We start from the raw sequence: 60,948 nt of genomic DNA, 5'->3' as shown, positions 1-60,948 counted from the left end.
AATCAAAACAATCAGATCCGATTTGTAGCATTTCCAAGGTATAAATGCTAGCGCTGAAAAATTAACAATTTTTAAGCTGGCTCCAGCGCATGCACAACTTTTGGGAATTCAGCAGCCCGGTCTTGAATAGTGGGGACTGAGCACCCAGTTTGATTTTGGCTGCAGAAATTTACACCAGAACTCTGGGCGCGGTCTGAGAACGCGAGGGGGGGGCGCTCGCCCTCTGCTGGCCAAGAAGCTCCAAGCGCCGCGAGCCGGAAGTCGGCCGGAACCGAAGTGAGCGGCGGATGTTTCTGGGGGAGGAGGAGCGGAAGTGCACACAGTTTCTTTTTTCTGTAGTGATGGCGTGCGGTGCGGTGGGTCGCTTGCGGTTACCATGGAGTGGTACGAGTGAGTGTCTTCAGCTGCTTTTGTAGGGGAGAAATTGAAAGAGGCGGAAGAAGGAGGCAGGGTGTCTGGCCCAGGGGTGGCCCCCGCGGCTGGTGGTCGTGGAAGGGCCTCTTCAGGGCTCCGTACGTGGGGGGCCGGGGGCGGGTCAGGGGAGCGGGGTGGTCATTTATCCGCGGTCCAGGCGAGGAGACCCGGGGGGCATACATGGACGTGCCTTATAAAGAGCAGTCAGATTTAGAACTGGGTTCAATGTGTGTTGAATTGCCTTAAATTTGATTCGTGAAAGAACTTGCCTCAGACAGTAGCATATGACCTTGGACGAGTCAGCTGAAATCTGAGTCCGTTTCTTCCGGAAAATAGGGTTAATAATCAATCCCCTCCCTGTCTCACAGGCTTTGTAAATTTTGCGTGAATATACAGCTCTCTTCATTTTAGCTGTTTTACTGAATGTACTTGAAGTACCTTGTCATGATGGCCACCTTTTTGGAATGGATTTTAAAATGCTGTTGGATCCCCATCTGATCTTGTAGCTTTAGGGGAAAGTGATTTAGATGAAGTCTCTTAACTTTGCATTTTAATTGTTTGCCAGGGTTTATAGCTACAGCACCTTCTTTTCAACTGTCAACTACTGAGGCAGCTAAGATGCGAAATGAGCTCTTTGACAGAGAGAAAAAGAGGCAGCTGTCACTTAATCCGAGAACTGAGAAGATTGAAGTTAAACATGTTGGAAAATCTGACCCTGGTGCTATATTTTTGATGAATAAGAATCTTTCAACTCCTTATAATTGTGCCATGCGTAAGTAAATCAGTTTCAATCAGTAATTCCAGTTGCTCCATTTTATAGGAAGTGTACCCTGCATCTTCCTCCCAGACATATAATCTCCTATTAGGTTGTCTTTTCAACTCTACTGAAATAGATTCTTGTCAGCTTATTAATAGTTGGATATTGTTTTAATTATCTAATTTTTTTTATAAGAACAGGAATATTTTCTGTTGGGGCCAAAGCCATATCTGTAGCCTTCTGAAGTCAAGTAGCCCATACAAGGTGGCACAAGGTGGCCACTTGCATTCACTGCTTCTTACCCAGGAAGAGTAGAAATTCTACTTTTTTTTTCTGGTCATACTCATGTTTTAAAAACGAAACCAACTCCTACACATATTCTTTAAGGAAAAATTTAATTGAGCTTTTCATTTTACTCAATATCATTTGCTGAAATTGAATCCTTCATCTGAAAAGAAAAACAATTAAGCACAAACATCTTTTATAATGAACATGTATGTGACATCCTGTCCTAGTAGCCCACGTACAATATTTGAATTAAATTTTATTTTTTTAATGAACAAATATTGTTCAATAAAGTTTTCTTACCCTCTCACCCCCGTTTAAAAAAACAGAGAGAAAAACAAAATTCTTGTCTCGTATGCACAGTAAGGAAAAACATTCTCAAATTTGCTATGTCCAAAAAAGTATGTCATAATCTGCACCCTGCATCACTTCTCTGTCAGAAGATGGGTTGTGTGCTTTATCCTTCTACAATCAGGATTTGTCATTGTATTCTTCAGAGTTCTTAAGTTTTTCAAAATTATTTGTTTTACATTGTTATTATGGTATAAATTGTTCTCTTTATTCTATGCACTTCATTCTGCATGAGTTTATACAAGTTTTCCTAGGTTTCACTGAAACTGTCCCTTTCATCATTTCTTATGGCACATCAGTCCATAGTCTTGATGGCAATAGCAAGAGTAAAATTTACCAACTATGGATCAGTATGTGTGCTGTATCTTTACAGGTAGTGATAATGAAATATTTTAATCCTGAAAACATGAGGATAGAGATTAATTTAAACAAGAGTATGTATACTGATTACCCAATCTTATGGCTAGTTGCATTTTTTTTCCTTTCCAGAAAATTCAGAGCACCACTGATAAGGTTAGTATTTGATAATCTAGTCATTAGTTTATGTTGGGGCATATTGTCATACTCTTCTATTGCCTTGACATTTGAAGTAGTAAGAGTTATACTGTAGCACTGTCCTTCACATGTGATGACAATGTTACCAACTAGTGTAAGAATAACTTTTTTTGTTTTTCTAGTACTGGTGGTGGATTTGATTAATCCCCCAGGCTCTATTGCCACATTTCTTTTGTAACAAGCTTCATTTGTATGAGAAATATAATCCTGAATTCTGTGCCTATAATTACTTGTGTTTTTCCTAACTTTATATGTAGATCTAGCCCTTGGAAAACTTCTAGGAGATAAAAACTAATTTCTCGATATTACTAATATTTTATTTATTTTGGAGGGAGCATATTTTCTGTTATGGCCCAATGCCATTCTTATTTTGCTTTTTGTGAGTCATTTAATCTACACAAGGTAGGTATGATATTGTAAATGGCCCATTTAATTTTGTGTGTGACAAGGAATACTTTAAGTATATTGATTTTAGTAATGGACTGCTGTGTTTTGGAATGTACTGACTTTTTAAAAGATCACTAATATGCCTAGTAATATAACATTTTAAAATGTAAATCTTTTCTGTAATTTTTGTTGGGCTTAGATCTATTGTGTGTTTAATTTAACTCTTTAGATTTAAGTGAATGGTATTGCAAGAAATCCATTTTGGCTCTTGTGGATGGGCAGCCCTGGGACATGAATAAACCTCTGACCAAGTCATGTGAAATTAAGTTTCTCACTTTTAAAGATGAAGATCCTGAGGAAGTGAACAAGGTAGTGTTATTTCTGAATTCAGTGTTTTCTTTTTCATTAAGCCTAGTTTATCTATGAAATTGACCAACAACAGCAATTCAACAAATGTTTAATTAGTGCCTTCTATATGCAAGGCACTTTGGGTACAAAGATGAAAAATTATGGAATCTGTACTCAAATAGTTTGTAGTCTTAACTGTGGGGATGTGGCATCTGCATAGCTACCTGGACAATATGAGCTGGTATATGAAAAGGAAAAAGGAGCAATCATAGGAAAATTTGAGGAGAAAGATTACATTCAGGTGAAGGGAGTCCGGGAGAATTTGTAGATGTGACACCTGAGTTTAATATTTAAAAAATTATTTGGAAAAGCAAAGATGAAGGAGTATAATCTAGGTAAGAAGAGTGAACTACACTAATGCCTGGAGATGGCAGATTGAATTGGAGGGAATAGGTAGTAGTCCTATCAGAACATAAATTTGTGAAGGGGATTAATGTAGAATATGTCTGGAAAGGGGGGTTGAAGCCAGTTGTGGAGGGTCCTAATTACACTTAGTAAATGCTTATTGATTTCTTGACTTGAATAGGTTAAGGAGCAGATTTTATTCCATCCTATAAGTAATAGAAAACCATTTCAAGTTTTTGAGCATTAGTGTTACATGGTCAAACCTGTTTACTGTATGTGGCGCTCCATCTTCTGACTCAGTACATTTGTATTCCCCATATCTGAAATGTTCAGCCTTCTCACCTCCATCTCTGGGAATCCTTATTTTCCTTCAGGACACAACTCAGGTGCCATCTCCTAGACAAGGTTGTTTCCTTAATCCCCTAGCTCCAGTTGTTAATACCTAGCAATTTCTTCCAAGTTTTTTCCCCCTAGATCTCTGATTTCGTTAGTGTAGGAAATTCTCTATGCAGTTCATTAACTGATCTGCAATTTACAGTCTTAGTTGTCTGGGGTGTTGATAGGTTAAATAATTTGCCTAGGGTCACACACAGCATGTGTCAGAGGTAAAATTTGAACCAAAGTTTTCTTCTCTCAGAGCCTATCCATTTCCATCCATTACTCCAGGCTGCCTCTCTCACCTACATAGTACCTACATAGTAGATGCTTACTAATTTATTAAGCACTGACTTATTCCCTAGGGAGATTAGTTTGGCAACTGTTTGAAAGACTCTTGTGTGTAGAAAAGGGAGGTAATAAGAGGCAGTGGAACTGGTCAAGTGATGGTTGTAATAGTCTGGGTCAGAAGTTATAAGGGTCTGGACTTGTGTAATGCACAAATTTGGTCAGAGACCTATAAGATTTTATTATAGTAGGTTTTTCATCAGTGAGTAAAATGTTCATAATACCAGTTTCCACATGGATAGGAGAATGAGATACATTAAAGACATTCTTTAAAATGTGATAGCAGGACTTCGTTTTGTTTGCATATTATCTTTGGCCAGGTCTTGGTGCCCTGATGAGTTATATAGACCCCATTTGATATTTTACTTCACTTCAGCAAATATTAAATGGTGTGTGCAGAGCACTATGCTAGGTACCAGGGCAAAGATGAAGTTCAGATAAGCCTTGATATTTATGGATATCCAATTGAGGGATAAGACAGATGTAGACAAGAATTTATTTAGATGGTAATTGCATTAGAGACTTGCAAAACAAAATGATGTGTGAAAGGGCTCAAGAATGTTGTTACCTACAAAGGTAGTATTTGAGTTGGGTAGGAATTTAACAAGAGGGGAAAGAGGGACATTCTAGATGTACCCAGTAGCAAAGGTGGGATTTAGGGCAGCTGGATAGGTAGGGCACAGGGCCTGGGGTCAGGAAAACTCATCTTCCTGAGTTCAAATCTGGCCTCATACACTACCTGTTTGACGTAGGCAAGTTACTGAACCCTATTTGCCTCAGTTTCCTTATCGGGAAAATGAGGTGGAGAAGGAAATGGCAAACCACTTCAGTATCTTTGCCAAGAAAACCCCAAATCAGGTCACACAGCTGAAAAATGACCAACCAACTGAACAATTAGTTTCCTTGCTTCAAGTCTCTCTTTTCTCCATGAACTTCCAAAGTAATTTTCTTGAAGTTCAGGTTTGACCCATGTTACCTTCCTACTGTAAAACTCTTGTGGTTCTACCTTTAGAATCAATTTATACTGCTCTGGTACTTGGAACTCTTTCCGTCTTCCTAATCTTCTTACATATTACTTCCCTCTATGTACTTTATTGTCCTGCCATACTTATTTATTTTCTTTTCTCACACATGATGCTCCAGCACCCATCTCCATGCCTTGGTATTGATCGTATCCCATGCCTAGAATACTTTTCTTCACTTCTGCCTCTTGGTTTCCCTGGAGATACAACTTAAGTCCTACCTTCAGACTCTGCCTGGGATCCTTAGCTGCTTGTGCCTTCTCATTTCTGTCTCCTGTATTTGTATATGTAGATATACTTGAATATAAATATATAGGAAATATAGGAAGATACAAGGCTGGAAAGGCAAATTGGTGTCAGATTGTGGAGGGCCTTCAGTGCCGGGCAAAAGAGGCTATACTTTATTCAGTGGAATGACCAGATCTAACTGTAAGAAAAATCATTCTGGCAACATTGTGAAGGATGGAGTAGAGGTGGCAAGGCCTATTTAGAGTTCAACAACAATGGCAGATTATTACAGTACTTTAGGTAGATGGTAATGTAGACCTACTCTAATGCGGTGGCAGTGAAAATGCGGGAGATGGTGTGGAGGTGAAAATGACAGGCTAGGGTAATTGGATGTTGGTGATAGGTGAGGGAGAGGAAAGGGTAAGATTAACTTTATGAATGGGGGAGACAGGGTCAGTAGTTGTGCCACAGACTGAATAGTGAAGTCAAAAGAAGGAGCAGATTTAGGGTAAAGCATGATTATCTCTTTTGAAGAGATACTGAATTTGAGATAGGAATGGGACATCCAGAGAAAAATGAAATCTGTTTTCAGAATGAACACTACTGCCCCCAAAGGATAGTGGCTTAAGGTGTAAATTCAGATTTGAAAGAATGTAGGGTCCATTTGGTATAGTGATATAAAGATAAAAATATGATATGTCATTTTTAAATTATTATTACATGTTTATATTTTCTTATATTTATGTGTTCAATATGATATTAAATATTCTGTATTATAAATTAGGAGGTCTAAAAGCAAAATGACATTTGACTACTTGTTATTCTCTTTGTAATGCTTGAACTTGGGGAAAACTGATTAGAGGCATATCTGTGAAGAAGAATGTTATACTAAAATGAAAGCAATTTGTGGAATGGCTTTGCTCTAAATTGAGGGAATCAGTTGTATTGTGCTAAGGATTGTTTGGAAGTAACTTAGAATTTTCTTATTAGGAAGGAAATTTTACTCATGTCCAACTTTTATTTATGGTGGTAATATTTATTTGTTCTTAAAATAAGCCAGGCTATACATTTATAAAAATCACTTTAATTCTGTAAGTACCCACTATATTCCAGGAGTTATATTGGGCATTAAGGATAGAAAAATGAAAATAGTTCTTGCCCCCAAAGAGTTTACAGTCTTCTGCGGAAAACCATATTTATTTTTTTCACTCATCAGCTCCTTAGAACATCTCATTAGGTAGGTCATCTTATCTTAGAGTTAAAATGAGTGACTGATAACAGAATGGTTGGTAGTTTTTTTTTTTGTGGTAGGACCAACAAAACTTGTAACTGCTATTGTGTTGGTTCTTTCTTGTTTTATATGCCTTTCTTATTGTATACAGATATAATTTTTGTTTTTAGAAGTTTGTAACTTACAGAATCTATACATGCATATATACATTTATAAAGTGGTATGCTGCTAAAATGTTTAACAACTGTCTCTCTGAAAAGAAAATGTACTCATGGCATACTTGTAAGTTCAATCTGTATTATTAATGTCTTCTCTATCATTTTCTTAAGCCTACAAATTAAACAAAACAATAAATCAAGCTCTGATTTGTAGCATTTGCTGATTTCTGAAGTATAAATGCTGACACTGAAAATTTAACAGTCAGCTCTTGAAAACCAGTACTGAACTGACTTCAGTACACCTCTACATTTAACTATAGCTGTAGTAATAAATAAAACCTTATTAGGATCTTTACGTGTTGTAAGTTATTCATCTATTGAATCTTCTAGCATTTCACTCAAAGGAAGAAAAGCTATAAGTATTTTTATATGGTCTTTGAGTCCTCATTTGAGGGAATAACCTCACTTGACATGTAAAGTGTTAATGTCACTTGCTTTTACTTTCACCATAAAAACTTCCCAAAGAGATCTCCCCTTCTTCTAATAATGACTTTATGGGTAAGTTTCCATCTGGGCTCATACTGTCCCATTACACTTGACATCATTGATAAGGCACTCCATATCCCCTTTGTTAGCCAACCTTGAGGATATGAAGGAATATTGCAGTCTCGTGGTCTTATTCTCCTCAGCCAGGTATTGCACTTAAAGATTTCAAGCCATGGATCTAGAAGTAGAAATAATAGATAAACCTTGCTTCCCACCAATCACCATCTAGAACTACTGAAAATGAGGGAACACAAATCAAGAGATGAGATTTTTCCTGTACAAAAAGGGAAAACTGGGAAGCCATCTTTGTTTTTTTAATTCAGTTTTATTTTATTTTCAGTTTCAGATTCTTTCCTTCTCATCTCTCCATTCTCCCTCCCCTCCCCTGCTATTGTTACATGGTAGAAACTGACAAATATTTGAGAGATTTTTCCTAAATGAATGCTGACCTGGATTTTAATATTGTACAATTTCTCTGACGTTATACAATTCTTCAGTGCTTAAGTCCCTTCATAATCTAGCCCTTTCCAACCTTCCCAGTCTTTTTTTTAATTAATTTATTTTGATTTGTCAACAATCACTTTCATATGCCTTTGAGCTTAAAATTTTTCTCCCCCTTCCTCCCCACCACCCTCCCCAAGACGGCGCACAATCTGATATAGGCTATACATTTACGTTCCTATTAAACATATTTTCATATTAGTGATGTAAGTAAAAATTAAAACCAATAGGAGGAACCATCAGAAAGAGGAAACAAAACTCAACAGAAGAGGAAAAAAAATAGCAATTCAACTTCCATAGTTCTTTCTACGGATTTGGTTAGTATTTTCCATCACGAGGCCTCTGGAGATGTCTTAGATCCTTGTATTGGTGGAAAGGGTTAAGTTTATCAGTATTAGTCATCGCACAACGTGGTTGTTATTGTGTTCAACGTTCTTTTGGTTCTGCTCATTTCACTCAGCGTCAGGCCATACAAGTCTTTCCAGGTTTTTCTGAAGTCAACCTGTTCATCATTTCTTATAGCACAATAGTATTCCATTACGTTCATATACCACAACTTGCTCAGCCATTCCCCACTTGATGGGCATCCTCTCAATTTCCAGTTCTCTGCCACCACAAAGAGAGCTGCTATGAATATTTTTGTACATGTGGGGCCTTTTCCCATTTCTATGATCTCTTTGCTTCCCAGTCTTTTTATACCATACTTTCCTCTGTGTATTGTGTTCCAGTGATGCTGGCCTTCTTGCTATTTCTTGAATAAGATACTTCATTTTTCAACTGTAAATTTTCACTGGTTGTTCCCCTGTCTGGATTTCTCTCCTCATCTCTGCCTCCTAGCTTCCCTGGTTTCCTTCAAGAAACCTTTCCTAATCTCCCTTAATGCTAGTTCCATCCCTCTCTATTAATTTTCTCCAATTTAGCCTGTCTTGTATGTATATACTTGTTTGTGTGTTGTTTCCCCTGTTGTACTGTGAACTCCTTGAAAGTAGACGATATTTTGCCTTTATATCCCTACTGCCTAGCACGGTACCTGGAACACAGCAGATGCTTAACATAAAGACTTGTTGGCTTGACTTGATATTGAACTAATTTATTGTAATACTTATTTACTCTATTTTAGGCCTATTGGCGTTCCTGTGCCATGATGATGGGGTGTGTGATAGAAAGGGCGTTCAAAGATGAATACACAGTTACTTTAGTCAGAGTTCCAGAAATTCCAGGTAATATAAACATTCTAATAACTAAATTAGAGTTGTGAAAAATTATGTAGTATTTGGATGCCTGTTTCCAGGGATGTGGAGTGTTCGGTCACTGTGAATGACAGCATGGTATAATAGTAGAAAGAGTAATGGATGGGGATCAGAGAGCCTTAGGTGGAGATCCCATTTTTGACAATGGCTATGCTACCTTGGACAGAGCACTTAACTTCTGTGAGCCTCAGTTTCCTTTTCTTGGGGTAATATAGGTAGTTCTTGCTTCACAGGATAGTTGTGAGAATCAAGTGAAATAAAGCAGGTAAAGTGTTTTTACAAGCTTTAATTTAAACTTATGTACATTTCTTCTATTAATAAATCTATGAGTACATTCATCAACATGGGATGTAAAATAATCTTCAAATGTCAATAAGTAAACATGAAAAAGTAGGTAGAAGATAATGTTTCAAGAGACTGAAATTCATAGGATTTAAAATGGATAGAAACTGAAAACAGCAGACTTTTAAGATTCTATTTTATTTCAGGTCCTTATTTTCTGACTCCCATATCTCACCCCCATTGAGAAAGCAAGAAAAACAAAACTCCTGTTGCAAACATGTATAGTCAATGAAAACAGTTCTGCCTTGGCCAAGAACAATAAATTTATGATGTGTTCACTGGGCATAGGAATGGAGGAAATGAGGTCATACGAAGGCATGTAGGGAAGTACAGGGTGTATTTGTTGTGCTTCCCTAGAAATAACCGTCTGAAATTTAAGAGTGTCAAAACCAAAGATACCAGTTTTTCTGTGGAGTCTCAGTGGGAGAGCACATTTCCTTTATCTGCAACTTTGACTAAGTTACTTGGTGGTGAAGATGTTTATTCCCTAGAATCTCTGTAAACTAAGATTAGATTTCAGAGGACTAACAGTCATTGTCCTAAACCAATTTACTATAGTAACTATATAAAAATTATTTGTAATATTCTGTTTTACATGAGATTTTTTTTGACTGTCATGACTGACAGCCTCTATTAGTATTACTTTCTTGATAGAGTCAACCCATTTTTCCCCCTGTTTTTAGTCTGCACATGCTGTTTTATATATGTAGGGAATAGCTAGCTACATTAGAAAAGCCTTCAGTTATGCAGATACTTAATTTTAACTTATTCTCTTCAAAAATTGCTTAGCATGGTGAGGTTTAAAGATGTTAATTGTGGCCACAGAAGTATAAGTCAGATAGGACTGAAACTCCAGTTCTTCCTGACTTCAAGGTTATATATATTATGCTATGTTACCCAGTACATTATTTATATGAAGGAAATCTCATGAAGTGATGCATTTGTAAGTCCTTGCACTTTTAAAATCAACATTAGAGTATACTTGCATAGTACTGTAACTTTCTGAATATGTGTACAATATTGTTTCAATCTATTATTTCATCTGTGTTATCTACACAGTTATCTACTCTCCCTGTTTATACAGATAATAAATACTCTGAGAGTTTAGCTGAAAAGTTATCACCTGTGGCCAGCCTGGGATGAGCCTTTTCAGTTTAGCTAGGTGGGCCCTTAGAAGACAGACTGATAGTCACAAAATCTATACTTTTATAACCTTTCTATACTGATAGAATGTTAAAGAGCTTGTATGCTTTCAAGAGCTCAAGATTACCTCCACATTATGATGAGGCTTTGAAGTATTACTTTAGGGATATATGCAAATGTATTGATGATTTGCAGGGGATGAAAGGGAAATTAAGTCTTGTGAGGATGACTTGGTACATAGTGCTTCCTTTTAAGTCAAGAGGCCTATTGAAATTAGCATTGGTTATGATGATTGTGACAGTTCTTTTGATTTTTAGATTTAGGAGAGATTGCTAATTATATTTTTTAGACTGAAATATACATCTGTTTCAGACTGAAATTTTTTTCTTACCGAAGTTAACATTTATTTTAATTTTGCTTGGATTTGTAGTGGTTGCTGGAGCCTTCTGTTATGATGTCATTTTGGACAAAAGACTTGATGAATGGATTCCAACACCTGTAAGTGCCTTTTACTTTGAGAAGAATTCTTTTTTGGAACTATTTTGTCACCTAGGATGACTTTCTAGAAATTAGTATTGGGAAGTTTGATGGTATTTTTAACAGTTCATTCTGAAAAGTTTAAAATATACAATGTATGTTTTAAATACGTGTAGGTATGGAGAATTTGTGATAGTAAATGTGTAAGAGGGATTTTAGCAGCTAGCTGTGTGGCCATAGGCAAGTCACTTTCCCTTTCTGGATCAATTTCTGTATCACAGAAATGATCTGATTGACTTAAAGGACTCTCCCTCTCCTAATTTTGTCTTATGATTCCATAAACTCACATTTTTAGTGACCCTTTACCACAGGAGTCTTGTTTCTATTCCCTGAGTGATATTCAGTGCTAACCTTATCCCAGGTGAACCCAGACTAGTCAGAGGAGTTGCCTCTTTGAGACCAGATTTGGAATTGGAAGACCTGGGCTATTAGCATAGTTGCCTTTTCCCCCAAGCCACTCCGCAGTCTCCATAATTTGATGCTCATATTATACCAAGACTTGGGCAGCAATTTGATGTAGCTGAGCCTGAAAGAAGAGTGATATATATTGGGAGAAAAGTCAGTTTTAAGCAGATCACAGAATTATACAGTGAGCTGGAAAGGACCTGAGTTATTATCTGTTTTAGGTAGTCTGAAGGTGAGCTGGCAGATAACATTAGCCAGGCAGCCTAGAATTCACATTCAAAAGGTTCATTAGGGGAAAACAAGCAGGTCATGAAAGTGGCCAAGGGATGAGCTTCAAGAGGAAGAGGTGAGGTAAGGGAGGGAGGAGGAAGCATTCCAGGCCAGGGAGGTGGGTTTAAAATTTGAAAAGTCAGGCAGTAGATACTGGCGTCAAGGAGGGGGAATCTAGGTAACTAGAGACAAGAATGATGCTTGATAATCAAACCAGCCATTATCTGAGCCCGGTTGTGCTTATGTGTTTCCTACCTGAGACTGAGTCAGCAAATGTTGACTGTATCAAACCTTCAAGTGATGTCATATAGCTAGAGTGTGGGGGTTGCGAAGAGGAAGTGGAAAGCAGTTTCTGACAATCGTTGAACATGTTTGTTTTTTCATGCTAAAAAAAATTTAGAAAGCATTGCCTATGGTATAAGGAAATTAATGTGGAATATAAGATAGCAATGTCAATGATGTGAGCTCTTTAAATTACCTTGTTTCTTAGGTGAATATTTCAGGCATTCAGTTTTATTTTAATGATCAGTAATAGACATGCTTCAATGTGTGTGCAATGTGTATTCTCTCTCATATATCAGGGTAAAGGAAGATAACCAGATAAAACTTTTTTCAGCTGAAGTGGTACTTCATATTTTAATATGCACCTTCCACATTAAATATAAATTTCTTGAAGGCAGAAAATGCTTCATTTTTCAATTTTTTGAAGTCTTTAATTTCAGTTTTAAACTCTGTATTCACAGTGCTTAGCACATAGTAGACTCAATACATGCTTGTTGATTGAAAACAGAATTTATAACTACATTATATGGAAGTGAAGGAGTGTGCTTAAGCTCAGCTACCACGTTACTTTTCAGTATATTATGGTGGATAGACTGAGTTGTTATCCATTTGGTATAGGAATGCATATAAATTACATATGTTTTAAAATGAACTCATTATTTTCTACCCCACTGTATATCCTGGGGCCAATAAATGAAACCTGGTAATAGGTCAGTCAGGTAGTTAACAAGCATTTGTTAAGCGTTTACTAATGGGTATTGGCCTAAGAAGTACAGAGAGTAAAAAGGCAAGAAGAGTCCTTGACCTCATAGATCTCATAACCTAATAAAAGAGACAGCATGAAAATAACTATGCATATAAGATCTATACAGAGCAGATGGAAAGCAGTTTCAGAGGGGAAGGCATTACTAGCTGGGGCACTGGGAAGGGGCTCCTGCAGAAAGTGGCATTTGAGTTGAATCTTGAAGGAAGTCTGAGAAACTGAGAGGCAGAGATGAGGAGGGAGAGTATTCCAGCCATGAGAGATAGCTAGAGAAAGGGCTGGAGGCAGGAGCTGTCTCAGGAGAGCTTGAATGTAAGGAGCTCCAAGTAGGCCAGATATCGACCGATACAGTAGGGAAAAAAAGAAAATAACTTTGAACTTAGGAAAAAAAACTTGCTTCAGAAATTAAAGTTTGACTATTTTTTAAGAATATCAGAGTACTTCTCATTTTTGACTTGTAAAATGAAAATTTTTTAAAAATATATTTTACAATATGTTTTTATTAATGTCTTTTTTTTTATCACCATAGTTTTCCCTGGTATTCCTACTTCTTCCTTCTCCAGAAGAGCAATCCCATATAGCACATATTTTTAAAAGAGGGAAAATGAACATAACTGAGTAATACATAAAAAGTCTTAACATGTGTGGAATATATAATCCTTATAGACCTCCTACCTCTGCAAAGGGGTGGGATGGGAGTGTTTTTTCATATCTCTTTTCTTGAGCTCTACCTGTTCTTTATAATTTTGTGTCATTTACTTTTGATGGGTTTTTTTTTGTGGTTATTTCCATTTATGTTTTTGTAGTTATTGTGATATTGTTTTCTTGGCTGTACTTTATTTTGCATCAGTTTGTGAGTGTGTGGGTGTGTGGCTATATATAGATATGTTGAGAGATATGAAGATATAAATATCTATATGGAAATATAGCTTTCTATGTATGTATATGTATATGTATATGTGTGTGTGTGTGTATACACACACACACACACACATATACATATGTATGATTTTCTTATCAATAACCTCTTCGAGGTATAAGCCTAGTAATAGAATCTCTGGGTCAAATTTTTAGTCACTATTTGCCTAATTTCAAGTTGCTTTCCAAAATGATTATGCTGATTCACAGCACCACCAGTGATTTACCAGTGTGTCCATCTTTCAACAATTTTTTAAACTTTGACTATTCCTATCTTGTTATGTTTGCTATCAAAACCATCTGATAGTAGTTAAAAATATATTGTTAGTAGCTTAGTTTGGGGCACTCTTTCACATGGTTGTTAATAGTTTTGAGTAATTCTTTGAGCTATGTTTGTTTATATCCTTTGAACAAATTTGGGGATTCACATACACATGTACACACACATGTATCTTGTTCTTTGCATTTTATCATTTGCATAGAATTGCATATATTGTTGATCTATGTACATATAGATTTGTGTGTATATATAAACGTATATGTATGTATATATGTGTTTTATATATTTTGGATAACAAATTCTTGCCAGAGAAATTTGGTGCACAGTTTTCTTTTCCCATTAATCCACTTCCCTTTTCTCATATGCTTTTTTTTTCTGTGCAGAAGCTTTTTAGTTTCATGTAATTCAAGTTACCTATTATCTTTTGTAATTGCCTCTAAACCTTGTGTAGTTTAAAATAAAAAAACAAAACCTTCTGTCTGTAGCTTTGAGCAGCATATAATCTGCTTCTCTTCTAATTTTTTAAAAATTTAGTTTAATTTTTTTATTTTTAGGTAATTGGGGTTAAGTGACTTGCCCAGGGTCACACAGCTAGTATGTGTCAAGTGTTTGGTCTGAGGCCAGATTTGAACTCAGATCCTCCTGACTTCAGGACTGGTGTTCTATCCGTTGTGCCACCTAGCTGCCCCCTTTCCTAATTTTTTGATAATCTTGCCTTTAATGTTAAGTTTGTGTTTCCATTTAGAATGTATCATAGCATATAGTGCAAGATATTGATCTAAACCTAATTTCTGCCAGTTTACTTTCAGTTTTCCCTACAATTTTTATCAAAAAGTGAATTCTTTCCTAAGTCATTTTTAATTTTTTGGTTTATTTAAGCACTGGATTATTGAGTTTTGTTGTTTTTATATTCTTTCTTGTCTAATCTATTCTATTGATTTGCCTTTATGTTTTTAACCCATACCAGACCTTTTTCCTTTCCTCTTTTCATAATTTGTCATGATAGTCTAGATTTTTTTATTTTTCCAAAAATAAATTGTTATTATTTTATCTCATTCTGTTCAATATCCCTTCAATAGTTTTTTTAAAAATGATTTAATATTTTATTTTTTCTCCCAACTACATGCAAAAACAATTTTAACATTCTTTTTTTTTTACATTTTGAGTTCCAGATTATCTCTCTCTCTCTGCTCTGTCCCCTGCAGTTGAGAAGACAAGTGATTTGATATAGGGTATACATGTGCAATCATGCAAAACATATTTCCATTTTAGTCGTGTTGTGAAAAAAACAACACAGACACCCCCTCCCTCCCCCCCAAAAAATTAAGAAAGCAAAGAAAAAGTATGCTTTGACCTGCATTCAGACTCCATCAGTTCTTTCTATGGAGATAGATCACATTTTTCATCATATGTCCTTTGGAATTATCTTGGATCATTGTATTGCCAAGAATAGCTAAATCTTTCACAGTTGATCATCATACAGTATTGCTGTTACTGTGTACAGTGTACACCCGAAAGGTTAACCCTGGTAGAGGTGGCAATGACAGATTTCTGATGGGTCCTTCTCAGAAGAACATGGTTGATGGTCAGAGGTCCAGTCACCAGTAGCAAGCTACTGCCAGCTGCTTCAGGAAAATCACTGTCTTGCACCTGTGGTGCCCAGTGAGCATGATCAGAACTGTGCCTAGGGTGATGCTAGCTTGAAGTCTCCTCACATGCTGGCTGAAGGGCTTTTTGCCATGACTTAGCAGCTTTCTAGGCATATCCTTAGTAGGGTAATACCTGAGCATCTTGTGAATCTTTACCATATGGGTTCTTCCATTCTTATCACCACCAACTGGCTTTGAGATAGTAGCAGGCACCTTCTCTTTTCCCTTTCAATTTGGGTTTTTAGCGAAGCGTATTTCCCCTTGTGCATAACTTGCCGGGAGTACACTGCAGACCTCTAGTATCTACTGATTCCTTGGGCCAGGACTGGGTTCCAACTGCAGTGCCTTTGAGGCTTTTTTATCACCTTTTTAGCCAAATCTTCCTTTTTGTTCTCCTTTTTTTCCTCTCTGACCTTCTTTTCCTTTGGTTCTTTTGGGGGTTTTTTTGTCTATCATCTTGGAAGAAGGGAAATAGCTCCTACTTTATTTTTTAAGTACTTTTTGAGCTCTTCCATGGCCTGGGGCCAATTCATATATTTCTTTGAGACTTTGATTTAGGAGTTTTGACTTTGTTTCTTTTTCTGAGTGTGTATTATGATTTTCCTTGTCACCATAGTAATTTTTTATAGTCAGATTTTTTCTGTTATTTGTTCATTTTTCCAGCCTATTTCTTGACTTTTAACTCTTTACTAAAGTGGGGCTCTGCTTTCTGGGTAGCGGTCATGCTGTCCCAAGATTTAGAGCTTTTGTGCACCTGTTTTCAGAGATACTTCTAGGTTTCTAGTTTCTCTAAGTTTTCAGTTGTTCTAAGGTAATATGATCTGTGGAGAGGTGTGTTTACTACTCTCCTGGCTTGTGCTCTGATCCATGAGTGACCACAAGCACTCTTTTCTGCCTTAGAACTATGAGGAGGGTCCCTAATCCACAGTGGCTGCAAGCTCTGGTGGTGTGGTGTTCCCCTGAGCCGTGTGACCTTGGACTGTGAGCTGAATTTTTGAATGTGTGCAAAGCAACATAGTCCTGACCTCCACTGCCAGCAAAGAGACTCCTGCAATCTTCTTCTGATCAGTTGTTTGATCCCTATGCCGTTTCTGCACCACGAGCTTCTAATCCTTCTTGAAGGAAAGAATTAACTTTGTCATTCTATGACTCAACCCTTTCCATATCCTTAAACTCTTGCCAGCCATACTATCTTCCTTCTAAGTCCATATTTGATGGGAGAGATGCCAAGCATATTCCATTTATTATGATTAAGTTCTCATTCTATTGGTCTTACTAAATCAGAATTAGATAAAAAACCAAGTCATTTTCAGTCTAACATTTCTAAGAATTTGTAAGAAGCTGTCTGCATAAAATTATTTACCTGAATCTTTCCATCTTTAATTTATTTTAAGAAATGTAGCCATCATTTTTGTAAGGTAGGGTAACGAATGCAGCACATTCTTTGGAAGTTTCCACTAATCTGTAATTATGATACTGTCTTGATGATCTGTTAAATAAAAACAGCCATCTTATTGATGTATTAAATAAAAATAGATTTCCACAGAAAAGCAAAATAGCTAAAGGTTTTATTTTAAAACGTTGTTTAGTCCATGCCACCAGGGGCCAGGGAAGGGGTCCAAGCAGCATGGGCACAGGGACCCCCAACGCCTGGCCTATGTCAGCGGAGGCCGGAAGCCTGCCGTGATTCTGCTAATACTGTGTGTTCTTGCTTCATTCAGCACATTGGGGAAACCAAAAGTGCTGACAAGGTGCCATCATGGATGTACTAGTAGAAGATAATATCTGTATTCTGAACCATGAAGAGGCTCCTGTGTCAGTCTATGCAGGAGTTCAACCAGTGGCTTCACACTTTGCCGTTGTAACTACATATAAGGACGTCAAAAAGAGCCTAAAGGATTCAGAGAAGAATTCCTTCTTAAGGAAAAGAATAAGATTTTTAGAAGAAAATCTTCTTGAAACCTGTTTAGATAAAGATACAAGCTCAGTGGGATGAGAAAAAGCAAATTGGATAAAATCAATAAAGACAGTTCTGAGTCTTGGAAGGTATTAAGTGAACAGCTACAGTCTAAAGAAGAACATTTCTAGTTAGGACTGAGGCTGAGACTCAGTAAGTGATGAGGAATCTAAAGTAACCTTCATGCAACTGGGAGGTAGAAAAGTTGAGCAGTTACCTGAAAATCTGTGGTTTGGAATAGGAGCTGGGACTGATGAGAAAGGAATGTAGTAGTCTGAGAACAGAACTGCAAAAATCTAAACACAAAGATGAGTCTTAGGAAGACATTCTCAATAACACAGACTTCCAGAGGCCAAGCATTCCAAGTAATAACATGCAACATGCCTACTGGGAACTCAAGAGAAATGTCTAATTTACATCTTGTGACTTGTGTACAAGCCAAACTACTAAGAATATTAACTCCACCTGCAATCAAGAAAGACAAGTCATCACTGGAAACCTGATTTTGGCCAATCGTTTGAAGAGCAGCTTGCTAACATATTATCAAAATCTTATGATGTAAAGTTGATAAATCCGAGAATAACATATTCCAGGCTAATATGCTCTGCTTTGGCTTTAGTAGATGCATATTGGTCAACTTCATGTGTAAATGTGTCTCTGATATGTTGTCCTGTATTCTGTTTTTCTTGTGGCTTTTTTCCCCACCAAATGTTGCTTACATGTACAAGGCTGAGATGGTAGGATGGCTCTATTTGACCTTTTACCACAACTTCTTCACATGAGAACAAAAAAAGGTACCTAGATGTGTGTTTTTTAAAGTTCATGGCAGGTATAAGATATGCTATGTAACAAAGTTTTCTCAATTTTTCATATTTTTGAAAATGAAATATTTTTATGGGAAAAATCATTTAATAAAAGTACATTAGATGTGATAATATTCTTTCCTTTTCCCTTTATTAATGAATTAGGATACACAAAAAGTCAGTTCAGATTTTCATCAGTGACATTCACATGTTAGAATCTTTATCAGTCATCCACTTCCATTTTTTTTTTTTAGGCAATTGGGGTTAAGTGACTTGCCCAGGGTCACACAGCTAGTAAGTGTCAAGTGTTTGGTCTGAGGCTTGATTTGAACTCAGGTCCTCCTGACTTCAGGGCCAGTGCTCTATCCACTGCGCCACCTAGCTGCCTCCATCCACTTCCATTTTATAAAACCAACAGAAAGCCATTTTAAAAATGAGATTTTTCTGTAATTCATGCTAGGACTGTGTTGAGTTGTATTTTTTATGAAATCTTTCTAAATGGCACAGATACTATAAATAAGACTATTGGAAGAATGATTGGAAGAATTAAGAGCAAAAATTTTTTCTTATGATTTAGAAGCATTCACTTCTCTAACAGAATAATTAGAAATTATTAGCTACTAAGATGAGTTCCTTAAGGATTAATATGGGTTAATTTTGTTACATGTGTATACAAGATCATAATTACATTTATATTCTTTATAAATATTCTACAATTCTAACTTCTCATTAATTCATAATGGTTTTCTCATCAACCAGTCCAAGTGATTTGTTTTTATCTTACAAGATTTGTAGAGCATAGAAATATAGTACTCCCAGGAATTGTCTGTGCATATAGAATATATATGTTAGAATAATGTAGAGTGATTTCATGTGATAATTTTGAAATCTTGTGTTGTGAAATATTACTGAATGTTACTACTTTAATTTTAAAGGAACACCTGTGTTCTTTCACAAAGGATGCTCATGCTTTAATTAGTAGAGATCTTCTGTTTGAAACTTTGGATGTTGAAGCAAAATTGGCATTAGAAATCTTTCAACACAACAAGTAAGTGCTCTTTTTTGAAAATTCCAAAATAATCTTAAATAATCCAGAATTATTATGTGAATGAAATCTTATTCTTTAAAACCTTTTTTATAATATCTACATAAGAAACTTTTCAGCCTTAGCTATAAACCTGTCTTTTTCACTCCCAACCTAAGTACCCTTAAACTTTTCTTTATTCTTTGTTTACTTCAGTGAGGTAAGCTGGATTTTTTATTTCTCTGTTTGTTTTTTGGGGAATACCTCTCCCAAAGCACTGTTTTCTTCTTTTAAAGTTCTAATTCTTCCAAGACATCTCTCAACCTGTCCTAAAATATATAATAAGAGCGAAAAACAAGCAACATAAATTGCAATAAGCATTACATTTCATATCCTGCCTCTGTGCTTTGCAAGTCATGGCAGTGCCTCAAATGCAAACTCTCCTTATCTCCACTTCTTAGAATGTCTAGCCTCTTTCAAAACTCATCTCAAATGCCACTTCTTACATGAATTCTTTTCTGATCCTCCCAGCTATATGTCTTCATTACCATTTTCCCCACCCAAAAATGTCTCCTTGTTTTACTGTGTGTGTGTGTGTATTTACATGATTATAGATTTACATGTTCTCCTGCTAGAATTTAAGCTCCCTGAGAACAGCGAGTATTTCATTTTTGTTTTTGTATCCTCAGTGCCTCGCACAAAGCCTGGTACATAGCAGGTGTTTTAAAATGCTTGTTGATCAATTAGCCATAACATTTGTTTCTATGAAAACTCAATACTCCTCTCTGTATACTTTCAAGTTTTAGCCAAATTAGATTGGTGTCTTCTGGAGCACATTTAGGTGAAAGAGGTTAAGAGGGCAGCACTGGAAACTATGTTGTGGTGGGCTGGGGCTTACTGTGGTGTCCCTTGGTAATGTAGGTCCAATGTTGGAATAAGTGAAATACTCACAGGTCATTAGCTGTAGCATAGAAAGGATATTTAACAAAGATACACCATTCAGCTTAGATGTAAATGGTCTTCCTCACCATGCTACGGAAATGCTTCTGGTCAGCAGGGCAGGAGCAATGACCTGTGTTGCCTTTGGACATCCACTAAGTCTGAATGTAGGTATTTATGCCCTTAGGTGAACAGGAAACCATATAAGTGTGGCCTGAGCCTACCAGGAAACTGCAACAACAGATAGTTTGGAGTGTTACCTTCATGCGCCAGTCAGGTCTTAGGGACAACTTCCTTGCTTTTTAGGAAAAAGAATTAGCTTAATCTAAATGTCTGAAGATAAGAAATCCATGGCTTCCCTACATCAGAAGGATCTTGACTCATATCTTAATAATCTGGTCTACATAGCAGATGATGCCAAGTAACGAAGAATGATGATGTGCAGGATTAACACCAGGAACATCAAGGCAGCAGCACAGATGATGACACCTCTGGCACATTAACAGTTCTTTATCATGAGTTAGAGTCATCTGTAGTAAGAGGTCATTACCTTCTTGCCTGCAGCCAGTCCCAGTATCAGTGTTGATTTGCTCTATACTACCTACCTCAATGTTCCCTGGCCTCCCAGTCAGAACATCTTCCTCCCCAGGCACCCTTTTGAGGAAAGAATATCAAGTTTCTTTCCCTTTAGAGGCTTTTGGTTGAGGAGCTGTCCATTGTCTCTCAGGAGCTGGATAAGCACTTTCCCTCACCTTTGTCCAGGAACTTGGGATTACAACCATATAACTTTTTGTGAATGTGCCTTTACCTGGAAGAAAAGGGATCCCTTGGCTAACTTGTCAGTAATCTTGGTGGTGAGTTTCACATCTCACATGTAAGGCCCCTTCCCTGACTTTTACGAAGTGGGACACTTGACCTTGGCAGACAGGGTTGTGATGTTAAAGCTGTTGATTTAAAAGGGATAAGGGCCAGTTTGCTAGTTGGAGACAAGTTAAAGGCCTCCTGGGTTAGATGGACGATCTGATGGGCACAGAAGTAGCCATCTTGTCCTTAGGGGAATCATGTGGCTCCTATAAATCTTAGATTCTGTTCTTTCTCTGAAAGGTAATAACTCTTTGGTTCTGGATAAGTACTTGGTTTCCTTATGTATAAAATGGGAAGAGCAGTATTCATGCTACCTCACTGGGTTTTATGAGATAGGCACTTTATAAACGTTTAAAAAATATATATATATGTGTGTATATATATATATATATATATATATATATATATATATATACACACACACACACACACACACACACACACACACACACACACACACACATATGTATATATAGACATATGTCATTCTTTCCCCACTCATACTTGTTTAGCTCAGATAAGGGCTGACACCTTGGAAGTATAGGGATGGGACTTTGGTAGATGAGGGTTCTGGTAGCATACAGGAGTGTTGCTTTGGTGTGCAGTGGAGATCAGGAGGGGTAGGAAGTTATGTAGCAACTCCTTTGGACGGTATTTAAAATGGAGGAGAGGGGAAAGATATTGCTCTCTGGAGGCTTTAGTTTTCAGGGGAAAATGTAGAATGGTATAGTCAATAGATAGGAACTTTTAAGTGGATTGGCTTCTTTGTAAGCTATAACTTCTGTGGGTACCTGTGATGGGGAATGAAGATGATTTAGGAGGTGAGTCATCGATAAGTGGGGAAGTTTTCTTTTTTCTTTTTTTCTTTATTTTTTGTTTAGGCAATTGGGGTTAAGTGACTTGCCCAGGGTCACACAGCTAGTAAGTGTCAAGTGTTTGGTTTGAGGCTTGATTTGAACTCAGGTCCTCCTGACTTGAGGGCCGGTGCTCTATCCACTGCGCCACCTAGCTGCCCCCTGGAAGTTTTCTATAGAATTGACTCAGTCTGTCTTTACCTCAGTTTCATCATCAATAATATGAGAGAGTTTGATTAGATTACTTGAGTTCCTTTCCAACTCTAAATCTGTAACACTGTGATCATACTGTTTTTACCTTGTACATTAACATTGTTATCATCCACTGGACTGAGATTTGACTAAATCTTTTCATTAAATCTTAAGATACATTTGTGTCTTTGGGTTCATTGCTACGTAAAGCCAATTTTTATCTATCAATAGGGAACTCACTTACTGAAGAGAAATTCTTTTATCACAATGACAGAAGGAGGAAACAAGCATTTATTAAGTGTCCGCTATGTGCCAGGTACTGTGCTGAGTGCTTTACAAATATTATTTCATTTGATCCTTACAGCAGCCTTAGTTGTTAGGTGCTATTATTATCCCCACTTTATTGTTGAGGAAGCTGAGGTAAGCAGAGGTTGATTTATCTGGGGTCACAGAAATATTAAGTTCTGAGGTCAAATTTGAACTCAGGTCTTCCAGAATCTAACACTTAACTGCTGCTATCCAATTTGTACTTTTGTTGCCAGAAAACTCCAATCTTAATTTATTTTTCAGCTACAGTAACTAAGTTTATATGTGGTACCTAATAGCATCTATTACTTTTTTCTTTTAGCAAGTTTTGTCTTGTTTTTATTTTTTATTGTTCTCATTTGTATTTTATTTAATTTTTTAATCCATATCAAATCTTTTTTGGAAGTAGGTAGACCATATAGCCTAAATAAAGTAAAATGTCAGGTATCATTGTATTATTAATGGCCTGTGCCATTCTTTAAAATCATTTGGACTGTTCCATAGCAGGGCTTCTTAAACTTTTTCCACTTGCTACGCTTTAGCCAAGGGTGGGGAACCTGCGGCCTCGAGGATACATGTGCTTTAGGTCCTCAAGTGTGGCCCTTTGACTGACTCCAAATGCCTTCAGTGCTTCTTAAACTATGGGTCACGACTTCATGTGGGGTTGCCATCCATAGTTTAAGAAGCACAAATGAAACTCAGATTGTGGCACAGGCATCACTTACTCATGTAAATGTCTGATTGCATTTTGGTGCTTCTTCACATCGTTATTGTAAAAAATCAAACATATTTTGTAAATCAGTTTTAGACTTAATTATTAGTAGTTATATTTTCACTCTGTTTATTTTCCTTTTTCTGTGAGTAGATCTTTTTGACTGGTAAAGAGCAGTGTCTCTAAACTGCTGGTGGTTTACTATAGCTGTTGAGGCCAAGTTATTAAGAACATAGTTTTTGGTATTCCCAACATATAAATAGATCTTAGTTCTGGTCAAGTTGTTTCTGAAATTGGAACTTTTACTTTTCTATATTGTATATTTGCCATTTTTTTTCAACTGAATGCAAAATAAGACATAAATTAAGTGCCGTAACAGAAGTACAAAGTGCTGTGGAGTAGGAATAGCTAATAGTTGTGGGGAAAATTTGTAAGTTTTTTTAAAGTGTTTTCACTAATCTGAGTGAAAAAATATCATCTATACAATTTTTTCTCCTCTTTGTTTCTGTTAAGGTACAAAATGCAGTTTATAGAAGAGAAAGCATCACAGAATCCTGAGAGAATAGTAAAATTAAACAGGTAACTAAAACCTAATTTTAAAAAGTAGCCCTTAGCAAAACTAAGGTTTATTGAAGATAAAGCTGAAATAGGTAGCTATGCATTTTACTTTTATATTCTTATTAACTTGTTCATGAAATGGGTGCTTTATGTGTTGAAAGATTTTTATTGCTTTCTGAATCTATTTTATCTTCATTCCTCACTCAGATGTTTATTCTTGTTACTTCTACATCTCAGTTTCATTAGTGATTTAGAACATTTTTTCATATGACTTTGATTTCTTCTGAAAACCACCTGTTCATATCCCTTGACCATTTATCAACTGGGGAATGGCTCTTATTTTTGTAAATTTGATTCATTTCCCTATATATTTGAGAGCTGAGGTCTTTATCAGAGAAATTTGTAAAAACTTTTGATATTACTTCATTTTCTATGGTACCTTTTAGCAAAATTTAGTTTCTCTGATTATCTATTTTAATTAGGTTTATTTTTGTTTTTGCTTTGTGTGAGATCATGATTACTACGTCCTGCATTTTTACTTTAGCTGAAGTATATTAGATTCTGCTCCAGCCCCTTATTTTAACCCTGTGTGTTGGATATTGTTGGATTCTAGTTTTTTATGGGTGAGTTCATCTCATTCACATTCCCAGTTATGATTACTGTGTATTTCCTTCCATCCTGTTTTCTTCTGTTTATCTTCCTCTCTCTCTTTTTATCCTATCCCTTCTCAGAAGTGTTTTGCTTCTGACCGCTGCCTACCTTAATCTACTCTCCCTTTTAACACCCTCCTCTCCCCCCCTTAACGTCTTCCCCTCCTATTTCCCTTTTGGGTAAGATAGATTATACATAGCTGAATGGATAGATAGATAGATCTAGGTATCTAGAAAGAGATATCTATCTAGATATGTTTATCTGTATATATTCATATTCTTCCCTCTTTGAATCAGTTCCAATGAGAGTGAGATTCAAGCATTATCCTCCATCTCCCCCGCCTCTTTTCCCCACCACTGTAAAAGCTCTTCCTTACATAACTTTTTTATGTGAGATTTTCCTCATTCTTCTTCTCCATTCCCTCTTCTCCCAGTGCATCTATCTTTCTCACCCGTTCTTTTTTTTTTTTTAGATCATTCCAGCATAATCAGCTCACACCTGTGTCTTTTGTCTGTGTTTGTTGTTCAGTCATTTTAGCTGTATATGACTCTTCTTAACCCCATTTGGGGTTTTCTTGGCAGAGTTAGTGGAGTGATTTGACATTTTACATATGGAGAACTGAGGCAGCCTGAGGGTTAAGTGACTTGCTCAGGATCACAAAGCTAGTAAATGCCAGATTTGAACTTAGGAAGATGAGTCTTGTTGACTTCAGGCGTAGCACACAGTCCACTGTGCCACCCAGCTCCCCCCTCTTTCTATGTAGACTGCTTCTAATTGTCCTAATAATGATAAAGTTCTTAGGAGTTATAAGAATCAACTTCCCATATAGGAATGTAAACAAACAATTTTTACTGGGTAGGTTATTCTTGGTAGCTTCTTTGCCTTCTGGTATATCATATTCCATCTCCCTTTTTTTTTCTTTAACATGGAAACTGCTAAATATTGTGTGATCCTGACTGTGACTCCATGATATTTGAATTATTTCTTTCTGACTGAGTTGGAAGCTCTGGAATTTTGCAGTAATATCCTGGGAAGTAGGAGATGATTAGTGGATTCTTTCAGTTTTTGTTTTACACTCAGGAACTAAGATATCAGAGCAGTTTTCTTGTTAATTTTTTAAAATGTGATGTCTAGGTTCTTTCCAATAATTCTTAAATTACCTCCCCTTGATCTGTTTTCCGGTTGAGTCGTTTTTCAAGTGAAATATTTAACATTTTTTCTTATTTTTTCATTCTTTTGACTTTGTTTTATTGTTTCTTGTTGTGTCATGGAATCATTAGCTTCTAGTTGCCCAATTCTGATTTTAAGAAATAATTTTCTTCAGTAAGTTTTTGTACTGATTTTTTCCATTTAGCATTTCTGATTTTTCAGGAGTTCTGTTCTTCAATGAATTTCTGTACCTCCTTTTCCATTTGTACTACTCTGCTTTTTAAGGAGTTCTTTTCTTCAGTGAATTTTTGTGTCTATTTTATGGGTAGGGCAATTCTGCTTTTTAAGGTGTTATTTTGAGTACTTTTTTTTCTGGGCCTCTTTTTACCAGGGTGTTAATTCTCTTTTCATAATTTTCTTGCATCTGATTTTTTTTTTCTTATCTCTTTCTTTAACTCTTCCAGAAATTTTTGCTGGTTTTGGGTCCAATTAGCATTTTTCTTTGAGGCTTTACTTATAGATGCTTTCATGGTGCTGTCTTCTTCTGAGTTTATGTCTTGGTCTTCCCTGCCACCATAGTAGTTTTTTATGGTCAAGTTCTTTTTTTATTGTTTGTTCATGTTTCTAGCATATTTCTTGACTTTTAACTTCATGTTAAAGCTGGGCTCTGTTCACCTTGGGGTAGGGAGGCCTTGTCCCAAGCTTCAGACTTTTTTCTGCTCTGTTTTCAGAGCTCCCATTTTTTGGGGAGTCTGCAAGTGTTTAATGCTTCCAAGGTTGTGTGATCCAGGGAGAGGTGTGGTCACTGATCTACCTTTTGATCTTTTTCTAGGAAGGGTTCTTGCTCTCTCATAGACACAGGTGCTAATGCCCCCTTTTTGTCCCTGAAACTCTGATTAGTTCTCTTGTTCCTTTGTAGACAATAGTGCTCCTCTCTTTTTTGGAACTGTGACCAGAGCCCCTGTTCCCTTGTTACTGACTGCAAACACTCCTCACTGCCCTGAAACTCTGACCATGAACTACATATGGACAGTAGAGTTGCCAATCAGCATCAGCTGCATCCAGTGCCAGGAAATGGTCCCCTGTAATCTTTTTCTAACCAGGTGTCTGAGCCTGTCTACTGTCTCTGGGCTGAGAACTCTCAAAGATGCTGCTGCTATTGCTGTTGCAGCCACTACACTAGTTTCGGGCTGGCCCCAACCCTGGTGTCACAAGCCTTTCCCGCTGACCTCTTACTTGTCTTAGACTGGAAAAATGTCTTACCCTGACCTTTTGTTGCCTCTACCACTCCAGAACTTGATTTGAGGCATTATTAAAGTTGTTTAGAGAGGAATTTTAGAAAAATTCTGCTTGAGTACTGTCTCTACTCGGCTATCTTGGCTTTGCTCTCTGCACAGAATTTTAAAGGCATTTCTCATTCTGATTAATTCTGGGTTGAATGCACTATTCCATTCTGACTTCATTATATATTCAGAATATTTGAACTGATGGACCAACTTTATGGATCATCCATTCAATCAAACCTTGAAAGTAGGCATTCTTTCGCTTTGACCTCCACACTGTCTGTTCCTTACACAGGGTTTTTCATTTTTCAACGTGTGCATTTTCATTGGTTTACCCCCACTCCTGAAGTTCTCTCCCTACTCATCTCTACCTGTTTTCCTTCAAGTCTCAGCTAAGATTCCAGTTTCTGCAAGAGATGTTTCCTAGTCCTCCTTAATGTTAGTATCTTCCCTCTGTTATCTCCTATTGATCCTGCATGTATCTTCATTGTACATAGTCGTTTTCATGTTGTCTCCCCCTGTTAAATTGTGAGGTCCTTGAGGTCATGAACTGATTGTTGCCTTTCTTTGTATCCCCAGTGCTTAGCGCAGTGCCTGGTGCATGGTAGGTACTTAACAAATACGTCTTCACTTGACCCTAAATGTCTTCCTAAGAACCCACCATTTTTTCCTTTCTTAGAACTTTTAAGGAAAACATATGTAGGTCATTTGTTTTCATCTGTAGACCCTCCCAAATGCAGATTGGCACATGTACGCATCAGGATCTTTGTGTTGCTTCCCTTCTCTGTTTCACCTTTCTTTTTCTCTGTATGATTTGAGAGTCCTGGGTTTCCTCATGGATATATAGTTCTGGTCCCAGTTGAACACGGATATATTATGATTGTGGAAAAGAGGCAGTAGACTTTTCCCTAAGTTTTTTAAAAGTAATATTAATAAGTCATTTATTATGCCTCTGATTTTGATTTTGATTTTTTTTTCTTAATCAAATGAGATTTGGTGACTTTGTGGATGTTAGTGAGGGTCCCCTCATTTCAAGGACAAGTATTTGCTTCCAGTATGAAGTTTCAGCAGTTCATGATCTTCAAGGTGCCCAACTAGATCGTCTACGAAGATTCCAGGGCCTTTCTTTACCAGTTCACTTAAGAGTAAGTACTTAAAGTACAACTTTCTTTTATTATTAGTTAATATTACGTTCTGAACTTAATTCTCACTTAGTTGAGTGGAAATATAAATTCAGTTTCATTGTATTATATAGCCTTAAAGTAGTTATTAAATAAAAAGTTTGCTTCGCTGCCTAAATACTAATGCTAAGTAAAATTGACCTTTGCCTGCTAATATTTTATATATATGTATATATATGTTTTTACTGGTATTTATTGTTTCATACATCAGTATAGTTTGTATTCCTCCTTTCCCCTTCCTAGAGTGCCATCCCATATGACAAATAAGTATTTTTTTAGAGAGGGAAAAAAAGTCAGCACAACTGATGGATAAGCTTGAAAAAGTCCAAAAACATGTGCAATGTTGACACCTGCAAACCTCCTGCCTCCTCCATGAAGTGGTAGGGTGGGGGAAGTGGATTTCAAATTATATGTCTTCATTCAAATCCCACTTATAATTTTGTTTAATGTACCTTTGATTTTTCTGGTGTGCCATTGTGCCTTTTATTTCTGTTGTTGTATTCTGTTGTTTTATTCTCTGCTTACTTCAGTCTGCATCAGTTCATATAGGCCTTTCCATGCTTCTCTGTATTCATCATGTGCATCATTTCTTTCAGCAGAGTAATAATTCATGGCACTCGTGTATTACAATTTGTTCAGCCATTCTGCAGTTGATGGACATCTACTTTGTTTCCAATTCTTAGCTATCACAGAAAGTGTTGCTGTAAATATATGAGGACTTTTTTCTTATCGATGGCTTCTTGGGATATAAGCCTAGCAATGGAGTCTCTGGTTCAAAGGATATGGACATTTTAGTCATTTTATTTGCATAATTCCAAATTGCTTTTCAAAATGGTTGTACAATTTCACAGGTTCACCAACAGTGTAGTACTGTGCCTATCCATCTACAGCCTCTTCAGCATTGACTGTTGCCATTTTTTATCATCTTTGCCAGTTTGCAGGATGTGAAACCTCAGAGTTTTGATTTTCATTTCTCTTATTAGTGATGTGGAATATTTTTTATGTGGTTTTGAATACTTTGCAGTTCTTCTTTTGAGAACTATTTGTTCATACCCTTTGACCATCTGTCTTTTGGGGAATAGTCTTTAATGTATATTTATTGTATATATAACTTGGATACTAAACCCTTATTGGATAAATTTGATACAAAGATTTTTTTCTGCCCTTCAACTACTTTTCTTTTCTTTTTCTTTTTTTTGGCTAGGTGATGGAGTTAAGTGACTTGCCCAGGGTCACACCGCTAGTAACTGTTAGGTGTCTGAGGCCGGATTTGAACTCAGGTCCTCCTGAATCCAGGGCTGGTGCTCTATCCACTACACCACCTAGCTTCCCCTTCAACTACTTTTCTTACCTTGCATGCATTAATGTTGTCTATGCAGAAGCTTTTCAGTTTCAAGTTATCAAAATTATGTGTCTTATCTTCTGCAATTGCCTCTACCTCTTGTTTGGTTAAGAATACATCACCTATCCATACCACTGGGAGGTATATGATCTGATTTTCTTTTAACTTTTTTATAGTATGATATTTAATATTAAGGTTGTGCATCCATTTGGAATGTATTATGAAGTGTGGTGTTGATTTAAACCTAATTTCTGCCAGACTCCTATTCCCCTCCCCTTCTCTTTTTTGTACCTTCTTATCCTGTAATTCAGTCCTACAAAAAAAAAAAAGCATTGATTCATCTGCAGGGAGGGTGTTGCCAGGTTCTGTCCATAATGCACTCTGTCCGCCTCTTTGCTATTACTTCTATCAGATTTCTGCCTTTACCCTTTCTCCTTGTGTACATTTAGAAATTTGTCTTATTGGTCTACCTCTTATCACTCTGTGCTGTTGTTGTCTTTGCCTGTTGCATTTATTTCCTGTTTCTGTGTGAGGTGTTTGAGAAGCAATCTTTTCTTATTTTCTAAGAATATTTCAGACTCTTTGTTGTTGAAGTCCATCTTATTTCAGGGACGTCTAAGCTAGAATTTTCAGGCTAAATTACCCTGTGCTGTATCCTGAACTCCGTTGCTCTTCTTTTGGAACATATTGCATTCCCTCCATCTTTTTTTGGTGTATTCAGAATAGTCATTCAAATGTCCCTTCCTTTATATTTGAAGGTCTTTCTCATAATGGCTTGAAGAACTTGTTTCTGAATTGAATTGTTAAATTTATCTTCCATATGTCTTAGAGTTTATAGCCTTGAGGTTTTTTTTTCTGGAGGCAATCTGAATTCTTTCCATGGGAATTTAATTTTCTGTACAGTTCTATTATTTTCTTCATTATGGTGTTAAGGTTTTTTGTACCATCATGTTCTACTTGGAGACCTGTGATCCTAAAGTTGTCTTTATATATCCTCTCGTTGATATCAGCATGTTTTGCTGGCATAGTGAGTGTATTTAAAAAAAGTGTTAATTGTTTTCTGCTTCTCTTTTTCTAGGTTGTCCTTCACGTCTGTATATTTGCATTCCAATCTATTGTCTCTCTTTTTGTTTCTTTGGTGAGGCTTGCCATTGCAGACTTCAGTTTTTTAATTCTGTTTGTGATTTTTGCTGTACAGGACATAAATAATGTTCTCATAATTCTCATTTCTTTTAAGCCATTCAGAAACAGTGTGTTGTGGTTCTGTTTTCTCAAATTCCATAGGGTCCTCTGTTTCATCAAGTGTTGGATAATTTTCCTTTGTTTTACTGTATTTATTCATAGGTGCCTGAACTCATTTACTAGATTTAGAGGCCATTTTTCAATCTGTTTTTGCTGTTGACCTATCTGTTAATTTTTGAAGTTTTTGAGTTTTCTTTTTCTGAAATCTTTGGTAATTTTAATCTTTTTTTCCCCTCTTATTTTACTTATCACTCACTTTCTGACTCCCTGTCTTTTGATTATGGTTTCCTCAGGGACTAGATCTCAAAGTATCTCAGCTTTCTTTCACACTCGTCAGTTCATGTATCACCAACTTGTTTCTGTCCCAATTGACTTTTGGGTGGTCAGAATTGACCCTGGCCAAATGTTAGGCTGTTCCGTAGGCTTGGTGGAGTGCTGCATAGCCCTCTGAGGACACATCCCACTCCCTGTTTTCCTCCATTCCCTGGCTGGGCACCAGCAGTCCAGAGCTTTGCAGTACTGGTTCTTCTGGGTTGCTCCTGAATGGTTGTAGCCAAGATGGCTGTCAAGCCCAAGCAAACTCCTGCAGCCTGGAGTAGACATTTACACAGCACTAAAAAGCAACAATTGGCATGCAGGAGTGGGTTTTGTTGTAAGCCTGTGCCCTGTTCTGCTAGTGCAACCTGATTACCAGAAGTGTGGGAGTTAGGGGAGTGGTCCTGATTGATTTTGTTTTTAACCTTAGCTTGGATTCTGCATGTCCTAGATCATGGAGAGAGCTAAAATTTCTTTGTCTTAGCTGCATAATTTTTGTTTTGCAGAGGTTTGAGAGGTTGTTTATTCTTCCATCTTGTTTGTTGCTTATGTGACCCAGAAGTCTATGCAAATTCTCTTTTTCCTTTCATATCCTCTAATTAGATTTGGTATACCGTCCTAAATATTAATGGTTAAGATTGGCTTAAGAATTGATACAGAGCTCCTCTTTCAATGAAATACCCACTCAATCTTAAGAATCATTTTTTGAAGATTAAATAGGAAAATGGAAACCTGGTAACATTTACATAGTTTGATCTTTGAGTACTGCATCCACAGGTGTAGACTGTAATCAGTTTTGTAAAATGCATAAGTAGCTGAATGTAATATCTCCTTGTTTGATATTTCTTATGCACAAGTCATTGTTGGCAATGCCCTGCCACCTTTTATAGTTACCTTTTTAATTTCCCTTGCCCATTGTCGCACCTGAAAGTTTGCATCTCAAAGCCATGAAGCATGACCAAGAGAATCTTGGTGTTGAAATTATGGGCTTTTGTAATAGTGAGCTGTTTGAAGTTGTTGAAAGCATTGTGCAGTTTCATAAATGCAATGTTTCTTTTATTTTCATGCTTATATTTTCCTCTTGTTTTAGAACATTATCTATCTGTGGTATGTGTCCAAGATTATGATATGCTTGTGGACTCTTTCTCCAGATGCACATCGTTATCTGAACAATATGTGTTTTTCTTTTTGAATAGTTTTATCAGTCTCCTAAGGGAAATCTTATAGTATCACCAGCCAAATATTAAAATAGAATTGCTGTCGATATTATATCCTTCTAGCCCAGTATTTTGTGTCTGATAGTAAGACCAAGTGTTGTCTTTTTGAGAGATCAAACAAGCCTACGTTAAAAAGAGGACAGATAAACAATCTGTAGTCAAGTGGCTCTTCCTTCATGTACTTTTTCCTTACCTCTCATAGAATCCCTATATTTCTGTAAGACTAAGCTTAAATGCCGTTTTCTACACAAAGCCTTTCCTCATCTCTCTATTACTGCTCCCCCAGCTTTTTTGAATTTATTTTTGTTATATTTATTCTATGTGTGTGTGTGTGTATGTATATATGGTAATTAAAGTACCATTAATTAATCTATGGTAATTAATAGAACTTCATATATTTATTTTTTTCTCCATTGATTGCCTTTTAGGGAGCCATTTTATTAGGCTGGCCCTTCAATTTTGTCTTTTAAAAAAGATACAGACAAGCAGTCAGCTGGGTGGACACAGTGACTTGGAGTCAGGAAGATCTGAGTTCAAGTCCTGACTCAAATAAGCGTGAGCTATGTGACTCTAGATAAGTCACTTAACTTTTCTGTGCCTCAGTTTCCTCATCTGTAAAACAGGTGTAATAGTAAAGTCTGTCTCACAGGGTTATTGTGAGGATAAAATGCAACAACATGTAAAGCACTTTGGAAACCATAAAGTACATTATAAACTCTAACTATCATTATCACCATCTTTGTTTTTGATGATTAGAATTCATTGAATATTTTTCTTTTCTAGGCGCATCATACTATATGGCACAAGTTATTGGAAAGATCTAGGAAAATAGTAAGTAAAGTATATGTTGCAATTAACTAGATGTCTTCTAGGATGGAAATTAGTTAAAATTTCAAAGGCAAACTAGTGAAAATGCTCATTGTACTGATATCTAAAAATTTTGTGCTTTATTGCATGTTCAAGAACTTTGTGGCAAAAAAAAGTCTTTTGGGAATTTTTTTTGGTAGTTTTTATTATTTTTGGAAAAAATAGGGAATTTAAGAAAATACTTCTGGTTAAAAGAGATGCTTTTGGTTAAAATATTTCATAATATGTGATATATTAGATAGTTTTCTTTGTAAACTTAAACAGTGAAAGTTCAAAGTATTACAGTTTTTTAAGTATTTCCTCAAACTGGGAAAATAGGCTACTGACGTGCTCAAATGTGTGTATGTATATATTCTAAGAGATCTAACTTGGGCTAATATCTATAAGTTGCTTACAATCATTAGTAAGGGTACATTCTAGGGTCAGCTGTAGTCACTTGTCTAAGTTGAAGTCTTCTAAGTTTATCACTAGCTTTTAACAAACGCTTACGTTTCGTAAGTATATGTTAATTAAACATTTTCTAGTTTTAAGGCATCGGGTTTGGCCGTAATTTTCAGTTTTTCCATCGTGGCAAAAGTTTTTTTTTTTAAATGAATAGTATTTTATTTTTTCCAATTACATATGAGGATAATTTTCAACATTTTTTTTTAAAAATAAGATTTTGAGTTCCAAATTTTTGTCTCCCTTCCATGCCCCCTCCCCATAACCTGTACAATCATGTTTAATATATTTCTACATTAGTCATGTTGAAGAATGAAAGAGAAAAATGTCAAAAGTCCTTACATGAGAAGACTATGGCCTTAGACTAGACCTAGACCTCTATAGTTTGGCCTTGCTGTATTATTTCAGCTATATCTTCCTGATACTTCTGTAAGGCCATTTTACTTTAAATCCTGTATCAAGACCACTTTGGTTCTCCCTTCATGCTTTTGTTCACGCTGTTCCCTTTCTTGAATGCCTTCTCCTTTCCTCTTTGCATTTTCATTAAAATCCCCTACTTTAACTAACTGTTTGACTAACTTTAAATTCAGTAACTGTTTTATATGCTGTGTCTTTTATTTTATCTGCTTTGTACTTATGACCTAGTAGATAAATATATAGTATTGTCACATAGTAGACAAATACATTGTAGATAAAGTACATAAATACTTTAATAATAAGATTTTTGTTGTTTTTGAGTCATGTCCAACTCCTCATGTCCCCATTTGGGGTTTTCTTGGCAAAGATACTTGAGTGGTTTGCTGTTTCCAGCTCATTTTACGGATGAGGAAACTGAGGCAAACAGGGTTAAGTGACTTGCCTAGCTAGGGTCACACAGCTAGTAAGTGTCTGAGGCCAGGTTTGAATTCAGGAAAATGAGTTTTCCTGACTTCAGGCCTGGCACTGTATCCACTGCACCACTTAGCTGCCTTAATATACTTGATGATATTACTAATAGGTATTCTCAATTTTGGAAAATTAGCCCAAGTTCATTATTAACCATAATATATATACTTGTATATATGTAATAACAATATATTTTTAACTGATAATGATTCTCTTGAATCCAAGGTGGGGGTAGGGGGGAAGGAAATGAATATGAGGATGGCTTGCTAAATGTCCTTTTAAAGCAGTTGTCAATAATGGTTTTACTGAGAGAGGGAAGAAATCTAAAGAATAATTCTGAGTACTCAAAACAGAGTTATAGGTGGAAGGTTGAAAATAAGAGAGAATGGTAATGAATCCTAATATATCTAGAGAATGAAGAGTAGAAATCAATGAATTATTATTTTGGTAACTTTATAGATCCTAATCTCTTGACCTTAGTTGTTGATATTTTAAATATACTTGGTAAACAGTTTTTTCCAGATCAGTAGTGACCACTTTCCTTATGTCTGCAGAAGCAACTAGTTGACGTGCTATTTATTTTGAGTGAATAGGGTGAAATATATTTAATTAAATTTTGGGAATGATTTAGGTTATAAACACGTAAGTTTTTGTAAAGTAATTACCTTAACATTTTACAGGTAACGGAAGATGAAAATAAAGCAACGGTGGAAAATGCAGCCGTTTGATCATTCCTGAATTGTAAAAATATTGACAATAAATTAAAATTTTAAAGTATTTTTATATTTGTATGTGATTGCAAAGATGAAAATGCTTAAACTGAATTCTGTATTGTAGTACAGTGGAAAGAGCGCCGGATATGGTGTCAGGCCATACTTAATGTCTGTGTAGCCTTAGCTATGTGACTTTCATCTGAACCTCAATTTTCTCATTTGTACAGTCAATGGGTTGCAGTTTATTTGGTGTTCTTAAACTGGGGCCCATGAACTTGTTTTTGAAAAAATATTTTGATAAACTGTCTTTCAATTTAGTTGGTTTCCTTTGTAATCACAAGCATAAACATTATTATGAGAAGGGATCCAGAGCCTTCACAAACTGCCAAAGATGTTCATGACACAAAAAAAGTTAAGAACCTCTGCATTAAATGCCCTTTTTTGGATTTTGTCAGGCTCTAAATCTATGATTCTGTTGCAGTAGGATTTATGCTTCAGTTATCAGGAAAATAAATGAATATTCTACCTTTCTTAATTGAGAATATATTTTAATTGATTTATTAAACATAAACATGGGAATAATAACTATATGATAAGACTATGAATAAAATATGAATACATTTTATTAATATTATATTTCAGTTAAATAAGTTGAACAGTTTGTACCCTCAGCTGAGTTAAGTAGTAAATCATTATTTAAATGTGTTTTTTTCCTGCTCCTTTTTATATTCCTTTCCAGATTAAAATTTTCTCTTAAAGATACTGTCATTTTCATTAACTTTTAAATATAATTTTTGTTTCTTAGTGTCAGCCATGTTGTGAAAAATGACTTGTTTGGTTGTTTATCAAATTTTATAAGTTGAATTAAGAACTTTTTGAGAAAAAATGCAATAGCTTAATTCTAACTTTATAATGGTGAAGATAGACAGTTAATGACAACGAAAAGTTGAAATATGCAGTATAAGCAACAATTTCATTTCATTTGGAAATTCATCTTAAAATTCTATTTCACTGCATGAATGCATGGTTTCATCAGTGTGGGTATCCCCTTCACAAATAGAAATGACAGTCCCTGAGAGTTACTATGGCAAAAAAAAAAATTCATCAAGCTGGCGATGAGCCTTCTGAATGAAGATCGTTTCTTGAAGGAGGGAAAACATGCAGTCTGTTGCTGGGCACATCTTCAGTCTTAAGTAAACATTAAGTTTAATCTTATTTGAAGGGTAACTTCTAATTAACTATTTAAAATGTTTGCCTTCTGTCTAAAAACATCTAAATAAATCTTACTTTTGGTGAGTTTACTTACCAATAATATGTGTGAGTCATGAGAATGATGAACAAAGTAATTAACTGACATTTAATCATGACAAATAGCCCTGATTTTTGAGTATCAATGAAATACTTTGTGTGTATGTATCATTCATATATGTATGTATGTCTATATATATACGTGTATGTATATATAGTTTACTCATATTGAGTTTGCAGATTCACTAGCCCTGCTTCTGAAAACAAAACAAACTTCTATGTAAGTATGCAGTTGTGAACTTGTTCAGCTTATTTTTTCCCCTATTATATTTCACCCTACTTAGGTATAGTAAGTTGATTTATCATTATTGACTGTCAAAATCTTTCTGAATCTGAACTCTGTCATCCAAGTTTTGTGGTGTTTTCACATTTGGTGAAAACATTTATGGCTTTATCCAAGTTGCTGTTAAACATGTTCAGTAGCATAGGGACAAGGTCAGAACCTTGGAGTTCATAACTAGATGCCTATCTATAAGTTGGCATTAATTGACTATTTTTTGGGTCCAGTCCCATTTTCACCTAACTAGGCCTAGTCAGCTAGGCCATATTTACTGAACTCTATACTACGCTGATAACATTTCTCTGACCTACAGTTTTGTTACCATACTTAGTAGGGAGAAAAAGGAAATAAAATTAGTCTGCAAGGCCTGTTCTTGATCAAGCTGTGGTGGCTTTTAGTAATCCCTGCTTCCTTTCTATACTCACAAATTATTTTCTTAATATATTCTAAAAATTTTCCAGAAATAGTTTGCAGGTCCCACTACCAATAGTGACAAGCTGTTGTCGCAAATTATTATTTTTGATGTTGAGATCCAAGGTATAAATATGAAATGCATCTCTCACTTTTACCCTCTTGCTGAATTCCAGGAATGTTGCTTCACTTTGCTGAATGCTAGGCTCTTTAGCCACTTTTAGAGGAGAAAGATTTACTTAGCCAACAGAAGCAGACAAGAAAAGATGGAGTGTTATGTACATACTTTGTTTCTTCTTGCTCTCTGAAACATTTGCTCAGTTTTTTTATTTTAGTAGCTAGAGGCAGACATGTATACCTCCACCGGCCCCATACGTACACAAGAAAAAATTGTTAAAGACAGAATTCAGTTATGTAATAAGGTCTACATACTTGGTTTTATCTTGCTGCTACTTTTCAGAATCTTCTCTGCAGTTTCCTAGAGACTAGATGCAAGGTTCGTAGCTTACTGTTTTTTGTAGGATTGAGATTCTTGACCTTTGGTCCATGGTGTTTAGGATGGGAAAAAATATTTTTTAGTAACTTCTAAATGAAATGTAGGGGCAGCTGGGTGGCTCAGCAGATAGTGTGCCAGGCCTGAAGTTAGGAAATCTTCTCTTCCTGAGTTCAAATCTGGCCCCAAATGCTTACTAGCTGTGTGGTCCTGGACAAATCATTTAACTCTGCCTCAGTTTCCTCATCTGTAAAATTGAGCTGAAGAAGGAAATGGCAAACCACTCCAGTATCTTTGCCAAGAAAACCCAAAATGGGGTCATGGAGAGTTGGACACAACTAAAATTACTGAACAACAAAAATTGAAATTTAGCAATTTTTTCAATTAGGAAAAAACATGATTCTGAGGAGGACTCCGTAGATTTCACCACACTATCAAAATCTTTTTTGACAAAAAGTACTTAAGACTCTTATTTAGAAGAAGAGAAAGCAGTTCTGTGGCTGATTGACTTGGTTAGACCCAGGTTTGAACTTCTACATGTCGTAGCTTAGAGAGCTATTTTACCAAATTGTGCTAGTTACGGGGTTAGACAAGGAAGTGAGATTCTTAGAAACCTTAAAATGGATGCCCTGCCTAGGCTGTCAGCATCAGTCATCATATCCTTAAAAAACAAAACAAAACCCTTAATAGACCTGACTTATCACCTTATAAATAGGCTAGGCTAGGCTTCCATACACCCCCACAGCCAGGCCTAGTATCTCTGTTCTGCCTTTTGTGACAAAAATTATTGAGAAAGTTGTGTGCAATAGATGCCTCCACTTCTCTCACTTTCTTAACTCCTTACAATCTGGCTTTCAAACATTATTCCACCAAAACTCTCTCCGAAGTTACTAATGATCTTAATGTTCAAATCAAATGGTGTTTTCTCAGTCCTCATTCTTGATCTCTCTGCAGTTTTGGATGGTATTGACCACTCTTTTCTCCTTGATATTCTTTATTTCCCCGTCAGATTTTCTGGGTACCATTCTCTTCTGGTTCTCCTTTGCTGGATCCTCATCAGGATACAGTCTTCCAACTGTACGTCTCACAGGCCTTTCTTCTCTCTCACTCTTTTATACTTAGTGATCTCATCAGCTCCCATGGATTTAATTCTCACCTTCTACAAGAATTTTAATTAAATTTTAGTGCCTTCCCTCCATTAATTGTTTTCCTATTTGTCCAGTATGTAGCTTAATGGTATAAATTTGTTTACTTATTGTCTCTACCATTAGATTGTGAGCTCCTTGAGGGCAATGACTGACCTTTGCCTTTCTTTGTATTTCCATTGCTTAACAAAGTGCCTGGCATATAGTAGATGTTTAATAAATGCTATTGACTTGACTGACAGACAACATTGTTTGTATTCTCGGCCTGTTTATCTGGATAGATTTATTTTTTTCTTCTCTGGTCTGTTCAGCCCAAGTGGAAAATGTTCATCTTTCTCCTCTCTGTGAAAGTCGTGGTGTCAGAAAGACAGCCCACTCCTAATTTCTTGGAGGGTATAATGGGGTAGGGAGAAGAAACTCCATCCTCTTACCTTTCAATGGTTTTACATCTTCTTGAACTCTCTTCAAAGTTCCCTTTCAGTTTTCCTTTGGGACTTGTAGACTATCAATCTAGCACCAGTATTTAGCTTTAGAGTTTAGCGCCCACTGTGGGCTACATTTCCAAGCGGCTGGGTCCAAGAAGACTAGTCATGGCCTCACACCATCCTGAGGTGTACCTCCATCTGAAGGACCTGGGTCCCCAGCAGGAGCAGCTCCAGGAATGGGTCTTCCATGTGCCACATGGCCCATGTCACACCAATGGTGAGGATTTGGTGCTGGGCAGTTACTCGAGGGAATTCCAATTAATTTTTTTTGGTCCCCTGAATAATATGCTTAAATTCAGCCTGTGGCTATCTCTCTAGAGTTTCTACCAGATAATAGTCTTTTTGAAGTTCTATCCTATCAGTGGCCCTGGAGTCAGGAGGACCTGAGTTCAAATTCGGCCTCATATACATACCACTCATTAGCTGTGTGACTGAGCAAGTCACTTAACCCCAATTGCCTCACCAAAAAAAAAAAAAAGCTGGAGAGGACCTCTCCTTCCCCTATATGCAGAGGTTTGTGGCAGTGGAAAAATTTTTTTTCCAATTTAATTTTAGTATTCTTCCAATTTACATGCATTTATTTTATTTCCTTTCCTTTCCACTCCTCTACTCCACTTCTCTAATTGAATAACAATAAAAAAATAGAAAAATAAAAACCCTGGTAACAAGCATAGGTAAGTGAGGCAAATTCCCTCATTTACTATGTCTAAAAATGATCCTTCTCTATCACCAGCCACTCTGTCAGGTGGTAAGTAGCTTCATCTTTGAGTCTTCTGCAATTGTAATTGGTCATTACATTCAATAATTTTCAAGTCTTAAAGTTTTTTATCTTTATGATGTTTTTGTCATATAAATTGTATCGATTCTGCTCATTTCACCACATTTTTTCATAGAAGTATTTCCAATTTCCTCTGGAATTATCCTTTTTGTTATTTCTTATGACTCATAATATTCCATTGTATTCAAATCCCATAAGCCATGTCAAACTTATGGCTATATTACCAGTACCTTTTTAGAATTTATGCCCTTAGATGACTAGGATGGTACATTGCAGAAGCTGAGGTCAATTAAGTTCCAAGGGCAGCTTTATTCTAGCCCTATCCCCTGTTGTCTAAGAGGTGGCTGGGGAGAGGGATGGGGAAGGAAACTGAACTAATTTCTTAGGCCTTTCACATCCCTGGGGCAACTTTGTCTTTTAGGTAGTCTTCTTATGTTGTGGATGGGAAACTGTCAGGGAAACAATAGATCTATTACAGCCTAATTGTATTATCATTGGCTCATTGAGTCATTAGGTCAAAGGATATGTGCACTTTAGTGACTTTTGGTGCACAGTTCCAAATTGCTTTATAGAATGGCTGGACCAATTCCATCAACAATGTTTAGTGGCAGTGGAATTTTATAGACCAGCCAGGATGGTGTTCCAGAAGGAGTTAATACAGCACAATTCCCCCCATACCTACTTGAATAAAATCCTCAAGATGAATGCCAAACTGAGTAGTGATGGGGAAACTGAAGGAGAAACCACAGTGGGGCACCTTCCTGCCCAAGATCCACAGGCAATTGACCAGGGCAGTAGCTAGTACGTGGGTGGGCTGAAATTGTGCTCAGCCCTGGGACCACACAGCAGCACAGGGTCTCCCACAAGGGCTGTGGTGTCTAGATAGAAACTCAGTTTTGGAATCTGGAAAGCCCTGGAGGGTAGTGATCAGAGCTTGCCTTTGATCTGGCTACTGTGGGACACTTCATGTATGCAGGGCACTGGCTAAGCTGCTTCTATACCCTGTGAAGAGCACAACACTCAGGGAGGGTTGTTGTTTGTCCGTCATTCTTGAAGGAGACCATGACATCAGGGAGTTGCACATGCAAGTGAGTTGGATTTAAGTGAGGGAGGACTGTGCAAAGTCACTAGCCTCATTTTCATCTCTGGAGCCATATGGGTCCAGTGTGAGATAACAGATCAGGATAACTAGAGATGGCCCCAGGTATAGTGGAGACTGTGTTCTTTTAAAGATTAAGGACTTTAACAGGTCTCTTTGACTGAGGCAATGTCCTATTCAGTGATTAAAGCAGAGCACCTGCAGGCGAGGAGGTGAGGGTATGATACCCTGTGTGGACAGACGGAAAAGAAAGACAGGAAGAAAGAAAGAGAAAGGAAGGAAGCAAGAAAGAGAGAAATGTTGGCTAACTGGCTAAAAGCTCTGGGGATTTGGGGGTATAAAAGGAGCCAAAGGCAATTCCTGACCTCAGGAGCCCATAATTGAATGAAAGAGACAATAAGCAAATATGAACAAACAAGCTATATACAGGTTAAACAGGAGCTGGCTATGTTATGAAGGGTTTTCAATGCCATAGCATTTTATGTTTGCTCCTGGAGGCAATAGGAAGCTACTGGAGTGAGATGATTGTACTAGTGTTTTAGTATCATGTTAGTGGCTGAATGAAGGCTGGATTGGAGTGGGGAGAGAGGAGGCAGGCAGATCCACCAGTGGCCACAGCAGTAATTCAGCCATGAGGTGATATGGGCCTGCACTAGAGTGGTGGTAGTGTCAGAGGAGGGAAGATGGCATACGTGAGAGATGTTGCAAAGACCCTGGCAATGGCTTGGATATAGGGGTCTGAGAGTGAGGAATACAGGATGACTTCTAGGTTGTGAACCTGAGGGACTGATAGGATGATGTTACCCTCAAAAGCTAAGAAGGTTTAGAGGTAAAATAATTTCTGTTTTGGACATATTGAGTTTCAGAAGTCTGGATATCCAGTGTGAGATGTATGAAAGACAGTTAGAGATGGGAGATTGGAGGTCAGCCAGGAAAGGTAGATTTGAGAGTCATCAGCATAATGATGGTAGTTAAATCCATGGGAGCTGATGAGATAACCAAGTCAAGTAGTACAGAGGCAGAAGAGATGAGGGCCCTTGATAGAACCTTTGGTTAGAGAGCATGATTTGGAGACAGAGGAGAGGTTAAATAGAAGGAGAACCGGGAACTCTAGGAAAACCTAGAGAGAAGAGAGTATGAAGGAAGAGAGAGTGATAACCAATTTCAAAGGCTACAAAGAGGTGAAAGAGAATGAGGGTTGAGAAAAGGTGACTAAGAGATCATTAACAATTTTGGAGAGAGCAGTTTAGGTGGAAATAAACATTCATAGGTAGATTGAGCCAATGTAATAAAAATGATAATACTACTTAGATTAATTTACTTTTTTCAATGCTATACCAAGCTACCAAAGAAATAAAGATGTCAAATCAGGAACAGATTATAAAAACAATATACAAAAGAAAATGAAACTAGTAGTTAAGTGTTTGATAAAGCAGATCCTCGCTACTAGAGTAAAGTCAACAAAAAGAAATTAGAATTCAACAAAAACTGGACAAAACTGGAAGGCAATTTCACAGCAATTAAGTATAGGCTAACATGTCAATCATTAGCCAAAATAAGCTTCAAATGATGTAAATATTAAGGGTGACTTCATAAACAAATTAGATCAAGGAGGAAACTACATTTCAGACCTGTGGATATTTGTTGGCTGTAAATGGCATCTCTATGAAAAAATGACTACATATTGGGGCACCTTGAGAAAGAGAAAGGAGGCAGCATGTGCCAGACAGTCAAACCACTTCCACCATGTTGACCAGTATTTCCCCTCAAAGCCTGACAGAGACAGCTCAGGCCTTTGAGCCCAAAAGCCTTGGGAATTGCAGTCTGCTCCAAAGCAAACATTCCATCTCAGACCCCCCAGCTATCAAGGAGGAGATATTGTGGAAAGGTACCCTACCAGGAGTATGCTGGAGCCAGCTTGTACCAGTTCCTGGGAACATCCAGACATTCCTGATGGAAAGACCAGAGCTGAGTAGAAAATCTGACATATAAACAAAGGAATCAAGAGAGGCATAAAAAGGTAAACATGAACAAATAAGAATAAGTGACTAAATAAGGTTAAACCGTTTACATTCCTATGTGGGGAGATGATAAATATATCCCTCAAAATCTATCAACACCAGAGGTTATAAAGGGAGATTAGACAGAAGATCTGGGAGAGACTTATGTTTTGATGATCATTAAAAAGAACAGAAAGAGTGAGGAAAAGGAATACACTAAGAGTGGGGGAAAGGGAGGGGAAAATTAGAGAAAATTATCACATATAAACAGTTGATGAGTAGAAGTCTGTACAATTGGGGGAGCAGGCAACACTTGAATCTCATTCTCATTTGAATTAGTGAAAGGAGGGAAGAATATACATAAACACTACTGGGTATAGAAATGCATTTTACCCAACAGGAAAACAGGAGAGAAAGGGGTTAAGGGAAAGAAGAAGAATAAGAGTGCAGGTAGATTAAAGGGGTAGAGGAAGGAATTAGTAAAAATATAATGTCAGGGGTCTTCAATTTACCCCTCTCAGACCTAGACAAATCTAACTAAACTAAAAAAAGTTAAGGAGATGAATAGAATTTTAGAAAAGTTAGATATGATAGACCTTGGGAGAATACTGAATAAGAATAGAAAGGACTATATCTCTTTTTCAGCTGTGTATGGCACCTTCATAAAAACTGACTATATATTATAGCCTAAAAATTGTGCAAACAAGTGTAGAAAAGCAGAAATATTAAATGCAACTTTTACTGACCATAATGTAATAAAGTTACATTACAACAAAGGGTCTTTGAAACGATTATTAATTGGAAACTAAATAACTTAATACTAAAGAATGGTGTGATCAACAAACAAATCATAGAAGCAATAATTTTATTAAATATAATAACAATGATAAAACATACCAAAATTTGTAGGTGGCAGCCAAAGTAGTACTTAGGAGAAATTTCATATCTCGAAACATTTTTATCCATAAAAGAGAGGAAGAACTATTCAATGCATTGGATATGCAAATAAAAAAACTTAGAAAACCAACAAATTATAAAACCTCCAATTAAACACCAAATTAAAAATCCTGAAACTCAAAGGAGAGATGGACAAAATTGAAAGCAAAAAACCTCATTGAATTAACAAAAATAGGAACTAGAGTTTTTTTTTTCCAATGACAAACCATTAGCTAATTTGATTTAAAAAATAAAGAAGAAAACCAGATTTCCAATACGAAAAATGAAAAAGGTGAATTTATAACCAGTGAAGATGAAATAAGAAAATTATTAGGTGTAATTTCACCTAATTAAATGCCAATAACACTGACAGCCTAAATTATATGAATATTACAAAAATATAAATTTCCCAGATTAACAGAACAGAAAATAGAGTGCAAAAATAGCCCTAGTTTAGAAAAGGAAATAGAACAAGCAATAAATGAAATCCCAAAGAGGAAATGCCATGAATAGAATGATTTACAATTGAATTCTAATAAACATTTACAGAACAATTAATTCCAATACTAAATAAATTGTTTGAAAAAATAAGAAAAGGAGCCTAACAAATTTCTTTTATGATCCGGAAATGGTCTTCATTCCTAGACCAGGGAGAGTCAAAACAGAGAAAGAAAACCATAGAACAATATTCCTAATGAATACTGATGCAAAGATTTAAAATAAAATATTAGCAAGAAGACTATAGCAACATATCATACACCATAAACAGGTAGAATTTATACTAGGAATGTAGGACTGCTTCAATATTAGGAAAAGTATAAACATATTGACTATATTAATGACAAGAACAACAAAAATGATGTGATTATATCAAGAAATTGAGAAAAAGCTTTTGATGAGATACAACACTTACTCCTGTTACAGACATTAGAAAGCAATAGTAATAAATGGAGTGTGTGTGTGTGTGTGTGTGTGTGTGTGTGTGTGTGTATGTGTGTATAGTCAATATAAGAGTTTCCTGAGTAAAATCATACAAATAAGGAAGCATATACATATAGAAGGGGTAGACAAGAAAATTGTTACAATGTTTGGCAAGAAATGTATATATCTGCTTCCAGTGACAGCTATTAAAATATGTCTCTAAGCATGACAAGTCATTACTTTCTCTTTCTTCATGTTTTGGCTTTACATTAGTTTAATAGAAAGCAAAGAGAAATCTCTTCAACAAAACAAATCATGTATGCATGGGGATTTTCAGGTTTTGTTTTGCTTTGTTTTTTCTTTTGCTACGGACAAGAAGGAGAAGGCTATGGTTTTCTCTTGCACCGCTAACAGATTGGGAAAAGAGAAAAAGGCCTCTCCTAACCTGTGAATAACATGTATAGACAGCATTTATTCCTCAAATTTAACATAATTCAAATAAATATTTTAATAAATATGCCTGTCTGAATTCTTATTGAGGAAGGGGAATTTCAAATTTCCAAATAAAAAGTGGTTTCTTTTCTAACAGTCTTTTTTTTTTTAAGGCAATTGGGGTTAAGTGACTTGCCCAGGGTCACACAGCTAGTAAGTTTCAAGTGTCTGAGGCTGGGTTTGAACTCAGGTCCTCCTGACTTCAGGGCTGGTGCTGTATCCACTGCACCACCTAGCTGCCCCTCTAACAGTCTTAAGAGTGTATAGGGACCACTCATAACTACTTGTTAGTGAGCTGGAAGGATGTTGTCAACCACTCCTCTAGGTGGTTATCTTAAGTAATTGAATATTATAAATATGAAAAAGAAAAGAAAGAAATCTTCAACATATTCTTTTTTTTTTTTTTTGGTGAGGCAATCAGAGTTAAGTGACTTTCCCAGGATCACACAGCTAGTAAGTGTCAAGTGTCTGAGGCCAGATTTGAACTCTGGTTCTCTTGACTCCAAGGCTAGAGCTCTATCCACTGTGTCATCTAGCTACCCCATCAAAATATTCTTTTAAAAGCTATTTTTAAAGAAAGGTCAGGTGGGGCTGGAATGAGAGGCAAAGGAATTATGGTGGGACCAGATCAAATGACCTACATCTAGAAGATGATTAACCGGGAAAGCTTTTTATTTGCTCATTACTTTCACTCATTACCTAGCTCATTTACTCATTTCCTATGGCTTTGTCTTTGTGCCTTTAAAAGTACCTCGTATTTAATCTGAAATAATAATTAAAAAACATTTTTTAGGGGAGGCAATTGGGGTTAAGTGACTTGCCCAGAGTCACACAGCTAGTAAGTGTTACGTGTTTGAGGTTGAATTTGAGCTCAGGTCCTCCTGACTCCAGGGCCAATGCTCTATCTACTCCGCCATCTAGCTGCCCCAACCTGGAGTAATCATGCTAAATATTAAGCTTTAATATTCTTTACTCTTTTAAATCTGGTGAACAACTGGAAGATTGTTGCTTTGTATTTAAAAAGAAATAGAATACAAAGTTAGGAAATAAACAGGGAGAACAAAAATTTGAACTTTTAAAAAATATTGGCAGAAAAACCGTAACACATACTTAGAACCAGATATCTATCCATGCTTATTTGAAGGCAATTAGTGCTTCTTAAGTGAAAGGTAAATTACTAAAATGTTTTACAGTGTTTTCAATTATCCTTCTTCTAGCTAAATTGTAATAGTATCCACCAAAAATTGTTATAGATTATTATATTATTACAAACAATACAGAAACCTTGATTTTTATTACATTTTTTCTATTTTTCTTGCTGATAAAATATGTCCTGATAATCATGATTAAACACTTTAAATTTAACAATCTCTTTATAAAGTAACTTCAGACTAGTGTATCTCAATGAACAAACTATGGTTAAAAATACAACTACAAACAGTATATTAGTTATGTTTCTCCAGCAGGGTGATTCACATTCTTCTATCATCCTTCCATGGCAGGAACTTGTTTCATGTGAATGTTGGTAATAGGCCATATACTGTTAATGCTAACATGTAGGAGTCAGTTAAAAGTAAAAAGGAAAACCCCTATCACGATTAGCATTAACAACATATAAACCTACAGCTAATTTTCAGTATTTAGAATGTAAGGAAGAAGAAATTCAAATCACAGATTTTTTTCTTTCTTGATGTTTGTAACTCCTGCAAAAAAGAAAAAAAATGGTTGTATGTATGTATATATATATATATATATATATATATATATAATATATATATATATATATATATATATATATATATATATATGTACATATGTGGTTATGAAGATAGAAGAATTTAATTTAGTAAAGGTCTTATTTTTTATTTTTAAGAAAGGAACAGATTTTCCAGCAGGTTGCTTCAAAGCTTGCTAAATTATAATTTAAAACATAGTTTTAACACTTTAATAATCTGGAGTTAATATATCAATATAATATCTTTAATTTGTTTGATCGTTTATAGTACTTAGTGATTTATATAGATTTATGTTGTTGATAGTCATTATTGATAAAGTCCTCCAAATGGCAAAATTGTAAGAACATTTTCAATGGTGTTCCAACAGAAACCACATTTTTCTCTTTCTTTAATCCTATGTAGGAGTTGGCAAACAAAAATTAAAAAAAAAGGCTAAAGACTTTGAATTAATCTTTTCTGTAAAAGTAAAATTTTGATCAGATTTCATTTCTATAAGAAATTTAATTTATTTTCACTCTCATACTTCCCTGGCAATATGATTTAGTAAATGGGGGCACTTATCTTACCTTCTTGAGGGTATCCATTCTTCAGTGGTGCTCATCTACAAAAAACAAAATCAGCATCTAGCAGATAGTATAGGTGCTTAATAAGTGTTTTTAAAAATTTGTTGAATTGAGTCTTGTCTCAAACATAGTTTCATTTGTCTTATAAATTAATGTCTTCTGAAGGAATTATTTCTTTTAAAGATAAAAGTTTGATACTTTCTTTAAAGGAGTCAGATTTACCCTTTTATACTAAGTGACATTGCTCTCCTAAGCTTCAGGTTTCAGTGATACTATATCAGAACGCAGAAGTTAGAATGTCATCTTAGTATGTGACTCATTTAGCAAAAAGAGGGAAATTTTCTCTCTTTCACTTCATAATGAAACTAGCTAGATGGAAATGTGATTCAGTACTAAAGAAATGAATTTATTGGGGGAATTTTTATACTTCGTATATTTTGACAGAGCAGAAACTGTTTTGGTTTGGAAATTTCCAAACCAAGGAAAATATATTATTTTCAATGATGGTACTTTCTTAGTCTTTTGGTTATCTGAGATGAATTTGTTAAGGTGCTTAGAATAAAAGAGATTTCAAGTGATTAACTCATTTTTCAGAATTTTGTTACATACTATTACATAGATGAAAAGGCTGTTTATGCTTTCATGCATTTATATTTGACATTTGTAAACTCTATTAATTATCTTGATAGCGTTCATTACTTTTTAGTTCAACCTTTAAAGCTATTTTAGAACCAAAAATTTTCACACAAGTGCCTTTTCTAATATTTATCCAACTGCCTTTCAGATATCTCGAAGTGTATATCTAGTAGACATCTGAAACTCAGTATGTCCAAAACCAAACTCATCTTTTCCTCTAAACTCTCTCCAACTCCTACCTTCCCTATTACTGTAGAGAACAACACAATCCTTCCGGTTCCTCAACCTCGCAACCTAGAAATCACCCTGGCTTCTTTACTGTCTCTCACCCCCATATCCAAGCTGTTGCCAAGCATATCTTGTATACACCCCTTTCTCTCTGACACGGTCACTGCTCTAGCGCAGGGCTTTATCATGTCACAGCTTAGATTGTTGCAGTAATCTGCTGGGGGGTCTGTCTGCCTCTTTTCTCCCCACTCCAATCTATCCTCCATTTAGCCAAAAAGTGGTTTTCCGAAAACACAGGTCTGATCATGTGACTCCCCTCCCCACCCTCCTCTGTCACCCTTTCCCCCACTCAGTAAACTCCAGTGGCTTCCTATTGCCTCCAGGTGTAGGTATGACATGCTCTGTTTGGCATTCACAGTCATCTTACATCCTATTCCCTAATACACAGTCTTCACTCCAGTGACACCTGCCTCTTGGCTGTTCCACAAATAAGACACAACATCTCTTGGCTCTGAGCATTCTCTCTGACTGTCCCTCATGCCTGGAATGCTCTCCTTTCTCTGCTCTGACTACTGACTTCCCTGGTTTTCTTTATATCCTGACTAAAACCTCATTTTCTGCAGAAAGCTTTCCTTAATCTCTTTTAATTCCAGTGTCTTCCCTCTGTTAATTGTTTCCTATTTATCCTGTGTTTAGTTTGTTTGGTTTATATCTGTTTGCATGTTGTCCCTCCCACTACTCTGGAAGGTCCTTGAAGACAGGGACTGTCTTTTGCCTCTTTTTGTATCCCCAGGGCTTAATACAGTGCCTGGCACAGAGTAGATGATTAATAAATGTTTATTGATTGATTATGTCAGAAAGACCAGAAAGATTTTCTTATGGGCATCTTGAATTTTTAAAACTGTAGGAAACTAGCAATTTTTTTCAAATTTTTTCTATACTACAAAATTGGGAAAAAGTCTAGTCTTCATGACAAATGATAAATATTTAAGACACGGAAAATGTTAATTAATTTATCAGAATAGTGTTTTTGAACTCTATTAAAATCCTAACCTATTATCTTGTGGTCTGTTGCTGGTCCTGAGTTTCAAGAGAGCTCTGACATCGAAGCACAGGTTACTAAGCTGGAAAGACTGAATATAGGCTAAGTGATGGACTATGTGTTTTTTTTTTTTTGTCCAAAAGCCAACCTAGTTAAGTTCAGAGGCTTATACTCAGACTGGACTCAATCTGACTAATTTTTTGGTCACAACTCTCAAAGTCCAATTATTAAGTTGATCAATATACCCTGTCCCAATATCTGCCCATCCTCCTATTGGACAGTTCAAACTAGATTTCTCTGTCTTTCAAACATCTATTTCAAACTCAACATGTCCAAAACAGAACTCATATTTTCCACCAAACCCTTCCTCTCTTCTAAGCTTTCCTATTTCTGTGGAAGGCACCACTATTCTTCCAGTCACCTAGATCTATAACTTTGACATCATTCTTAACTCCTCCATCTCTCTCATCCCACACATGCAAATGGTTGCCAGAGCTTGCTGTTTCTACTTCCACATCTTTTATATCTCACTTCTTTCTACTCACAAAGCTACCTTTAGTTCAGGCCCTCATCACCTTTTAATTCAGTTATTGCAAGACTCTTCATTTTTTATACCCGCTTTATGCCTCTTTCTACTACAATTCATAGATACCAAATTGATTTTCCTTAAACATATCTGACCATATGACTCCCTGATTCAATCAACACTCGTGACTCCCTGTTTCCATTACACTAAAACACAAAATCCTCTGTTTAGCTTTTAAAGCTCTTTGTAACCTTGCCCAAATCTGTCTTTCCTGTCTCATTGCACAGTACTTCCTCTCTTTCGCTATGTGTTCCAGACAAACTGGCTTTCTCTCTGTCCGTCACACATAACACTTCATCTTCTGTCTCTGTGCTTTTGCATTGGCTGTTCCATGTGTGTGCAATATATTCCCTTCTCATTTCTGCTGCACAAGAATCCCCCTTTCTTGTCAAGGAATAGCTCAAGATTTTATCTTTGGTCCTTTGAAAATTTTTTAGGTTTACCATGTGAAATACCATTTACTAAAAAGTCAAATTGTATCTTCCCTCTGTTATATCTGTGTAACTGCTAACCTAGTTTCTCATGAAAAGACAAAATTATTCTACTGAGTAATATGTCATTGAATACATTCTAGATTTTTTTTTGCCCTCTTATTTCCATTGTTGAGATGCAATGTAGTATAATGGATAGAAGTCATTCATCAGGCCTAAAGTCAGGGAGAGTTTGGCCTTTTAAATATTCTACCTGTGGGGCAGCTAGGTGGTGGCAGTGGTTAGAGCTCCGGCCTCGGAATCAGGAGGACCTAAGTTCAAATTTGACCTCAGACACATGACTCTTACTAGCTGTGGGACCCTGGGCAAGTCACTTAACCCTGATTGCCTCACCAAAAGGCAAACACACAAACAAACAAAAAACCTTAAATATACTACCTGTGGGACTGTAGGCAGACAGCTAAGCATCTTAGGCATCTCTCTTAAGACTGTCAATTTCAAATGAGTTGCTGATCTGAAACAATGGAGGGAGTTTCCACCCTGGGAGTATCCCATACTAATGAAATCACCAATCATGTCTCCCATACTCCCCTACTTCCATATGTTTTTATAGAATTAGAATGCCAAACATGAGTAATCAACAAGGAACTCTGAAGAACAGGAATGAAAGATATCACCAAGGAACTGTGTGACAAGAAGCAAAGATAGGTTAGTCACGCAGCAAGAATGCAGTGATAACAGGTGGGCAGCCAGGGGATTCTACTGGTCCCTTCTTCATGTCAGGAGAAAGCAATGAAGGCCTTCAGCCTGTTGATGAGATTTCCCCTTCATCCTGAGCATATACCCTGGGCAAATTTTGGCACACCATAAACAAGAAATAAGAGTCATATAGAATGGACAAGTATGAATGGGTTGAGATCTACATCATTGGAAGAAACTCCCAAATCATTGAGATCATAAATCCATATGAGCATATTTGAGAGAAAGGACCAAGCCAATTCTCTGCTAACATGTGTGAAATCTTATGAGGTGAAGAGGATAAATAGTATGACCATATCAATATTTCTCCTTAAAGAGATTTCTTTAAATTTTTCATCATACAGTGGTAGCATCTGTGGTGATGTATTTTAAGTTGTGTTCAGGACTTAGGTAATTTTTCTTTATACTAGATATGATTTTCAAGATTGGATTTCTGTTTGGAGGGGATCTTAAAGGTTGTCTAGTGATATTTTTCTGTAGGTGGTTTAAATTTTTTTCCTTTCCATTTATTTCTTCACTTGAATTGCCCTGAAATATATGTCAAGCCTGAATGATAGCTTATTCCCCAGGATTGTCTCTTCATACTTGTTCTGAGGTGATGAATTGGCTGGTTATATTCTTCCACTCTTTTACATCTCTCTGACTCTCAAATAATTTTTCATACCAACTGAAAAAACTGTGTATATTAAAGTTTTCTTAAGAAAATTTCCTTCCTTCCTTCCTTCTTTCCTTCCTTCCTTTCTTCCTTCCCTCTCTCCTTTTCTTTAAGAGAACCTCTTATGTTTTGTTTTTAATGTTTTTCATTTATGAATCTGTTCCTCATACTATATCTCTCTCCCGCCCCACGCAAATGCTCCCTTTTCTCTCCCCCTCCTCCCAAATAAAGCCCTAAATACACATTTCTGTAGTCTGGCAAAACAAATACCCATATTGCCCATCTCTGCAAATGAATGTTTCTTTCTGCATTTTAAGTTCATTACCTTTCTGGCAGCTGGTAAATGGTTTGAGAAAACAGATTCTTGTCCAAAGCACTCACTCTTTTTGATCTATAAATGTTGTAGTGCTACTAATGGGGCTTTTGGAAATCAAGAAATAATCTTTGTTCTTATGATTGCTGAAACATAAGATGAGCTAATTTGATGACAAATGTGTCTTTGGGGGAGGGAACAGTAACATTAATTTTTAAAAAACATTATAAAGCTATAATGACTTAATAAAACAGAAATACCCTTTGAGATAACTAGGCTTCTATAAAATATGTAGCACTTTATTAAATAAAATCCATACACTGTACAAGTAAAGAAAAATACTTATACCTATTTTTTTAAAGAGTGCTTGAATATTGCAAGCCTAGAAACTACTGAAGGGAAATGCCTCAGTGTTTTATGATGTGAAAATTAAGTGAAGGCAGGCAGTTAAAAAAAATAACACATCATCTTAATTAAAAGAACATTTATTTAAAGCCTATTCTGTGCTGAGCATTGTACTAGGCACCAGAGTCAACAAAGTTTACATGAGATTGCATACCCCATTGAATCTCGTGTATTTTAAAATATTTTTTAAAAAGATGCACTTAAAAATTATAAACTTCTGAAAGGAAATTAGCTGAATAATTGCTTTTGAGAAAAAAGTCAAGATGAAAGATTTTAAAACTTTACTAAATTTTAGAAACTAGAGCAAATTTCAAAACAATAAGTTAAATGAAAGAAAATGAAATCTATCCAAAATTATTTTATATAACTATTTACATTTTACTAACATTAACAGTGAATCTGTTGGGCATTTGAGAATAAATAAGACAGGGGACAATGCATCTCACTGACTCAGATATACCTTAGGACATCAATGAAAGTCAATCTGATAGTCTTATATTAGAATTGTAGAATTTCAGAGCTAAAAAGCCTTGAAAAATGTAGTCCACATCTTTCATTTTATAGTTAAGGAAAAAGAATTTGCTGGGATCTTATGGTTAGATGGTGAAAGACATGGGACTAGACTCCAAATCTCCTGGCATTATTAGATTATACAATGCCATTATCAGGCAACCCAGTACAAAGAACTCTCGCATGTGAGATAGTTATAATGTATTCCAATTTGTCATTTTAAATAAGCAGAAACTAGATTCTAGTGAAATTTAATGACATTACCTGGTGCCATGGAAAGACTTAATTTTTGTAAGTAAAAGCTTACAAAGATACCTGTCTTTAGTACTCAAGGTATTAGTTTCTTTAATACTTCAAAGATTTCATTAGTTCACACTTTAATCTCTCCACTAATAATGATAAGAGGTGGCTTTTATATAACATCTTGAAATTTGTAAAACACTTTAATAAGTGGTCTTCACAACATGATACCTATCTTACAAATTAGTAAACTGAGGTGCAGAGACGTTAAATGACTTGTTTGTGGTCACACGGCTATTGAACAGTGCAGTGGAAAGAGTGCTGGGATTGGAGTAGGAGGACCTGGGATCAAATCCTGACTATGACACTTTTTACTCTATGTGACCTCAAGCAGGTCATTCTGAGCCTCAGTTTCTTTATCCGTAAAATAAAGGGATTGGACTAGATGACCTCTAAGGTCCCTAAACTCTAAAGTTATGATCCTATTGTAGTCTGATGTAACTTTAAAATACTGTTCCCTACTCTTCCTTGTTCCTTCAGGCTTCGTGGAGTAGGGAAGCAATAACACCAGGCTTACTTTGTCATCCGAAATTGACAAGTTCTTCACAGTTAAGTACATATTTTCTTGGAAGTGTCTAGTGCGTGCTCCACAGGGTACAACTCTTCTATGTTATGTCATCAGAAGTAGGACTTAAAGCCAGATCTTCCTAATATAAATCATAATCCTTCTAAATTGCTTAATTGCTATATCTTAAAAAAATAAAGTAATTGCTCTAGAGCCATCTTGGTGATGAGCCTCTCTTAACTTGTTTAGGTTGGACAACAGTACTTGAAGCTTTGCCAGATTAGTAGGATCTGCCAGAACTTGTGCTGTTCTGAAATGGATTTGAACAGTCCAAGGTGTTGGTGATGACCTTGGTGCAAGGTCATTCCTATCCCAAGATGAAGCAAGAGCATTAAAAATTTTTTTAAAAAGCTCATATGGGAAAAGAGGGATCGAATAGGGGCTCCACAACACTCCCAATGCAGTCCAAACGAAGATAAAATGTAGTTGGGAAATATTTAGCAAAATAAATAAAAATACAATAAAACACAGATGTGATATTTTAAAACTAAGCCTTTATGCAGTCTGTAGGGATCCTTATGTATGGATTACTGGCCTCTATTTCTCTCTGACACCCTTGGTTTAATGCACTGATGGAGCTGAGAACTGTCCAACCATTCTGGAAAGCAAATTGGAGCTATGGCCAAAAAACTGTTAAACTGTGTGACCCATCTACTATGACCCTTTGACCCAGTGATACCACTACTAGGTCTTTACCCACAAAAAGGTCAAAGGAAAAGGAAAAAGACATATATGTACAAAAATATTTATAGCAGTTCTTTTAGAATTAGAAACTAAGAAGGTGCCCAAGAACTGGGAATGGCTGAACAAGTAAGTTATAGTGACTTATATGACTTAAACTTTATGGTTTTGCAATCAAAGGACCTGCGTTGCTCTGCGTCCACTTGATTCACATATAGTGACTATATGTGAATGTGATGGAATGCAATTGTGCTGTAAGAAATGATGGAGATTTTTGCTCAGTGGAGAGAGCAGCAGGCTACAGTCAGGAAGATGTGAATTCAAATCTAGCCTTAGACACTTACTAGCTGTGTGAGTCTGGATAAGTCAACATTTATTTGCCTCAGTTTCCTCTATTGTATAAAGGGGATAATAATAGCACCTACCTTTTAGGATTGTTGATGATCAAATGAGGTAATACTTGGATAAAGCACTTGAGCACAGTGCCTGGCACATACTGAACACTACAAAAATGTTAGCTATTATAACCATTATTATTCAGGAAAACTTGAGGAGATGCAGACTGAAGAACCAGGAGAACAATTTATATAATAAAAACAGTATTGTAAAGTTAACTAATTTTGAAAGACTTAGCAACTATGATAAACATAATGACCAATCACAATTCTGGAGAACTCATGATCCAAATCTATCCACCTCCAAATAGAGAATTGATGAATTTGGAGCACATATATAAGCATACTTTCTTTTTCTTTTTTCTTTTTTTGAAATGGCTTAGAGGGAAGAGAGAAGGGAGGGAGAGAATTTGGAACTGAAAATTAAAAACAATAGAATTTAAAAAAACAAAATAAAAATAAAAAAGAACTCCACCTTGTATCCTTTTTAAAGTTTAATTCTGTGATATTCTAACAGGAAAAGCCCTAAACTAGGAATCAGAAGACTGAGGTTCTAGTCCTGGCCTTTCCATTAATTTGACATGTGTGATCTGGGGCAAGTCACTTTATTTTCAGGACCTTTGTGTCCTCATCTGCAAAATTATGGTTTGGGATTATAGATATTTTTGTTCTATTGTTTTCTTTTTAAGATACTGATTTGTTAGGATGCAAAGAAAATAGACATGAGAGTACTTTTAAACTTTTTGTATTTGTGTGTATTAAAGTAAAATAGCAAAAATTATACTGCATTCTAATTGCTACAATACATTATAACAATTAGAATGTATACCTTGAACTATGGCTCTTTATGTAATTCAATTCAGTTGAACAAACTAGACACCAGAGATACAAAGACAAAATGGCAGTCCATCCCTTTTACTAGAATGAATACAATATGTACACAAGTAGATACTATATATACATACACATGTATATATACACATAATATGTATATTAAAATACATACATACATACATACATACATACACATGTGAACAAAAAACAGACACAAAACCTGTCATATAACCCTGTCATTCTTTTAAGCTACCATTCTATATCTCCTCTCCCTTTCAAAGCTGTACTCCTAGGAAAGGTTTTCTACTGTTGCCCAACTCCTCACCTCCTATTCACTTTTTCATCCTTTGTAATGATAGCACCACTTGACTCCTGTCTCCAAAGTTACCAATGCTTTTTTACCTGCTAAATCCAATGGCTTTTTCTCAGTCCTTATCCTTTATTTTCCTGCCACTTTGGACAGTTACCCTTCCCTCCAACATGAGATGGTTTATTATATTATCTGTTCTCCTCTCCCCTCCCCCTACACTTCAGATGATTTACTTGATGAAAAGGTAAATTTGGTACTTCATAGAGATAAATTCTTTGAATCAGGCTTATGATTATTAAAAGTTCTGAGGTCTTAGTGAACACACACACATATATATTAATCTGTTTGGCATTTAAAGCCCTTCACATCTTGGCTTCCTCCCATCTTTCTGGTTTTATTATGCATTATTCCCCTCCAGCCAAACTCTGCTTCCTACTATTTGTTTCTCACACGATACTCTTTCCCATCTTTTGTACTGGCTATTCCCTACATGTGAAATATGTTCCCACCTTAATTCCTCCTCTATCTAACTTATATCGAAGTTTAGCTTAAACACCACCTTCTATTGTATGTTTTTTGACCCTCTTCCTCACTCTGCTGCTGATACCTTACCCCTAAATTATCTTATATTTACCCACATAGACATGCTATCTCCTCTCATTGTATTGTAAGCTTCTCAAGAGTTGGCACTTTATTTCTGTCATTTGATCTTTAGTTCCTGGCACATAAAAGGAGTTTAATAAATGCTTGATTTGGTTGATACAAATTGTATGTGATATTTAAAGGGATATGTGAAACTGAGTCTGTGGAAGGGCAATGTAGTGTGATGCAAAGAACACTGGTTGGAACAGAATACTTAAGTTTAAGATGCAGCTCCTGACATTAGTTGTATAACCTTCCTGACACTCCCCTCCTTCCCTTTTGTAATATTTATGCTAGCTTTCTTACAGAATTCTTATAAGGAATGCATTTGGTAAATACCAAATTGCCATATAAATGTGTGCTATTAGTATTTGATTTTTAAATATATGTCTAACATCAACTTAAAAGTATAACCACCCCACAATTGTTTATTTGATACTAGACAATAATTATATCATTTTGTGGGTAATTTTAACCAAATTGTTAGCATCCCTAAAGTACATTAGAACATTTCAAAGAGGGTTAGAGTCTAGGATTTTGGGTACCTAAATTTTAGTGGCCCTGTTACCAACGTGCTATGTAATACTGGAGAAATTACTTCCCATTTTGGACCTCTGTAAAATGAGGCTTTATGAGATCAGCTCTAAATTATAAGTTAAAGTTTATTCCTGGTAATTCTAGGGTATATAAATTACTGGCTTTATATACCTTGCATTTGTATAGCATTTTGTACTTTTCAGAGAGTTTTTATATACATTCTCATTTGTTTATCATAAGCATGGTAGGTATGTTTTGCATTTTACAGTTGAGGAAATAGAAGTTCAGGGAGTTTTAGGTGATTTGCTCAAGATCAAAGCCTCATGGGTAGTGGTGCCTGGAATTGAACTTAAAGTATTCTTTCCATTGCATTATGTTTCCATGAACTATCAATACATAATAAACATCAATTTTGATGCTCGAATGCACGTTATATTTTACATTTTCTGTGCTTCAGGTTCTCTATTAGTTAAATGGGGAAGGGGGCACACACTAGATGATCTCTAAGCTCTTTTCTAGGTCTGATACCTAAAACTTTTAGAGTTCTTTCAAATCATTCAATTGATAATTTATTAAAGAGGTGAAGCTTTTTTTTTTTTTACAGATGAAGCTGAGACCCATGGAAATTGTGACTTGCCTGAAGTCACACATGTGGTGAATATATAGCAGGCTGACATTTGAACCCAAGTCATATGAAACCAAATTGAATGTTCTTTCTAGGGTCTCACATTGCTTTATTTTTAAGGAATTCTTATTGAGTCCACTTGTCTCCAAACTGTATTTGTAAAGTTCTCTTATTTGCCTATTCTAATTTGACTTTGGTCCATAGCCATGATTTCATTGGTATAAGTAAGTCCCAATGATGAAATCTCTACCATTTGCATATCAGCAATTTCTAGTCATAGAATTGCTTGGGGAACTAAGAAATTAGGTGACTTGCTCAAGCTCATACAGCCAGTATGTGTCAAAGATATTACTTGAACCTAGGACTTTCTGACTCTGAGAACAACTCCTCCATTCGCTAGGCTGTGCAGCTTCACTGTCCCTAAAGTTAAAAATCAGTTTTGGTGGTGTTTTGGCTTGTGCATAAGTCTTTGCATATATTCTCTCCTTAATAAGTTAATATAAATTTAGCTAAGGCAAATTCCCTCAATATACAGGGTCTTTACCCCTCCTCCCACCCTTCCCTCCTCTCTCCCTCATCTACTATACCTTAAAAAATTATAAAACCTTCCAAAACAAATTTCTATATAATTTTGCCTTACTTAAATTGCTGCTTTCAGTAGATTTTTAAAAAATATACTTTTTTGTCTTTACCTTTTTTTAGTATATTCCTCTCATTTCCAGAGCAAATTTCAAAAAGGAAAAAAACACTAGTTTAGTAAAACTAATCAATGCATAGAAAAAAACGTGACAATATCTGTAGTGTTCCACCTTTGCACTAAGGCCACAGGCAGCAGCAGAAGTGTTTTCAAAACCATCCCTTCCCTCCTTGCTCCACTTGCAGAGGAGAAATACTTAACTGTAGGTTTGGTCTGCCAATTCCACTTTGAATTTGCCTAACAGTGCAAGGTAGGGGACTGCTATTAGAAGAGGAGGGGTTGGCCCTAGGATAGGGGCTGAAGTTCAATAGTCCTTTCTCTTTGGGACTACCTGACTGCATTAATAAACAGTCAGCCAGTTGGATGGTAGTCGGGGAGATATCTGTCCACAATCTCTATATATTTCAAGGCCTCTAAATCTCTAATTGAAGCTCTAAGCTCATGTCCAACCAATCCCCTCTTCCTCAGTCTGACACTGTCTTTTCTGTATTGCATATTTTCACCAACAGGAAGGAGGAAAAAGAGAAAGAAAGAAAGAAAGATTAAAAACCTACCTGCTTCACCAAGCAAGGTTTCTTCCTTCCCAGCGAGTCGGGCAAAACCTAGTGCGTCTTAGGCCACAGACTTCCTCTGTTTGGCTCACATGCATGCGTAGTGTGTGTGTGTGTGTGTGTGTGTGTGTGTGTGTGTGTGTGTGTGTGTGTGTGTGTGTTCTAAAGAAAAGAAGAAACCTAAAAGTAAATCAAAGGGACGGCAATTACCCGTCCTCACTGCTGCAAGCTGGTCAATCTCTTTAGCCAGCAGCATGGCAGCCCACGCTGGGCTCAGGAAGCCAGTTTCAACTAATTTAAGACCCTTTTTATAAGCCAGCTGAAGGTGACTCATAACCAACGGTTCGCCTTTTCTGTGAACCCCACTGCTTTTCCCCCTTCCTGTCTGTTTTTCTCGTAACTTAAGGCTTGGGGGGAGGGGGAAATATTTTTAAAGGAAATGTAGAAAAAGCCCAGGGTCCTGGGGACTGGTGTTTTCCCCTCCTTCCAAATGCATTTTTTTCCTCTTTTCTTTAATGAACACTATGTACTTTCCTGCTCCATGTGGGCAAGAGGCCTCCTGTCTCACTTTTGTCTTTTAACTAAAAGGAAATACAGGCGAATGTGTTTCAAACTCAGACAGGTCAGCAAAGTGTTCCACTCAGCTAGAGGGGAAGTGGGCTTTGTTGGGGGCTGAGAAGGCAGCCAGTCTTCCTGAGAAATTCCATGGTAGACTACCTGGGCTATAGGAACCAGTCTCCTTAGGTCTGGGATGGGGACATTTAGTGAACAAAGTGGCTGTGAATATGAATATGTATGAGTAGAGAAGAGAAATCACTTCACAATTACTGAATGGAATGGTAGTAGCTGAAAGAATCATCTCCTAACTGAAGTGTGCAAAGAACAAGACAGGAAGTTAGGAGGCTTTCTTGCAAAGTGATATTGGACAAATCTCTCCCTGACCTTAGTTTCCTCTCTTGTAAATTGAGAGTTGGACTAGGTGATCTGTAAGGCACCATTTTACCTGGAAATTCCATGATTTTAGGCAGCAAAAAGGCTTTTTTTCCTCTCTCTCACTAGACTATAATAACAAGATGAAGGAGAGGCAAATGAGCCATTAAAACTGAGAGATCTTATATACAAGGTCTTATAAAGGAATTTTGTATCAGAAATAATCATGAGGCATATAAAAATGTAAGGGAGAGGAGGAAGAGATTTCTAGTTGGGAATCCAAATGAACTGGTACCTCCAGATGTGCTAGTGTGATTCCAACTTTGGATTTATAGATGAATCTTGGATTCAGTCCTAGATCGATTAACTGATTTGCTTATTGATTGAACTGGACTTTGATTTCATTGAGATGGGGGGAATGCCC

At 36.3% G+C, this 60,948-nt stretch overlaps 1 protein-coding gene, 1 long non-coding RNA gene and 1 pseudogene across 2 annotated transcripts; 2 read left to right on the top strand and 1 right to left on the bottom strand.

The window, feature by feature from the left end:
- Positions 1–283: 283 nt before the first annotated feature.
- On the top strand, positions 284–39,117 carry MRPL39 (mitochondrial ribosomal protein L39). Its single transcript, XM_020995949.2, has 10 exons — positions 284–390; positions 980–1,186; positions 2,979–3,118; positions 9,032–9,131; positions 11,077–11,144; positions 19,446–19,558; positions 23,915–23,980; positions 28,034–28,187; positions 33,123–33,170; positions 35,213–39,117. Exons 1-10 carry the CDS (start codon positions 288–290, stop codon positions 35,258–35,260), a joined length of 1,047 nt encoding a protein of 348 aa, XP_020851608.2. The 5' UTR covers positions 284–287; the 3' UTR covers positions 35,261–39,117.
- On the top strand, positions 16,667–19,433 carry LOC110214862 (5-azacytidine-induced protein 2 pseudogene; annotated as a pseudogene).
- A 4,975-nt stretch (positions 39,118–44,092) lies between the features above and the next one.
- On the bottom strand, positions 44,093–59,943 carry LOC144454459 (uncharacterized). Its single transcript, XR_013482850.1, has 3 exons — positions 59,598–59,943; positions 47,896–47,930; positions 44,093–47,296 (listed from the first exon to the last, which is right to left on the bottom strand). It is a non-coding gene; the product is annotated as an uncharacterized LOC144454459 (long non-coding RNA).
- Positions 59,944–60,948: the final 1,005 nt, after the last annotated feature.

Source organism: Phascolarctos cinereus, unplaced genomic scaffold, assembly GCF_003287225.1.
Source record: "Phascolarctos cinereus isolate Bilbo 61053 unplaced genomic scaffold, phaCin_HiC Scaffold_726;HRSCAF=1367, whole genome shotgun sequence".
NCBI classification, from domain to species: domain Eukaryota; kingdom Metazoa; phylum Chordata; class Mammalia; order Diprotodontia; family Phascolarctidae; genus Phascolarctos; species Phascolarctos cinereus.
Note: the sequence above shows the minus strand (reverse complement) of the source record. Positions and strands in the feature narration are given on the sequence as shown.

Coding starts and splice junctions, on each gene's coding strand:
- MRPL39 (XM_020995949.2), top strand. CDS start 288: ATGTTTCTGGGGGAGGAGGAGCGGAAGTGCACACAGTTTCTTTTTTCT. Junction 3,119..9,031: donor ATCCTGAGGAAGTGAACAAG/GTAGTGTTATTT, acceptor ACTCTATTTTAG/GCCTATTGGCGTTCCTGTGC. Junction 11,145..19,445: donor ATGAATGGATTCCAACACCT/GTAAGTGCCTTT, acceptor TTAATTTTAAAG/GAACACCTGTGTTCTTTCAC.